This window comes from Lepidochelys olivacea, assembly GCF_965140295.1.
Source record: "Lepidochelys olivacea isolate rLepOli2 genome assembly, chromosome: 5".
Taxonomy (NCBI): domain Eukaryota; kingdom Metazoa; phylum Chordata; order Testudines; family Cheloniidae; genus Lepidochelys; species Lepidochelys olivacea.
Window position 1 is genome coordinate 126,794,614 of NC_140415.1, and position 72,089 is coordinate 126,866,702.

The window sequence follows — 72,089 nt, forward strand, 5'->3', positions numbered from 1 at the left end:
AATTGAAATGAACAATTATGGCATTTGCTTAAGAGGAACTAGACTGTTGTGATGGCAAAGCCACTGCTGTCTTGCACTTTAAAATAGAGATGCCTAAAATAGCCTACCTCTCTGTTTGTAAGGTCACTAGACAGGAAGAAGCAGTAAGTTCATGGCTGCACTGCAACCATTTGCTTTCAAGGGAGGTAGCAGTCTTTGTTTTGCACAGTAATAACCATGCAATTCTGTTCATCACACAGTAATGGTTTGTACACTTGGTAGTTCATTACAAGACAACTGTAGCCCAAGTATACAGATTCATACTCTGAAGCCCACTGAGTATATGTGTGCAATGGGACTCCAAAGTAGGAAAAGCCACATACAGGCACAGTCTGAGAGCTTGTCTACACTACCGTGCGGGGTTGATTTAAGATACGCAACTTCAGCTACGGGAATAGTGTAGCTGAAGTCGACGAAGTTAAATCTACTTACTCGGGTTGTCTTCACTCTCCCGTCGACTCCGCTTGCGCTCCTCATTCTGGTGGAGTACCGGAGTCAACGGGAGAGTGCTCAGTGGCAAGGGTGAAAGCAACTTAAAGGACTCACTGGTACTCCAGAACCCTGAGCAGGGGGGCGTGGCCTCAACCGGAATAGGCAGGGCCTTTAAATACCTGGGCCCTTTAAATCAAGATTTAAAGGCCCAGAGGCTCTGGCTGGGAGCCCCAAAGTCTTTAAATCACCACCGGAGCCCTGCCGCTGCTTCCCCGGGGCTCTGGCAGCGGGGCTTGGGCAGCGCTTTAAAAGGCCCAGGGCTCCGGCCGCTGCAGGGAGCCCTGGGCCCTTTAAATCGCCAGCCTGGGGAAGCCGATCCGGTCCGGCACGGCATACTGGCTCTTGCCGGTATGCCATACTGGACCATACCTGCATACTTTCACCTCTGACACGATAAATTGACCCCTGAGCAAAGGTGAAAATATTGACCATCGCTGGATCGATCAATCGCTGCCTGCAAGCCCTGAGCTAGTCATATAAGTTTCTCTCTGCCATTCTGCAAGGTCTCACTCTTACTTCTAAGGCCAACAGGTGTTTGTTGACAGGAGCACTCATAACATGCCAGCTGCTGTACAAACAGCAGTGGCAACATAGAATCATAGAACTGGAAGGGACCTCAAGCGGTCATCTAGTTCAGTCTCCTGCACTCAAGCCAGGACTAAGTATTATCTAGACCATCCTTGACAGGTGTTTGTCTAACCTGCTCTTAAAAATCTCCTATGATGGAGAGTCCACAACATCTCTGGGCAATTTATTCCAGTGCTTAACCACCCTGACAGTTAGGAAGTTTTTTCTAATGTCCAACTTAAACCACCCTTGCTGCAATTTAAGCCCATTGCTTCTTGTTCTACTCTCAAGGGTTAATAAGAACATTTTTTTCTCCCACCTCTCTGTAACAGCCTTTTATGTACTTGAAAACTGTTGTGTCCTCTGTGTCTTCTCTTCTCCAGACTAAACAAATCAAATTTTTTCAATCTTCCCTCATGGGTCATGTTTTCTAGACCTTTAATCATTTTTGTTGCTCTTCTCTGGACTTTCTCCAATTTGTCCACATCCTTCCTGAAATGTGGCACCCAGAACTGAACACAATATGCCAGTTGAGGCCTAATCAGCACAGACTAGAGCGGAAGAATTACTTCTCGTGTCTTGCTTACAACACTCCTGCCAATACATCCCAGAATGATTGGTTTGTTTGGGGGTTGTGTGTTTTGTTTTGTTTTTTGCAACAGTGTTGCCTCATATTTTGCTTATGATCCACTATAAGCCCCAGATCCTTTTCTGCAGTACTCCTTCCTAGGCAGCCATTTCCCATTATGTACGTGTGCACGTGATTGTTCCTTCCTAAGAGGAGTACTTTGCCGTTATCCTTATTGCATTTCATCCTATTTACTTCAGACCATTTCTCCAGTTTATTCAGATCATTTTAAATTTTAATCCTATCCTCCAAAGCACTTGCAACCCCTCCCAGCTTCGTATAGACTGCAAACTTTAAAGTGTATTCTCTATGCCATTACCTTTCCTTGGCCAAGTCCGTCAACCAGGAAACTAGTTCATGTCCAAGGACCCTGGTTTGAGTTTTGTCAAATTATTTTCATTTAAAGCCTTCATGATAGTGCTGTGTTGTCACAATCACCCTCTGCTAGATCTCTGCATCTGACCAGCATCATAGGGTCATGTTTCAGGGCCACTACTCTGACCTTCAAATCACTGAAGACTCACATGTTCTTACACCAACATGAAGTCAGCCAAGTAGGCTAGGTTAAGGAGGAATTAGCAAAGTACTCATCTAGAAAATCTGACATGATCCTGGACAACTTGACTGTTAGATTCATCACCTATTACACTTTTTAACTTAAGTTAAGGTCAAGGCAAGGACCATGTATGCTTGTGCAGCACCTACAATGGGCTTTTGGATGCTACCATGATACATGACCAGCAAGTGCAGCTAGAGTGTCATGCTCTGAAGACCAGGTGCTACGTTCATAAAGTTATTAGTAGAATGCGGGTTGAGAAGCAGAAATCTGACACACAAATATAGGAGCCAGTAGAAGTTCTATGTTAGTCTAAATCATCCATACAGCTCTTATGCACTTATGAAGACTATTAGACCAGCCTTGTTAGTGTACAATAATTCAGATTGTTCAAAAGGTTTGTGTTTCAGTCTTTGAAATAGGTTTTGTTTAAGAGTTATGGGAGGTGGGAAGACTATGCATGTGTTCTTCATATGCAAATATTCATACTAGTAAACTGTAGTTTACAACATCTACCTCACAAGGTAGGATTTCAACAGAACCATCTATGCTGCTCTGCTTTAGCACATAGCAAGGCATTCTTCCCTTTGGATCTTCAAACAGTTTGAATCTGTAGCATAGCCTAAAGAGAATGCATCATTGGGATAGCTGAACACTAATGAAGAGTCTATATCCAAACACTTCTGCATCAACAATAGTCTGTTCAGTGCTCAGAGGGAAGCAAGCCAGCTATTACCAGCATGTCAGAACAGTGGTCCCTAAGCCTTTTACCTCATCCCCCCTTAGCATGTCTGCAACCCCACTCCCTGGGACTGTGGCTCCAGGAAAGGGGTGTGGGGGAGAAGGGTCATGGCAACCCCCTCAGTGTTCCTCTGCACCCCCCAGGGGGCACACCCCAGTTTGGGGAGCGGTCATAGAAAAATCTTGTCTGTAGGAGTGTTCTAGATTTTTGACACAGCTCTATGGAAACTATATCTTGGTCTTGCATCCACCAGGAACACCTAGTAACTTATAATATTCTCCCTCTGCCAGGTCTGATTGGCTCAAAGTCAGGCTGCAGCTGTGTAAGATATGCAGGGCTATGTAAAGGGAAGCCCAGGAAGAGTTACTTAAAATGCTTAGTTACTATCACTTTTTTGTATTTTACAAAACATTTTAGCAGCGTTCTTTGCACTGCTCTGTGTGCATTTGCAAAAACATAATCCCAACAAATCCATTCTTCCTTTCCACTGCTCTTTGGATTTAAATTAGTGTCGACTTGTATCACCATGATTCTATGTGGTATTTTACAGGGAAGCACAGAATCAGTTCACCCTTTAGTAATGATTAACACAACACACTGTAAAGGCAACATCTGCCTGAAGAGCTCTGGGTAAGCTCAAAAGCTTGTCTCTCACCCACAGAAGTTGACCCAATAAAAAGGTATTGCCTCACCCACCTTGTCTGTAATAGCGCAACTCTGCCACCTTATAACTATTGAGCCACAACAGCTACCAAAAACTTTAGCCTCCTGTAGGTTTGCTTAACCAGCTGTGCATGTTTGAATAGTAATAGTATCCATAGACCAAGACTCCAGCCATGTCCCCAATGTCAGTTTGAATTGCTTAGTTACTGCCTCTGCACCCACTGGTCTGAAATACCTCTAGATCAGCTTGGATGGAGAAGTTACTGGAATCCCCGAGGTAGCTCGAAGCTTCAAAGTGCTATCACTCCAGGATCAGAAAGCATGCACACAGTTGTTAGCCATTACTAAGGCCTAGTAATGAATTACCATATAATAAAATTTTATGAGTTTAATACTTTAAATCCTAGCATTGTTGGCTTAACATATTTATTGAAGTCAATCCTATTTTGTTCAATATATGAGCATATAGTTTAAACGGTAACCACAGCTGTGACTTAGTTAACGATCTCAATAAATCCTACTTAGGCAGGAAAAGAATTATGCAAACGAATCATCATCATCTGTTTTCTGCCCAACATGTACTTTAAGACAAGACATTGTAAAGATTATTTTTGGTATTAGAAAATTAACAACTCTTATTTGGACCTTAATTTTATACCCAAGAGAGGAGCCCATCTTAATATATTTATAAAATGTTTATTATTTCAGAAAGAAATTACATTTGCAGAATACAAATAGTTGAAAGTTCATACCCATACGAGACAGGGACATCTAGAGACAGTTGATATACAAAGACACATGATTAAGAGACAAGGACAGATAAGTTGGTCACATTTATTTACAAATTAATGTATTTAAAAACAGATCTGTTCTTCGAACAATTTTTAGATGATTAAAAAAATTAGTGTGAAGCAGTGTAAAACCACCCTTACTTAGGATATGAATCCTCCATCAGTTACACTTTGCAGCTAGATAGGATATCTTCCACTAGTCTCTTGTAGACCCACGCATCGCCTTTAAGCCGTTGCCTCCTGATACCCACTACTTCAGATTTACTAAGCTGGCACACTTCTAGCTCAAATTGCATTGTCACTTTGCCAAAATCTGACTGGGTTTGACATTTCAGGGTATAGCTGCATAGACAAGGCAAGGAGAAATAGAATAGTCATTGAGTTGTTTTAATACTCATCAGAAGGTTAGCAACATGAAAGCTTAAGTGGGTACAATTAATACTTCCCACACAAAGTAGCGCATTGAGATTCAGCAGTGTGGGCAAACAGCTCAAAACAAGGTTAGGTGAAATGAAAGCTAGTTCCCTTTTGTAAGAGGATACCTTGTCTGCAAATGCTAATGTGGAGCACAAGGGCTCCTAGCCACAAGAACTGCTGCCTGCCTCTCCTGGGAATTGAGATCTATGGTGAAGAATAGAAAGCGTGGGGATGATTTTATATTTTTCCTCTAGTCAGACTATCTTCTGCAGATATGACAACAACATCCCTCTTGTGAGGCTGCTCCAGCCTCCTGCATTAGGCTCAGACTGCAGCCATCTTCCAGATGAAGAGAAATTGAGCCATCCTGCTCTCTGCAGATGCAGCACTGCACAGGGCCAACTACAGATCATCTATTGCCAGTTGGAGGAGTGAAAGACCAAGCTCTGATCTTTGAATCACCAGGCCACAGAAGTTTGTCACTTTAATGCAGCTAAATGCATCTTCCTGGAACATGAAGTTGGACACTTATACGAGGAGGCGGATCTTTTTAAATGCCTTCCCTTCAAGAAGGGAAGAGCATTTTATAAACAAAACCTAGCATTACCTGAGTTATGATCCCCATTTTACAACCCTAGGAAATTTCAGTATAGACACATACAGTCTTTTGACCAGTGTCAGTTAGCAGCAGAACCAGGAATAGAGCACTCCCTAGCCACCAGACCCTGCAAGTTAAAGCACATCTATTCAATGGCTTGCATTGTACGGACAGGTAGTAAGGCTCACATTGTGTCAGCTAGGATTTATAGTATTTTAAGTGGTATTATATGGAGGTCACAGTGATTTCCATCATGATAGCACTAAACTGCCTTATCTCAGCAAACAGCACAGTATCAGAATGAGTCTTTGCTGTCAATGAAATCACAAGAGATAGGATTAGCTCAGTTTGCTCAGCTTTTCAAGCAAGTTGCTACAACATGCATGACAGATCAGCACAGGATATTAACATCCATATGTGAGAGTTAAGGAACTTTACAGGTACATTTGTTTAGCATCAGATACATCCATGTAGTAAATATTGTGTCTCTCATGTGGTCTAATAGGAGGTACAATATTTAACAAGAGGCAGTGTGAGGGGGCTGAGAGAGAGGGGGGAGAATGAAGCTGAATGCTTTGCTTTAGCAAAACCAGAGAACTAGCTACTTGGGCAAAGACCAGCTGGAATTAGTTTTGCCTGACACTTTACTTACCCCTTCTGTACATAGTCAACATGTTTCTTTGGGAGGATGGTAATTATGTCATTCAATAGCTGGTCTGGATTCAGTAGTTTAGTTGTGGTCACATTGTAATGAGCCTGAAAAAAAAAAAAATGTAATAAGCTCAGTCAGAAAGACAAACTTGTTTTTAATATTTACACCAAACACCAGAGGTTCTGTGGCAATGGATGTCTTAAGAGGTTACTCATCTTATGCAGTAACTGGTGTCTGCCTAAGGACGCACCACAGGCCTCAAGACCTTGATTAGAGGTGGTTTTCCTGTTAGCAGCACACATTTGGCCTGTGCATGTGCTCTATAACAGTGGTTTAAAAAAAAAAAAAAAAAAAATTAGTGACCCAGTTGAAGAAAACTGTTGATGCCAGTGACCGAACAGAGCTGGGGATGAAGGATTTGGGGTCCAGGAAGGGACTTTGGGGGCTCAGGCTTACTTTGGGCAGCTCCTGGTCGACGATGAGGCAGGGGCACTGTGGACCACGCTGCGCCCTGGGAGCGACCAGCAGCAGGTCCAGCTCCTAGGTGGCAATGCGCAAGCAGCTGCCCAAGGCTCTCACCTGCAGGCACTGCTCCCCCTTTCCCCCAGCTCCCATTGACTGGTTCCTGGCTAAAGGGAGTGTAGAGACAGTGCTTGGGGTTGGGGCAGCGCATGGAGCCCCGTGGCCTCCCTGCCTAGGAGCCGGACCTGCTGCCACTTCGGCGGCGCAGCATGGTGTCAGAACAGGTAGGACTAGCCTGCCTCAGCTGGGCAGCACTGCTGATGGGACTTAAATGCCTGGTCGATAGTGCTGACCAGAGCCGCTGCGACCCAGTGTCAGGTCGCGACCCACAGTTTGAAAACCATTGCTCTACACAACCACGTGCTGCACCCCCAGAGTACATAGGGCTGCATGGGCAAACTGCCCTCAGTTCTTTCTGAGCATCCAACCACCACCAGTCCAAAGCAGGAGGGAGGGAGGGCGGGCAGGTAGTGGAGCACCCAAAGGTGACCATATGCCCCAAATTGTAAGGGTACCAAGTCGTGCTCCTTATCCTAGTTGCGCTCAGTGATGTGTGTTGTCCGATATTGTTGGAGCTGGTCAAACCAAACATTTCATTGATCCCTCCTCACCGGCCTAGGGAGTTCTTCACCTCAAGGGGAACTGTGACCTCTTTGTCCAAGCTGTCTCTGGCTGAGGAACAGATTCTTCTGACCAACCCTGAAAGCAGTGGAGGCAGAGTCCTACAAGCTCAGTCACAAAGGTGCAAGCTGCCATAGGACTTGGAGCTGCTAACAGTTCCTTACTGTAGTACAGGGCTTCCTTAACTGTCCCAACCAGATTTGGCAACAGTTATGAATCTGTCTGTGGGAAGGCAGGCCCTGGCTGCCAACAAATCCAAATATACCCTTATGAATTGTATTCTCTCTATAGGGGCTAATAATGATTTCTTAACATTCAGCTGGAGACCAAATTCCTGGAAGAGAAAGGCCAAAGGTAAGTACTCCGAATGTAAAATGGCTCAGGCCCATGGGAATATGTAGGTATCCATATAGAAATACAGGCAAAGTAGGCATACTGTAGGTCAAGGGCTGACAGCCAAGCTCCTGCCTCTAGAGAAGGGAAGATGGCTGCCAGAGTTACCATCCTGAATTTGAGACTTTAATCTTTGATTAGTCATAGAAGATCAAATTTGTGATTTCCACCCTCTGTCCTTCTTTGACATGAGAAAAAACACTTTGGGTAAAACCCTTTTCCCCCTGTGAGGGATGGGGCCATTTCTATTGCTCCTAAATAAAAAGGAGGGAGTGAACTTCTTGACTCAGTATAGTCTCATGAGAGGGGTCCCTGAAGAGGGATGAGGAAGGGGGAGAACATGCAGAGGATTGTGTAGTCTGATGCTAACCTCCATGACCCCTTTGTCTGTAATACATTACCAGGTCCAGTGGAAATGGGGCCCAGAAATGGGGAAGGTGGGCAAAAGGCTGTAGCTTGCAAACTGAGGGAGGAGTCAAGCCCTCGGCCAACCCATCAAAGTTGTTTCAGTGATAACTGGGTACTTGCTGAAAGAGGTTGAACAGCTCTTTTGCTGTGGAATTGGTCTTTCTAGCAGGTTTGGTGGTTCTGTGAAAGCCAGAGAAATGACCCAGGTGCAATCTCTAGGTAGTTTGAGACCCACTAAATCTTCTTTTGTTTGTAGGGGTATATACCCCCCACCCCAGACCTCAGTGTGGTCCTGGAGTCCTTCAGCATGTGTGGGACTCATCCCTAGTCTCCAGGAGGAGCTTCTGACCATCAAATAGGAGGTCCTCAGCCGTACTCTGAACCTCTCTAGGGAACCAGGACAACTGGAGCCACAGTGCCCTGCATATGACAATAGCTGTGGAGATGGATCTTGCGGCAGCATCCAAGGATGCTTGGAGAGAGATTCTGACCCTCCTTAATGATGGCTTGGAAGTGTTCTCTAAGCTCCTGTGGACGGTGTTCAGTAGAGGTTGCAAACTTGTTGTAATTCATGAAGTCATACTTGGCCACGATCACGTGATAGTTTGTGATCTGAAATTGGAAGTTCACAAATGAGTACACCTTTCATCCAAAAAGGGGTAACCTCTTCTGGTCCTTATGATAAAGGACAGGCTTGGAGTAATGCTGTTTACCCTGCTTGTTTACAGCATCCAACACCAGGGAATTAGGTGAGGGTTGGAAACTAATTTTGAGTCCCTTCGGGGAACGTACTTCTTATCAGGTCACTTATTAGTTGGTGGGATGGTTACAGGAGTTTGCGTCAGTCTTTGCTAGATCCAAAAATACTTCATTAATGGGTAATGCAGTCCAGATAGATGTGCTGCAGTTAGCAACAGCCAGGAGCTTGTGTTGAGAGTCATCCTCCAGATACCTCTTGAGAAGGTTAGCTAGCCACCCTCTTGACAAGGTCCTGGAACTGACCAATTATTGGCCATTGATGGTAGAAGCATAACTGCATTGTCTGGAGAAGACAAAATAGGGGTTTGAGGAGTAGCCTTTGTCTGGGATTGGTCCTGCTTTGAGCAGGGAGTTGGACTAGATGACCTCCTGAGGTCCCTTCCAACACTGAAGTTCTATGATTCTGCCTGCCCTACCGTCCTGTTCTTCAAAGGTCTCCTTGTGTTGAGGTTTTGGTTAAGGTGACCGTCACCCTAGTCTCCCAGTGCAATGGAGCAGGTGTCCAGCAAACTGCTGCTACACCACCATCCAAAGATCCCATTATGGACATTGGGGAGGCCCATACAGGAGAGGACCCAGGACCAATCCCACCATCCCTGAGGTGGATGAGAGTCCTTGTCAAAGTATGTGTTTCTATAATGGAGAGGGGAATCCTGCACTGACTAGGAGACTGATTGTTTCCTTCATCCTCCTTTATGACCTCTCCCAAAACAGAAAGGGCAGAGAACCCTGCAGCACTGGGAAGCCATGGCAATCCTGAGACCCTGGTCTCTGTACAGAGTTGTCTGGTACTCAGGCTCAAACACTGACAAGTCCCTGAAGTCGCAAAATTCCTGAGGTACTCTTGGTACCGACAGCAGTTGAAGTGGATGGTATCATTGGTCTGGAGCATGCAGACACCAGCAGCAAAGGTCTGGTGCTTCAATTTTGTTGGTACCAACAGAGCTCAGTGGAAAGACACTACTGGTAAGACTGATGCAGATGGAGCTGATCTAGAGAAGTGCACATCCTGGACCTTCCTAGTCCTGTAGGCTATACCAGGTACCTGCTGGAGCCAGGCTTCTCTGAAGTACTCCAGGATCTCCCTGCTCCGCTGGTACCAGAGGAAGAGTCTTGCCTGCATGGTATAGTGTGGAGATGTCAACATCTCTGACACAGTAGACTTAGTAAAAGATCAGAATCTCTTCCACCACAAGGAGCCAGCTGCCAAGACTGAGCTCCTCTTTGGAGCCAGAGATCTTCCCCTTCTTAAGGGAGACTTTAGCAGACATCAAAGGGGCACTGGATCTGTCTGGAGACAGATGTACAGTGGGTCTAGATTTGAGAGCCAGGCGAAAACTTACATTTCTGTGAGATACGGGATTCTTGCAAGCAATGGATACACTTCAAGTGGCCATTGCTGATTGGGATAGCCTCCCAACAAGAGGCACTGTTTGAAACCTGGTGAGCCAGGCATGCCCAGCCATTTTGAATAAGCTTCCCAGAAAAGAGTGAGGAAATGTGGGGGTAGGGGGGGGAACCACACACAAACCTCTCACAATAGAATTAGTTAGATGGTAACAATGAAAACTAATAGAAATACCAACTAACCACCACCACCAAAACACACTGAGGCACACTCAAGGCAGACATGCTAGTGCTCTGGTTCAGGCTGAGGCGATAGAGAAGGAACTGAGGGCAGTTTGCCCAGGCAGCCTTACGTACCCCTGGTGTGTGGCATAAGTAGCAGAGCACATGCGCAGGCTGAACAGACACTACCAATGGAAAATTTTGATTAGGGGCTTGGGATGTGCATGTGCACCTGAAGTGGAGCACCCATAGGGACACTACTTGAAGTAATCAAACTAAGCAACAGCAACAAGGAATGCTTTGTTCCAACAGTGTCTCAAGGTCAGACATTGTTACAAGACGGACAGAAGCTTCAGCGTTGAGGAAAATCAACTCTCCCTGTTATCAGGGAGAAAGGGCGAGATCTTCATCCCTGCTCTGGCCCTTTTACACTGGATCAAAAGGCCCAGAGTGTCACAGAGCGGCCCAAAAAAACCATGTATATGGCAGGGGAGGATTCCCTGGTATAGGCACCATGGAGGACAGCCCTAAGGTTGTCTTAAGAAGACTTCGTTGCAAGTCCTGGTGTAGGTGGCCTGTCAAGGGAATGGCCACAACTTGCAGCGCTGCAGGGATTTGGAGCAGTGCTGTAGCCCATAGGACAACCTGTGAAACTGCTATAACTTAGACAACACTTGGGATCCAAGTTACCTTGGCGGGGGTGGGACTCTTCAATCCTGGAACAACCCAAGAATGGGAAGGGAGGGGGTGGGAAAAAGAAGTGGCTTAAAGCCACCATAGGACCCTTCCCCTGGGCTGCAAGTTGTGTACCATGCCTCTAAGCAGCATAGTACAGAAACCCACCCTTGGAGTATTGGAGCCATTTTAGCTTACATATTTTACCACTGTACATAAGGGACTTGGATATCGTGTCTATATATAGACACGATATCCCTTTTCAAAAGGCTCCTATAGCCACACGTTAGGCATAGAAGCTGGGTACACTGTATGCAGTATTGTTCCTCCCAACTGTAAGGTGGCTGTACAAGCACTTTGTCTATGTCCTAAAAGATTACTTTTAGATTTCCAAGAAGCAACTGGAAGTGAGTCTGAAATGGGAGGCCTAGAGATGAAATCTAATAGAAGCCAACTCACTGGCAGAGCTTCTCCACGAACTTTAAAATTGAGTATCTTGCATTGCTCTACTCCAAAGCATTCAAAGTTACACTAGCAGTTTTGCAGGTACCGCAGGCCTGAGAAACGGACTCCATGGCAGCAACATCTGGAGTACAGACTTGGCGCGCACTTGCCTGCTGGCACCCAAGTTTCTGTATTCCTAGTGCAGTCTGGACTCCTTATCAGATGGGTCGGCTCATAGCCCAGTATGTGCTGGACTTGTCAGAGGATGACTGACAATACTGCCAGTGCCATTTGGCAAAAGCTTTCTGGACTGGAATGTGGTGACAGCACTGCATTAACCCAGTTCCACCATCCTTAGCGCTCAGCTTTCTTGACAATAACCAGCTTTTACAGTTAGCAGGTGGGCAACAAAAAGTGATTAAGGCTCTAGAACAGCTTCCATAGGAGGAGAGATTAAAAAGACGGACTGTTCAGCTTGGCAAAGATGACTAATGGGATATAATCGAAGTCTATAAAATAAATAAATAGTGACTGGCATTGAGAGTGATATATACTCCTTCACATAACCCAAGAACCAGGGTCACCTAATGAAATTCATAAGCATCAGGTTTAACGAACATAAGGAAGTACTTTTCTACAGGTTGACTGGGCGTTGCGTGAAGCTCTGCCAGGGGATGTCGTGAAGGCCAAAACTATAACCAGATTCTTAGCTAAGTTCATTGAGGATAGGTTCATTGATGGCAATTAGCCAAGATGGTCAGGGATGCAACCCCATGCTCTGGGTGTCCCAGCATCTGGTAATCAGAGGTTTAGAAGTGGATGATAGGGAATTGATCACTCGATTTGCCTGTTTTGTTCACTCTGTCTGAAGCACCTGGCATTGGCTACTGTCGGAAGACAGGACACTGGGCTAGATGGACCTTTGGTCTGACCCAGGATAGCTGTTCCTGACAATAACTAGCTTTTAGTCAGCAGGTGCCTCAAGAAGTAATTAGCCAGCTAAAGACATACATCACTTATTTGAATAGACTTGTTTTAGGCCTCAAAAAAGCCTCACCACTTCCAGAGTTATGAATCAAGACAGTTTTTCCTCCATGCTCTATTTATATGAAATTTCCGGTGTATTATAAGCTGCAGAATTTTCTGATGCACCAGCAGCAGCACCATCACTCTTTAAATAGGTTTTGTACAAGTCACTGTTTAATACACGCACACGTCCATTACCACGCCACTGACGTTTATTGGCATTATGGTAGTTTGGTGGAATTCAGCCGCATTGGTCTTTTAGTTTACCTTTAACATAGGTGATACTATATTAGTGCTTTAATGGTAGCGTATACTGAAAGCCCTATAATACAAAAGATGGATAAGCTCTCCTGGAGAGAGAGTATTAAGCACGTATATGCCCAAATACCTCTGGGTCTTAAGAGCCCAAGAGGCATCCCAACAGCATTTGAGATTTATAGTTTAACATTTCTCTAATCTCTTCAACCTCACCTTAGGTTTCCTGCTTGGAAACCAGTAAGAACCAGAGAGGCTGCCAATATCAAGAGTCTGAGTGGACTGAAAATCAGACAAGCAACTGAGTACGTTGGCAGCAAGCCCCTCATTTGGGCTCACAGGCAATACCTAAACAGTCCAACACCTAATGAACTTTTGATACATTAGTTGGGGATAAGATTTAAGATGTACACTTCCCAGGACATTTGATTTCTATAATGCCCTAGAGCACTAGAAACCCTTTTGTAACCTAGGGACAGTCAGTTCATTAAGTCCAAATTCTCTTGATTCCAAAGACTCTAGTCACTGTCATTGTTAACTTCCTCTATAAGCACTCAAGGTGACGATCTCCCCTTAAGGATTTAAATAGCGGAGACAGATCAGATTTCATTGAGCTGTCATAAGATACTTTCAGATAGGGCAACTCGTATCAAGGCTTTTATATCAAGATGCTGCATTTATACCAGCTTGGGGTTTTGGTTACCAGTGCTACCCTGACACTTTGCTGGCAAGAATGAATTTTGAGCAGGATCCAGAGGAGTCTGACTGCAGCTGCATTCCCTATAGGATGACAAGTATAGATCAGCTGGAAGGGAGGCAGACTGCAGTGATTTCCACAAAACTAACTGGCTGCAATAGTTGGTCAAACCTAGCCTGAGCCATGACTAGCAGAGGCCCTTGGCAATAAGTGGGGCTTCTGTAGATTTGGTGCAATACTGCAAAGGCACCTGTACTTTATTGTAGAGGCAGAATGGACACAGTTCAGACAACTGAAGTTCGAAACAGTGATGTGGAGACATCATTGACTTTCCCAATAAGAATCCATCTCCTTTAAATAAAGGAGATATCCTAGCAATCTTACCTTCAATTTCCTTGGGCCATCTCTTGTGGATCCTTTCCTTTTGCCTGGTGTTAGCATTGTGATCATTTTATCCAGGCCTCTTTCCAGACTTCCAAACATTTTGGCTCTTTTCTTCTTTTGGCCACTATCCACGTGAACTTGATTAAGATCCATGTCTACTGAGCGACACCTGACACATTAAGAGATTAAAAAAATATAGGCCTATTTTCTCAGTGCCTGAAAGTCAGTCATTTCAGATGCATCACTAAAGTATTACCAGACCCCAGCTCTGTATTTAGAAAGACAAGTGGAATACATTATAGCTAAACTGAGACTAAGAGGATGCTATGAGAATTACCATTCAATAGTCATTTGGGATTTAAATGGAATTGTGTATAGAAAACAGCTGCCCTCTGGGGCAGTGGAATAAGGGTGAATTTGTAATTATGGAAAACAGGAATATGTCCAAGACTACTGAGGTGTGTAATTTTAAACTCTTCTGCCTTTAATATTTTCCTACTATGTAGGAAAGGGGTTTAAGGAGGTTTTAAAAAAAAAAAAAAAACAAGACAATGAAAGAGTAGGTGCTGTTGTAACAAGCCTTCCTAGTCTATATGAGGATTAAGGTAGTCCAGTTTTAAAATCAGCAATAGGCATGAATAACTAGATACTTACCGTCTTTCCGGGCTAATGACTGCTGCAGCCATTTCACCTGTACTTGCTGGACTTGTGGGTTTCTTAATTGGGGTGTCTTTAACGCACTGACTTCTCTCAGCTGAAAAAGAGGACCAAAACCAAATTGGGTATGTTTTTTCGATCATGGAAATTCCTTGCTGCAGTCATTTTAAACCAACTCCCCCTTGTCCCCACCTTAACATCTCTGCAACATACAGAATACTATTACCAACAGGAGAGTGGGTTTGTGTGTGTGTGGGGGAGGGGGGGGGGAGGAGAGATACCTAGATTTCTGCTGGAAGTGGCCCAACTTTATTATCATACACATTGTAAGGAGAGTGATCACTTTAGATAAGCTATTACCAGCAGGAGAGTGGGGTGGGGGGAGAGAAAACCTTTTGTAGTGATAAACACCCATTTTTTCATGGTTTGTGTGTATAAAAAGATCTTCTGTACTTTCCACAGTATGCATCCGATGAAGTGAGCTGTAGCTCACGAAACCTTATGCTCAAATAAGTTGGTTAGTTTAAGGTGCCACAAGTACTCCTTTTCTTCTTGCGAATACAGACCAACACGGCTGTTACTCTGAAACCATACAGAATACCGTAACTGCTTTTAAATAAGAATCACAAGGTACTATTACTCTACTTATAAGAGGCTGAGGGAACTGGGATTGTTTAGTCTTCAGAAGAGAAGAATGAGGGGGGATTTGATAGCTGCTTACAACTACCTGAAAGGGGGTTCCAAAGAACATGGATCTAAACTGTTCTCAATGGTAGCTGATGACAGAACAAGGAGTAATGGTCTCAAATTGCAGTGGGGGAGGTTTAGGTTGGATATTAGGAAAAACTTTTTCACTAGGAGGGTGCTGAAACACTGGAATGCATTACCTAGGGAGGTGGTGGAATTTCCTTCCCTAGAAGTTTTTAAGGTCAGGCTTGACAAAGCCCTGGCTGGGATAATTTAGTTGGGGATTGGTCCTGCTTTGAGCAGGGGGTTGGACTAGATGACCTCCTGAGGTCCCTTCCAACCGATATTCTATTATATTTAAGATTCAGGCTGAGTGAGGCATTTCTCCAGGGCACTAAGAATTGCTCAGACTTGGGACAAGCAGTATAGTTAAGTTGTTAGAATATAGGATGAGGGTTTGATAAAACTAGCTTCTGGTCCCAACTCTGCCAGTGACTCAATGTATAGCCTTTGGCAAGTCACCTCCTCCATTTCCTCTCTGTAAAATGGGCATAGATATTTAAAGTACCCACTTCCTGAGGTTGAGGATTATGGTTTGTAGACACCAAGACCAGACATCAGTTACTTAGATCCCAGTTTGTACACTCTCCCCCAGAGTCCCTTCCCCTGCCTCAAGAGTGCTTTTGCATTCCTCCATGGGGTTTTGTATTCTAGGACTGCCATTTCTATCATTCAAGATTACAACTAATGTGCCTGGCATAGTCTAATCAGCATTTGTGGCAAGACAGCTATTTGTCTAGTTAAGTTTCCTGTTTGATACTTTTCACAGCCAGAGTGGGCAAATTCAAGTGCTTTCAGTACAGTGTTGTACTTCAATTTGGTTTTGAAATCCAAGCTGTTAAGATACAAGTAATGCTTCTGTTCCCTTATCCCCACCCCATTATAGATAAACCTAAATGTCAATATAGTGATGCCTTTAATCATAAGGAGACAGCCCTGCAAACTCAGCCTGGGAACCAAGGCTGAAGCCAGGTTTCTGTCCATCACACATTACTGCCAGTGATAAGTTATGCAGGCCAACTTTGACCCACCTGTGACCCCATGGAAGGCACTGGGTTGCAGAACAGTTGCCTCCTAAGATTTTGGTAAAAGTCTTATCAGGCAACAGTAGCCCAGCCAAGCCAACAGGAGCAAACATTTCTCTAAGAAAACAGGTATGCTAAAATACATGGTGATCTGCTGATTAAAGCAGTACATGTTGCCTCTCTTCAAAGGAGAGCTATGCTGTGTGTAGCTCCAAGTCCAATGCATTTGGGGGCAAGAAACATTTAAGTTCAGCTCAACCCAGTGATCCCCTTTGGTTGAATTGCATATCCCATTCCTTCAACAGGAGTATTACTAGATCATTTAAGAGTTGCACTCAGTCTACTCTTCCCATAGAGTTCTGCAGAGCACAAGTCCTGAAATGGAAATGCAGAGATGCATTCAAATAGTTCTTTAAAATTCCAGTAAATGAACAAGGGAATTAGAAATCAATTAAATAAACCCTATTTGAACGTTTGAAATACATTCAAGCTTGCTGTAGAAATGGAGTGAGATACACAGCAGAAATCAGGAGACCTTAATTTGGAAGTTTAGATCCCATGTGCAGATGAATGCAGGTCTGGTTTAGCAGGGAAGAGGAACTGCTACAACCCTGCCCAGGTTCCATTTTCTTTCAGGGATGAGGGACTGCATGGATTCTTACTTTCCTTTCCACTCTCAGTTTGGGGTCAAGGAGAGGAGAGCAAGTCCCTTCCTAGAGCCAACAGCTGATCCCTTTCCTTCCTTCCCTGTGGTGGTCCTGATCACCAGTATCCCTGCTGTGCCCAGCTGAGTGTCAGGCTGGGAAGAAGTGAGTGATTTCTACAGGGTTGCTACAGAGGTCCAAGTTTTGCAGTTGGGTGGGTACTCTGCCACTATTGCCGTGGAATTGTGGCAGATGCTGGACCCCTAGCACAGACACGAAGTACCAGTAAACTTTAACCAGAAAAAGCCTGAACAGCTTCCATCCAGAAACTGCATTATGGCCACCTCTTCAGATTTTGTTCTGAACAGGGAGGGGGAAAAAAAAAAAAAAAAAGAAAAATAGTTAAATTTTAATACTGCTGTTTAAAATCAAATTTGAATTTATGGCAAACTATGGTAAAGGCCTAACCTTGCCATAATAAAAATTGTTTAAATACATATATGGTGCATTAGTGAATCCTCAAACTTTAATCTGGTAAAGGCTACTTTGTTATGGTTTCCACAATTCTGTGTGTATGTATCTTTAACTTTGGAGGTCAAGCATAAATATGGCACAATGCCATGCACTGCCTTAAGTATCTATATCAGCTTCGGTCTTTATCATGGAGTGCTGGTATTTCCTTTTTTGAAATGGAAGTATTTTCAGTTTCTGAAGAAAAACTTGCCTTAATTACATTTTGGTTTCAGGTTAACAGAATCACCCTGGTTTTTTTCTAGGCCTTATGTCTGCCACTTATGTTTCCACAGAAAGTGTAGCCGAAAGTAAACCATATACAGATTAATTACTGTGCCTCACTCTTGCCTTTAGGGTACAATCAAGTCAGTATAAAATTAAGGTCTGAAATACTCTTAAATGAGGATGTTCTGCTTGAGCATTGAGTCAAGATCCTTTGTCAGCTGAAAATCCTTGAAAGCCTGTAGAAAGCTACAAGAGGATTCTGAATTGTATTCCCTTGCACAATATGGAGCAGCACATTCACCTGTTTTAAATACTTTGTTACACCTACTACAAAGGGAATCTCATGTCTGAGCTTTGCAAACAATTCGTATAGCATCAATGGGCAATAGTGCAAACATTTCTAGTAGGTTGAAGAGGAAGGCAGGATGGCTGTAAGATCTATAATTCATATGAATGTAATAGGAAACTGAAAGGGACATCCTGGGTGAGAGGCCAGTTCCCTGCTCACATGCAATCCCATCTTACAACTTGTTATAAAGCTACATCTTAATCCTGGTTAGGTTGTTTGTTCCCATTAGAACAATCTGTAGACTAGTTGGGGTGGAAAGCTTTGGGAAGATTGCTTTGAAGAAAGCCGTAGGAGTACAACTCCAGAAAGAACAGCGCTTTTAAGTTATTGACTTGTGTAGCGTAAGAAGTGTCTCCATTGCAATGTTTAGATTTCACATGCCGACATTGTGCTAGTGCATGAGAATCTGAAAGGGAGACTAAATCAGGGAAGAGAAAGGAAGCGGACGTATTTTTGTAACCCAAAGGAGTGATTTGAAGCCCAGGCAGAGGACTTATTGGAAATGCTCCTATCTCCATTCAAAACAGTTATCCTGAGGCAACAAAGAAGGGACGGGAGATTGCCTTTCACGCTCTTCTAGTATCTAAGTTGTAATGTGCCAGTCAGTTGTGACTATATACAGTGGAAACTCTTCAGCTAGTTGCTGTAAGTGTCCAAGTACATTCAAAAAGTATACACAATCCTGCAGCGACAAGAGGAGGAAGAGAAGAAGTGACATGTAGAGCAGCACATAGTAAGCTAACAGTAGCGCTAAGATGCATTGCCTCTGTGTAGTGTGGTGTAACCTCTTACAGCAAGAGGAGTGGGCTGGTGAATATTGTACAGTCTAGGATCACAAGATGGAATAAGCCACCCAGGAACTCTTGTAGGTATAAGTTTTAGCTAGAGTGGAACATTTTCCGCTATTCAAACCCTAAGCACCACACATACATAGCTAATGGAAGTCTAGAGTAAGACACACCTGTGGAGGGAAGTTCTTGATTTGGTGTGGTTTGCATCCTCTTCCCCTTCTGGCTCTTACTAAGAGGAGTCTTTGGTGCAGGAAGCACAAATGGCTCTTCATTCTTGATAGTAAATGCCAAGTCAGAATTCTCTTTGTTTTCACTGTTCTTTGATGCTGCTCTTCTTGCCACTGGAGTTGGAGGTGGTGTAAATTCTACACTATCCAATGGTGTCTGATGCTTTGAATGCTACAAGAAATTTGATTAGGTAAGGGAGAGTGATGGTGAATTAACTCTGGACAAAGTTAAAAATTTGCCAGTATACTGACCATACACAGTATATAGTACAAGGGTCAGGTCAATATAGCGACACATGCAGCCCAGTGCTCCAGACTTCTTCCTCTTTGCCCACACATCTAAGTCACTACTTATTCTCTCCTGAACAAAAAAATTAAACCCTTTCTACCCTGTGCCCTAATCCTCCTTAGTTCTTTCAGCTTCCCATCCTGGCCTCCCAATCCCAGATCACTTCTCTCCAACCCATCCACAAAGTAGTTAAGGGCATGTCTACACTAGAAACTTAAGTCTATTTATGTTAAGTCTACTTACAACCACTGCAGTGGTTCATGTCCACACCACTGACAGAAGGAGGATAGTGTGTGTTCTCATTCGGAGTACTTCCACTAACTTAAGAGGGACAGCATGGGGGGCTGAGAGCCTGGCTGCTTCCCCCCCTGCCCTGTCTCTGGGCACATCCTCATTGCCAGTAATGCCAGCCTCACCATCCCCTTTGTATCCTTCCCCACTTCTGTTTCTTCTTCTGCACTGCCCATACACATAAGGTGAGCATCAGGTCCCCTGCCTCTCCTCATTAAAGTAAATGAGGACCCACAAGCTAGGAAAAGGGGTTACAGTTTATGGTAATAGCCATCTGACAACCAAAAGGTTCTTGTCTCTGTCTTAATTTGTAAGATCTTCTGGCCAGGGACTCTCTTATGTAGCACTAAGCATTGATATTGATACTTAAACATAAATGCAGCGTGCATTTAAAAAAAAAAGTTAAAGATGCAGATTCCCTTTAATTAAGAGCAACTGTTTTAGGAAATCATTGTAATTCTTCAAGCACCTGCTTTGTTTTGGGCATATATAGAGCAAAGCCTGCAAATGGAGACTCCTTATAAAGCACATCTGAAAATTCCATGGATCCAAATGCACAGGGTATTTCCCTACAGTCTTCCACATCTTCATAAGTCAGGTTCTTTTTAGACTATTTAAAAAAAAAAAAGGAAAGATTCCAATGAGACATGAAGTGAAAACTTTCACCAGAAGAATGTCATTACTTTTAGAGTTAGTTTTAATAGTTACAGCTTTGCCCTTTAGAGTTTCTAGTTATGGGTAGTATCTCATGGGAAGTTCTCATTCAGGTCACTTGTCATCTGAAAATCATGTTTGGAGGGCTAAGTCTGCAATGAAAGTTTTAATAAGCAAAGCCAATGAAAGCACCAACGCACACAAGGAGCCTATGCATCAAGTGCAGAAAAATGCAAAACCTGCCATTGATTTCTACAATTAAGCTCCTTAGTTTGCTGCCACACTAGCTAACACTACAAAAGCGGTCCCATGAGGAGATGCAAAATATATACAAACCAAAAAGGAAATATAGTGAAGGAATATGGGAAACAGCTGGTTAAAGTCATATTACATATGATACCTTGGAACAAATAGTTATGGGAAGTCAACTATTTAAAGCTGAGTGCATCAGCAAAAACCTTCACTTTCTGGTGGAAATGAGAAGGTTTCAACGGATGTCAAATCATACAATTCTGTGTGCAGGCTCCTTCAAACTGCCAGAGGTAAGGAAGAGTTTGCTTCCACGTTTCTGTATGCTGCAGCCTTAGTTGCTGCCATTGTGTAGTAATGTCATGGCCCACATCTTTTAAAGAGAACCTGCATTTGTTTTCTCCAGGGGGCATTTCCTGCTATGCTACCTTCAGTTTAGCTAGTGGCATATGCTGTGCTACTCAGGGCAGGTCTGCACGGCTAGTGCAGACTCTGCCAATGGGAGAGAGCTCTCCTGTTGGTATAATTACTCCACCTCCTCGAGGGTGGTAGCGTGTCTCCTGGCGACATACTGCTGTCTACACTAGTGCTTAGATTTTGGGGGGGCGGTGGGAGAGAAGGCGGCGGCAGCTTTTCTCCACCCCTGAGCGACTTCAGTTATATTGAAGTAAGCACTAGTGTAGACCTGCCTTAGCTTTGTGGTAAGTCAGATGCTTATATTGCTTTTTGTAGTAAAAGGGGCGGAAATAGCACCCCTCATGGTCTAAGATCAAATATTTAAGATCCATGATCAATTCTCCCTTCAAGTCAAATTCCAGTTTTACAAAGTGTGAACAACCTTTAGCATTACATGGTAGTGTCAGGTTTAGTATTTAAACTAAAAATAAAGTCAACCCAGAACAGCATTTCCTCCAACCCTCTGCTGAACCTGTTTAGCTCCAAGCTTTAGGGAACACCCGCCACCCCCAATGAAATACAAGTCTCACAACAATCTACATATTTAATTTCTAATCCAGAGTGACTGGACAGGAGATGGTTTTCAATATATCCTTTTGTGTATTGCAGAAAACTCATTGGAAGGCCTCGTTTTGTTATGTACCACTCCAACGAAATGGCAAGCAATAAAGTCAGCTATCAGTCCTCAGCTGGAAGGCCATTATAAAAAGGAACGATCGTGTTTTGTCTGGAGACAAATGGCTTTTGGCCAGTGGTCAAGGATATTGCCAAGATCAGATTTTTCATTACTGTTGAAAGCCAAAGTGTAGCTTTCTGCTATATGACCAGATGTGCCACTGATGATTACTATAAAGACCTTATCAGACACCTGTTAACAGCAGCCAAGAATACAGTAGCCAGACTCTGTAATTGAAATTATGTCCCATTACTCCATGAATAGCTGAACAGCGCCTGATGGACAAGGAGAAATTCACTCCATTATAGAAATGCTTCTATAGGTCACTGAAAAAACTATTTCCAGCTGTCATTCCAGGCAGGATTTAGTTAAGTCATTCTTTTGGAAAACCTGTGTACTTCAAGCTGCTTGTCATAACAGTTGATTATGTTCAAGCCACTAACACCACAGCCAAAACACAAACTCTAAATTAAGAAGTCCTGCCAGCTTAGTTTCACGGACAGTAGGTCAGCTCCCTATGCTGAAATGGCTGATCAACAGATCTTCAGATGGTACATTGTAGGGCACTTACTGTGCAGAGGTACTGAGCAGTTAAGTGTATCCCCAGTGTATCATAGTGGGACTAATGTGCTGTGTTACAGAAGAGATATTTGAGGTATCTGGCTCATCTCTGATGGATTGCTCTTATTGTTAATGGTGCTGTTTTGCCAAGTCTACTTTTAAATATCCCAATGAGGCTTCCATAGCTTATCCTGGCAAAAAGTCTCCAGGGTAATAGATGTGGTCAGGAAGGTTGCCTTCTCAGGTCCATCCATTCCCTTACCTCATCCTAACAAATCCTACATTTGAAATTTATACCTTTTAGTGACAAACTTATGGCCACCTATAACCATGCTAACCACATTATACATATTTAACTCCATTATTCTTCACGATACCTGCTCTCAAGCCTGTTTGTAGCTGACCTTCTCATTTGTCAATGCAGTTTTAATAAGGGATGCCCAGAATATAATATTTGAGGAATAGCTGCACCCCAATTGTATAGAAAGACTGCCTCTTGTTTTTTGCTCTTGACATGATGCCTCCTCATGTGCAGCCCCAACAATCTGGAAATGTTTTCCTAATAGTAAATTTTATATTCGAATAGATGCATGTTTTACCCTGGAGTTTATATTTCTGCTGTCTCAAACTGGGAATTTAGTGGTTTTCAATTTATAGTAAGTAAAAAAGTGACTGACCTGGTCACAGATATGGTATGTACATAGGTTTAGCAATTGAGAATTGGGAATTACAGAACAGGCCCAGAGACTTAAAGCAGAGCACAAGACTGATTGTCCTTTTGAGGAGTTTTTAAATATATGAAATATGTAGCTGTAGGACTGACTGCTCATGAAGAGTTCACGCGAATTGTGTTTCAGAAGTGCAGGTTTAACCTTTAAGGACTCAAGTACACAACTCTTTGGAATCTGCAGTTTCAAATGGCAGTAACAAGTGATCAGGAAGTAGCACTTAAAATACACAGCTTTGTTTGGTGGACACAGAAGTTACACACAAGATTGGCCATCATCAATAGGGCCCCTACAAAATGGACCATGAATTTGGGTCAATTTCACAGTCATAGGATTTTAAAAGTTGTAAATTTCATGATTTCAGCTATTTAAAACTGAAATTTCAGGGTGTTGTAACTGTAGGGGGTCCTGACCCAAAAAGAAGCTAGGGGGGTGTTGCAGTACTGCTATCTTTACTTCTGTGCAGCTTCTGGCGGTGGTGCTGCCTTCCGAGCTGGAGAGCAGCAGCAGCAGGCTGGGAGCCCAGCTCTGAAGGCAGAGCCGCCGCCAGCAGCAGCACAGAAGGATGACATCGTAGGCTTTTGCCTCCCTTACTTCTGCACTACTGTCTGCAGAGCTGGGCCCTCAGTCAGCAGTCACCGCTCTCCAGCTGCCGAGCTCTGAAGGCAGCAGTGCAGAAGTAAGGAGAGCATGGTATTGCCGCCTGTACTGGGGTGTTTACCTGCTCCTGCCCTGTGGGGCTTAAAAGCCAGCCCTGGGAGAGAGCCAGGGCTGAGGGCAAGAGAAGCTAGACTGATTGGGGAAATGGGCTATGCCCCAATCAGGCAGCAGCTGGGCCTATAAAGGGGCTGCTAGGCTGAAGCTTAGCCAGAGTCTCTCTCTGCATTCAGAGAGGGAAGGGTCTGGCTGCAGGGACCTGAGGGAATACCTAGATTGGAGCAGGGCTGAGGGGGAAAGGCCTTGGGAGCAGGCGAGCTCTGGCCTGGAAACCCCCAGGCTGTGAGGCCTAGATTAGGGCTGATTAGGTACTGGGGTTGCAAGGAGGCAGCCCACAAGTAGACAGAGGCAGCAGGTCCAGACCCCCTCGCCTGTGATGAGTGGCTGATAGCCCCACTCCCCAGGGCAGACTGCAGGGTAAGCGATGACTGGCAGTAGCCAAGACTGAGGTGAGGTGGGGTAGTGAGTGGGGTTCCCTAGGGAGGGGAGACCCTCAGGGATTGTTGGGGTTTACTGCCAGGGGCAGCACCCCAGTGGGAGGAGGCACTGGGTCCTGGGAGGGACTGGGGCTGGCGGTAAGGCAGATCACCAGACAGCAGGGGGTGCTCTGGAGGCTGATGAGCCAATTCCCAAGGACAACCAGCAGGAGGCACCACTGGGTGAGAGTCTGGCTCTATTACACCACTCTTCTGTGCTGCTGCTGGTGGAGTGCCACCTTCAGAGATGGGTGCCTGGCCAACAGCCACCACTCTCCGGCCACCCAGCTCAGAAGGCAGCACAGAAGTAAGAGGGGTCATGGTATTGCCATTCTAAAATAACTTTATGATCCCCTGCAACTCCCTTTTGGTCAGGGCCCCCAATTTGAGAGAGGCTGGTTTCCCCTGTGAAATTTGTACAGTATAGGGTAAAAGCATGCAAAAGACCAGTTTCATGGGGGAGACCCGATTTCACAGTCTGTGATGCATTTTTCATGGCTGTGAATTTGCTAGGGCCCTAATTATCAGAATACAAGCTGTCAAACGCCAAGTTAAATTGAATATAGCCTTTTATCACCCTTTATACAAGGTCCTGGACAGCTGCCTGAAGATGAAGTCCATCAGATCAATAGAGAATCAATCTAAGTTTAAATAGTCAAACTCCATGCCAGCTTTAGACATTTAAATCTAAGGGCCATTTGTAACAGTTTATTTCAACTACTGAAATAGAACATAGTGTGGTGGTGGTGGTTTCTTGGGACACACCCATGAAGGGCTTGTGCTAGTTATCACTGCATTCTTTGAATTGCTCTTAAAATACAGAAAAGCACCAGTCTAGTCTTTGGTTGGGTGCAACTGCCCACTTGCTCATGGCATTCCCCATAGGGCTGTAGTACACAGTGCCCAAACACTGAACTAGTGCCCTCCATTTTTAGGTCAGGAAGAAATTACATTTATAAATCTAACTGTGTACCAAGAGAAATTTAAGCAGAAACTTCTGTTCTTTATAAAGCTAGGAAGTGACTAGATAAGAGTTTTCAGTGACAGCCTTAGCTTATTTCAGTCCACGAAAATGCAGTTGAAAGTACATGTCCTTCTATATATGTTTCATGTTATGAGACCAGAGCAATTTAGATTTTATACAGTCCCTTTTAAATGTCATCTTATTTTTCAAGGCAGTGCAAAAGCAAACACTGCATTAACATGGTTCACTACTGAGGCCTACAACTTACCTTCAGTTCTCTGGATGGTGTGATGCTAGTGTGTTCTACTGATAGAGAGGGAAGACATAGACGGACAGGCTTACCATGAGCCTTCTTGGATTGAAGCAAGAGGTAGGTTGCTGATATTTGATCGTATTTCCACTAAAACCAAGAGGAATTTGTCAGAATGCTACTATTCAAGAGAGTCATGTTAAAACACTGCTTTAAGTTACACCTGTTCTCTTGCACAAAGGACAATCTACCTGTTATGGACTCTTCATTACACCACTGTAATTCCATAGACTTCAATGGAGTTGTACTGGTGTGGAGGAAATCAGAATCAGGTTGTGCTTGTTATTACTCTGCCACCCTTCCTGCAAGCAAGTTGGAAATGTGGTCTAGAGATTACAGCAGAGGCTAGAGAGAGTGAAACCCCTGCCCAGTTGAAATCAATGGCAAGACTCCCAGTGAATTCGATGGGGCCAGGGTTTCAGCCAGAACGTCTTGATTCTTTTCCAGTTGTCACTGAAATGTAGGACCTCAGGCAAATGGAGTTGTGTCAGTTTCCCCATCTGGAAGATAAGTATGTCCTTGCCAGCCTCCCAGGATGGGGTGTGAGATTAGGTTTACTTTAGGTTCATTAAATCCTTTTAAAAGGATTTAAGGAGCACTATGTCAGTGCATCATTTGTGTATCCTGGATGAACAGAGCTACTTATCTTAATAGCCAGAGAACCATGATGTAATCTCTGAAGTTAGTTCCAGAGCTGTAGAGCAGGAGTAAGTATAGATGTGTTAGCCAGCAGTTCTCATTCCCCCAGATGTGGGTCATACTAGCTGCACACTATGCAATTTCCAATCAAGAAGTTGGTTTCTACAACTGCCTGGAGAACTGCCTTTCCCTCTGAAAGAGCTATTTCAGCATACCACTAGATGCAGTGACATTACATATGAATTTGGGTTCTCAAGTTTGCCAAGTAGCTAAGTTATTTTCACTATTCAATAGCTTAGCATACAGTATTTACTGTCTAGTCTAACTATTAAATCTTATAGAAACTAGGAGTATCAGAACCATTATACTCCTATGTGGAATTCAGCTAGGAAACTTCCAACAAAAATGCACAATAGCCATAAATACAATCCAGATTTTCATGTTGTTTGTACTAATCAATGGAATAGCTACATTATTCCACCACTTTTCCCATTTTATTTTCAAACACCAAGACATTGCTTCTCTACTTCCTATTCAGCATTGCATTTGAGATTTCTTCTGTTTAGATAGTATTCTAAAGTTGTTCTCCAAGAAATTATTGAATGATTTCTGAAACAATCATCCCAGGACATAGAGTCACAGCTAGTAAAGAACCACTGTAACTTTCTCTTCATCTTCAAGGGATTCCAAATAGGACACTAGGATCATGGTTAAAAATTTGATGTCAAAGTTTAGGAAACACCAGGGAATGATGCATGAGGGAAAAGAGGGGAAAAATAAATAAAAAAAAAAATACAAAATTTAATGTCCTAACTACAGCTGAGCTTACAATTAAAATAAATAGATAAAATAAAAATTAAAATACTCTAAAATAACTGTCTTGTGTAGCCCATAGAGCTAGCTTTAGCCTTTATTTTATTTAGCAGTAACTCAAGGAACCTACAGGCCTGTATGCCGAAGCCAGTGTCTTACAGGAATTAGATAAGACTTGAGGCCTATGAACTTTGGCACCAATAAATGGCTCAATGCTCATCCAAGTTTCGGGGAACTGGGAATAGACCACTTAAGAGGAAAGTTTGTACATAACACCAGGCAACTAAGGGAGTATGAGCAAAACACCAGCATTTGGATATTTTAGGATAGAAACATCTGCACACCACAAGAGTAGCATTGCAACGAACTGACATAGTATATTAATGATCCCAATTTATTATCATCTTAACCTATAGGAAAGGGCACCCTGATATTAGTATGGTGAGAAAATACAAATGAAGAGGGGAGAAACCTTAGGCATAGTGGCATCTGCGTAACATACAACTTTTATATGTTTATCTTAGCCTGTGTGCAGGGAGAGAAGAGAGACTGACCGACCCTTGGGAGGTGCCAGGAGGATGGCCACTGGTGAGGACGACGACAATGGCTAACATTTCAGGTTGTTCTGCAAGGGATGTTGTAAGTATGGATATTCAGATGTACATTCGGTATTATCTCTATCTACCTTGCTGGGTTAGAGTGTTTGACTTATAATGTATTAATAAATTATAAATAGTACAGAAGAGTTCGTAAAGAGTGTTTCAACAGTGCACATCAGGGTTCACAACTCAACAGTAATTTTAATAATCTGCCTGTTCTTGCGACAAGAACCTGCGAAACCTCTGAGTGATAATTGGGAATTCTTAAGTAATCAATATGCAATCCATAGATCAGATTACACTGGACAGCTTTAAGTTTCATACTTGAATCAATGAGTATTGGAGTCAGTTGTTAATATGTCGAAGTTATTTGGGTTACTTACCTCTGAAATTAACTTAGTCATACTTTGCCTGCTGCATTTATGGAACACTGAAAGCTCTATTATGCAGTCATCATCAAGATGCCCAAGCTGCAAGAACAAGTTGGTAATGTGAAAGCTTCAGACTGCGGAAATCTTCTAGATCAGCCTTTGAATGGGATGTTCCCATGAAGCCAGATGGCTCTTGGCTTCATAGCCCAAGATCTCCAGACAGGACTATTGCGATCATCTGGCCTGACATCCTGTCTAACAGGCCAGAGAACTTCCCCAAAATAATTCCTAGAGCAGATCTTTTAGAAAAGCATCCAACCTTGATTTTTAAAAACCACCAGTGATCGACAATCCACTTGGTAAATAATAGTCACTGCTAAAGAGACATGATTTTGTTGGAGATAAAAATTGGTGCACTTCAATTCCTCCCCTACTTAAAAAGGAACAAAAAATTATTAAAGCGTGCAGCTGTACAATACTTACAGTTATGAGTTAACACTGATGTTGCATGTACAGTAAAGAAGCTCTTTGCATAGAGAAACAATGACACCCAATGGCCAAATGTGGGTACTGGCTGTACATACTCGAATATTTTCCCTCCTGCTTATCACCTACACCTAATCTTCACTAGATTTTCATTTTTGTGCTGGCTTAACTTCTCTGACTAGTGCAGTGTTTGGTGACGGGGATATAATTTTAGAGTTTTCAATAAAAACTCACTTAAGACTATCCCAAACAAGAGCTTACAGGAAAATTAATAAAATTGCATAATAGCACTACACAAGTCACTCCATACCCTAGGTCTGAATGGTTCTGCCTGAGGTACCTGATTTTCAAAAAAATCTATACCTTACTGCATACAACTATCCATTTGCATCACAAGTACTTGGAGTCTAACTGGCCAGTTAGATATGAAAATACCCACCAGGTCCTTTAAAAAAAAAAAAAAAACACACACAACCCACCACTTAACTAGATTGCAAAGGCTGTAGCTAGCACACTGAGGTCTTTCCCCCTCATAGGGATTAAGAAGTTTACAGGGAGTGTCATCTTGGACATGCATTCTGAGAAGAGAATCTTGAAGAATTCATTCAGCAAGTAGCTGCTGCTGAAGTAACCAGTCATCTTTAGATCGGCCCCTCAGAAGAATGAAGGTTTTAAGCCTTCATACTGTCGCCATACACCATCCATTAAGGCACAAATTCAGGAAGAAGTTATACCCCAGTCACAATGTGGTATAGTAATCCTCTAGTTAGTGTACTCACTGGGTATTTGCTTTGCCACTGAACAGCATAGGAGTAATCCTGCATGAGCCAGGGGTGATTCAATAGATGTTTAACTGCAATTCGCTTCTTTGGATCCACCTAATGGGCAGTGAGAATCTAGTCAGTCAATGTTTTCATAAAGTGGATACCACAGTTACTATTCAGAGAAATAAGAGGCTAGTAAGATTAATCCTTTGCCTAGAATATTGGATTTAACATATTTCAAGTAGAAATTGGCAAGATATTTTAGATTCAATTTCTTTCCCCAGAAACATAAGGCCAGTTAAGGAAACCTACATTAACAGTAGCTGAAGGGATGAATGACACTGTCACCATGGTTAACAGTAGTGCAGCTAATTTGTGTTTTATAAATCTAGCTCGCTATAAAAGCACACTTAGGCAGTAAGTTTATACAGTAAGGTTACAATCTCCTGAATACAAGTTAGATGCTGAAAGACAACTTTGAGGTTAGCAACATAATAGTTGCACCATGGTATGCAGAGTGCTTAAGGCGATGTTCTATGAGCACAGCCCTTTCAGCAGAGGGACCGGTTAAATTTTCTTGAAAAGTTTCTTAAATAAGATGTATTTTAGGCTTTTGGGGGTCAATATTTCAATACTGTTTTGAGTAGTGGAACAGTACTGTAAAAAGCGTGGTCTGGCTAGAGCAGGGGTGGGCAAGCTTTTTGGCCCGAGGGCTACATTGGGTTTGCAAAACTATATGGAGAGCCGGGCAGGGAACGCTTTGCCTCCCCAATCTGCCCCCTCCCACTTCCCGCCCCCTGACTTCCCCCCTCAGAACTCCCAACCCATCCAACTCCCCCTGCTCCTTGTCCCCTGACCACCTCCTCCCAGGATCCCCTGTCCCCGACTGCCCCCTCCAAAACCCCCAACCCATCCAACTCCACCCACTCTGTGACAGCCCCCCCAGAACCCCTGACCCATCCAATCCCCCCTGCTCCCCCAGGAGCCCTTGCTCCCTTACCATGCCAGAGCCAGCCACGCCACTGCGTTGCCCAGCAAGAGCAGTGGGACAGAGTGATGGTGGCGTGGTGCACTCAGATTGCGGTCGGGGGGAGGAAAAGGAGAAGGGGTGGGGGGGAAGACAACGACAGCAGGGGGGAGGGCTGGGAGCGAGCCTCCCCAGCCAGAGCTCAGGGACCGGGCAGGACAGTCCTGTGGGCTGGATGTGGCCAGCGGGCATAGTTTGCCCGCCTCTGGGCTAGAGCCAATTGCTTTACCTGCAGCATCTGGTGGAGAAGCAGTATACTGCTAGCAGAAAGCCACTTTGGAACCTCATATTTTCCTCTCTGTATTTAAAAAAAGTTTGAGTGAACTTTGGCCAAGTAGTACAAATAACTTCATTAAATTGCTTGGATGTCTTACGGGCATTTATCTTCAGTCTGAAAACCCATAATAGAATGTGGAGCTAGAGGAACTGCCATTTTCAGCATATTTAGACTAACTTGACAAAAAGGGGTCATCATTCCCATTACTTTCACTGAAGACAAGTGTGACTAGATTTTAAGTTAAAATAGATTCATGCTAGGTTAGTCCCGTGGAAAGGCGGCTGAACTTCCAGGAACACAATTAAACGAGATAGCAGGTAAATTAGATGAGAGAAACACAACCATCAGCTTTGCCACATATTTGCCTCCGCAGCCCTTATTCATTCCATTTTGTTGGACCAATTGTGGCATTTGGTCTTAAGAGTGCAAGTGCTTAGAACAGGAACTGTGGTTCTATAGCACCTAGCACAATGAGGCACTAAGCATAGAATCAGAAATGTAGGCCTGGAAAGGTCCTTGAGATATCAAGTCTAGTCCCCTGCGCAGAGTCTGGACCAAGTAAACCCAGAGCATCCTTCACAAGGGTTTGTCCAACCTGTTCTTAAAAGCCTCCAATGATAGGGATTAAAAAAAGTTTCCCTTGCAAGCCTGTTTCAGAGCTTAACTACCCTGAGAGCTAGAAAGTTTTTCCTAATATCCAACTTAAATCTCCTTTACTGCAGATTAAGCCCATTAATACTTATCCTAGCATCGATAGGACATGGAAAACAATCGATCATAATCTTCATTACAACAGCCCTTAAATGTAAGTCTTCATACATCAGGTCCGCCCCCTCAGTCTCTTCTCAAGACTAAACATGCCCAGTTTAGCCTTTCCTCATATAAGGTTTACAAAAACTGACCTATCATTTTTGCTGCTCTCCTCTGGACTATCCAATACGCCCAACATCTTTTCTAAAAGAGTGGTGCCCAGAATTGGACACAGTACCTTGGCTGAGGCCTCGCCTGTGCCTAATAGGGCAGGAGAATTATCTCCTATGCCTTGCATTCAACACTCCTGTTAATACATCCCAGAATATTAGCCTTTTTTGCAACTACATCATATGTTTGACTCATTCAGTTACTGATCCACCACAACTCCCAGATCCTTCTTAGCAGTACCACCATCTAGCCAGTTATTCCCATTTTATAGTTGCTTGATTTTTCCCTTCAAGTGTAGTACTTGCACTTGTTTTTCATTAAGCTCTGGGTGCTACTGTAATTTGTACTTAAAAACAGTATGAAGGTTTAAATCAACTTCTAGACAAAGTATTAAAATTCATCTGGCTTTAACATTCTGTGCTTTTATAGTAGGATTGGTTGTTACACCAAAAGGTGAGCAGCCTTGCATTTAGCCGCTTTCCATTTATTTATATTTCTAATGCTGGACATGAGCCGTAGAGGTTGGCACTCACTAACTAGAAAAACTGCAAAGGATTTTTAAAAACCTAGAGTATGTGCGTTTCTTTTAATCCAATGATTCATTGTTCATGTAGCACATCTGACTAGTACATCAACACTAATAATTGCTTCCAAATTTTAGGAAAGGCAAACTGAAATTGCTACAAAGGCATCACATACACTAAATGAAACCAACACGAAGTCAGTAAAGAATCATTGTGAAATGTGATTTAACTACCAAGCTGGAATGAAATGCACTAAATCTTGTGAGAGTTTCATTTCTGCAGACAGCTGTTTCAGTTACAGTCTGGGTAATATACAGAGATACATTTCTTTAACCCCAGTGGTTTCACATTAGAAATCTAAAAATTCTAATTGCTTTTATTTTTAGTCAGGACTAATGAATATAGAAATTACTGTTTGATAGCTGTTATAAAGCAATTCAACACTAGAAGTAATCCAAGGTGAAACCTATACATAGTTTTATATATTCCAAGGAGAGCTGTAATATATGGGTTTGGCTCTTAAATACAGCTTTGGCATATGAACAGCAATGAAGTAAAAAAAAAACCCTCAATTTATTAGTAGTCATGCTAGAAACAGTTAAGCATTTTTGTAAATATAGCCAGTGAATGCACAATATAATCAGAGGGAAGTTTGCCTCTTATTGAGGAGCTGTCAATTTTTTTTATTTGATTTTCAATCAAAGCAGGAAGCATTTGGTCAAATGTTATTCCCAAGTGAGGAACCATAGAGCATTCTAGGCAAAGAAACATACTGTATGCAAGCGATACAACACCCTAATTAGATTCAACCAGCAGACTACTATACTGTGACACGGAACATTAGTCCTGAGCTGAGATTACAGTAAATTTCAAAATCTATAATGTGGGAAATTAAATTCCACAACAATGCATAGAAGTCCTAATTTGAATCAATTTTCCAATTTGTAAATAAATCAAAAATTGAAACTGGAATTCAGAGTGGTAGAAACAAGCCTACATTGGTGGATCTTTTAATTAGGAAGGTTGTATCTTGTTTCTTATCCTCAAACATAAGTTCTTAAAGCATGTTCATCTGAATGCATTTAGACAGGTTTAGGTGGCCAATGTTCTGTGAATTCAGATCAGTCAACTCTAGTGCCAGAGCATATGGCATAACAATGAAAGTACTATGCAAGATTCAACTCAGACTCTTGTGTTGAGTCCTTTGTATGGGTTATAGCCTAGCCATCTATATGTTTTCTAAACTCTGATTTAAAGCATTTATCTACACTCTGGGCCATACCAGAACATGTACCTTCAACAGAAGGTGTGAAAGTGAGTACTTGTTTTTAAAGCTATTGGAGAAAGTACATGCCAGAGCCTCTAGGTCCAGGAACATTTACGTAACAATCCTCATCAAGTATTGCCTGCATTAGCACTCCCAACTAAAATTCCTCAGTTTACTAATATTAGGACTCCATGTTGGTCACAGAGTCCGTCACTTTCCATGCCCCCTCCCCCTTCTGACTGCCATGACAAAGAAAGGGACCTTCTGGGATGCTTCAAGCCAAATTCCTGCATCCAAGCAGCATGTTTGACTGATAAGTTAAGCAGGAGCACATAGGAAGGGACCACATACTAGCAGCACTTCCTGACTTGCCAGATTTACTCCACTTTACCTGGTATAGAAATTTAGTCTAGCTGGTTCATGGTTTCCTTCTCACCCCTCTCCATTTTGAGGAGAAAAGTAATAGCAATAGGTTGGTACCACATCCTTATACTACAGCTCAGACGTAATTGCTATATTGTTGGGGGGGAGGGGGGAGGAGAAGAGAAGACTCCTAGAGTGATTTCTGCTTGTCAAGGTGATTTATACACATTTGTACATGAGTGGTTCAAGTACAGGATGAGGAGCAATAGTGCAGCCCAACAGTCAGGTGCTGCTAAGTATGCTTCTTCCCAAATGCTGCTTGTAATCCGTACGACAGCCAGCCAGCCTGTGGTATCACAGGGGTCGGGGGAGGGTGGAAGTGAACAAATATACAAGAGCAGAGAGGAGACAAGGGGAAGTTGTTTGCTGCATCATCTTTCGTATCAGTACAATGAAACCGTGCCCAAGGCAGCACTGAATCATGGAAAGCAGGTTGGGCTACTATGCTCATTTGACAATCCCTTTGCTCTTGCTAATTCATCACTACTGATCCCACTACACAAGTTAGTTCTAAAAAGACTGAGGGACAAGATCTAAAACCAAATTCATAAATACAGAATGGGGAATAACTGGTGCCACAGCAGCAGTGCTGAGAAGGATCTGGGAGTTGTGGTGAATTACAACCTCAACATGAATTAGCAATGCCACGTTGTTGCAAAAAAGCGCAAAATGCAATTTTGTGTTGCATTAATAGAGGCATAGCATGCAAGTCATGGAGGTGATAGTACTGCTCTACTCAGAGCTGGTTAGGCCTTAGCAGGAATACTGTGTCCAATTTTGGTCCCCAGTGTATAGAAAGGATGTAGAGAAACTGGAAAGGATCCAGAGGCGAATGACAGATGATCAAAAGGTATGGAAAGCAAAGGCTGAAAGAACTGGGCATATTTAGTTTGGAAAAGAAGCGGGGGGAGGGAATGAACATGATCGTGGTCTTCAAATACTTGAAAAGCTGCCATAAAAAAAAAAGATGGTCAAAAGCTGTTCTCTTGCTACAGAGGGCAGTACAAGAGGCAATGGGTTCAAAGTACAGCATAGCATAACAGTAGGACCATAGAACAGATGTCTAGGGAGGTTGAAGCTTCACTGGAGGTTTTCAAAAGGAAGCTGGATAGCAATCTGTCTTGGATGGTTTAGGTCCAACAAATCCTGAATCTTGGCAGGGGGTTAGACTAGATGTCCCTTGCTGTCCCTTCTAACCCTATGGTTGCAAGTTTCAGTGGAAACTCCTTGGAAAACCATTTCATTCTATATCTGCAGTATTTGCACTCAGCTTTCTTGCCCCCCACCCAGTTTGCCTCAGAAATAGAAAAGAGGAGAGGTTGCTCCTTTCGTTTTAGGATCTAGTCTTCACTGGTGATTCACTACTTCTGTACTGTAGATTTGATTTCTACAATCACTTGATCCAAAGTTCCTCCAACCCAAAGTTGATTTCTGCCCTGTCATTACAAACTAAATCTAGTTTTGTTTCTGTGGGTATTTTAAAGAGTTCTCTTCAGCTGAAGAATTTTTATTAAATCCTATTGTATCTGCATTCGCTTTATACTGATCCCTTATCACAAACCTGATAAATGAACCATTAGCCCTATTCTACAAGGGTCCTGCTTCTCAGTGGGTATAATAAACTGAGGTCTTTTTAATCCTTTATTTTGACAAAAAGCAGAACTAACAGACTACATTATTTCACTACATGTATTTTAGAGCTACTTTTGCACTGATGTACCCATTTTGGATTTGAAAAAAGTTTACTCATGGATCAGTTTCTCTAACAGAGAGTGCATATTCTGTAAACAGCACAAAAGCAAAGACCATGAAACTATTAAACACGTGACAATAGCAATACGTTCGATCACCAGAGAACAATAGGCCAAGAAGCATGACATCTTGCCTATTTGCTATGCAAAGGGTCTTCACTTACGCTTGTTAGTTTGGATTTCATAAGGCACTACGTACCATTATCTTTCTGTAGAGAGCCATGACATTCTCATCATCAAACGGGAGAAATCCACATAGCAGAGCATACAAGAGAACCCCCATGCTCCATATATCTGCCTAGAAGGAACAAACCAACACCATGAAGGGTCAAGTAAAAGTGAGTAGAGGTTAAAAGATCTGGCAGCTCAACATTTTCCAAGGATATGTACAACTGCTTAATGAGAAACAATGTTCTATCCATTCTCAATACAGGCACCACACATCACTGAAGTAATTTTGTTACTACATCAAAGGATATTGGAGCTAAAGGATGTTGTCCAAAGAAGAGCACACCTCAGAAGTGGCTAGTTTAGCTTTCCCTGATTCAACTTTGTAGTAACTGCTACTCATCAGAGCACTGCTAAAGCCACATCCTCTTCCCAGATCTTCAAGTGCAGCCAGATTTGTTTGATTTCTATAGGGAGAGAAATTGCTACATTGTGTCTGGACATGGAAAGTTGTGTGTGTGTCTGTCTCTGCTCTGCCAGGACCACAACCTTCTCCACATCTTGTGCCTGCAAGGAATCCAGTGTCACTGGCCCCCATGACCAAGTAGGGAGCACTCTGTGGCCCCACCATCCTGGAGGGAATGGAGCTGTGACATGGCCATGGGGCCAGTGACATGAAATCCCTGCAGGCATAAGGTATGTATGGGGAGGCTGTGCACACGCCCACTATCGTTACTGGTGGATTTTTTTGGTTGATTTCAGTGTCAGCCAAAATAGAGGTTTATTGGGCTCTATCAATTTAAATCAAATCCACCAAGTCTAGGTATAGAGCACCAGAGCAAGCACTCCCCACTCTGGCCTGAAAGGAAACGCTAAGCAGAAACAGGGAAATGTGAAAGGAGTTTGAACTGGTGGAGAGCAAAAGTCCCACAAGCAGGAGCGACTAGTGACAAGCAAGATATAGGCCAAGACACTGGTGCAAAGAGATAGGAGAGCAAGGAGGAGTTTGACACTGATGTCTAGGAGGACTGAAAGTGAAGAAACTTTGGGATAAGGCTGATGTGTCAGAGCAGCAATTCAGGAAGTTTGAAGACACCTTGATAGATCGGTTAGGTACAAGATGCGTGTTAGAAAAGGAGGTTACAGCAGGTTACAGCTATCTAGCCTAGCTTTGATCTTCTGTTTCCACAGCAGGGATGGAAAAAAGGGAAGCTTTAACGTGAGGGAAAGAGGCAAAGACAACAGTAGGCCTTAGAAAGGGAACAAACTGCGGTATTCTCTTCAGAGGAGTAGCTCTAATGTGTTCTGTTTAACTTAACACAAATTCCAAGAAGAGAAGTCTGAGACAATAGCAGAGGAGACTGAACAGAGGGAAGAGGAAAGCTTGGGAGTTATTAGTGTAGAGGCAATTCCAGGAGTGGATGAGCTCATGAAGAGGCTCAGTGTTGGAGGGAGCTCAGGATGTTGCTCTGCAGGACACAGCCAAGAAGACATTGAAGGAGCAGTCTAAGGAGAACTAGTCAAGAAGAACAGTGAGAAGTGTGCTAAAGATGGTGTGTTGTGTGCTACTTTAGCACGAATCCACCACTATCCCGGTTAAGCAAGACTCCTGCAGTAAAGACTTGCAGGGGCAATTACATAAGGAAGTAGACTTTAAAGCCAAGTCTAGTTATGCTAGTGTTTACATATGTAAAGTTCAAAGCATATTTAAGACACTCTGTATCAAGGACAGACATTGCATTAAATACCTCTGAGCCAATGTAAGCTTTGCCCTGAATTAACTCTGGTGCTGCATAAGCTGGGCTCCCACAACATGTGTTCAGCTGGTAATCCAGGCCACCCTACAGCAGAACAATTGAACAGACACATTAGACTGGAATTGGAAATTTAACTATTTAGTTTTAACTATACTGTAGCACAAGATTATGGGCCTCACTCTCCACTGTGAGGTGTCTTGTGTGATTATATATACCAGTGCTAAGCAGAAATGCTCTGGCTAAGCCATCAACTATGCTGGAAATCTAGGTGCAGCTCTGGTAGTTCCTGTATTACCATGGGCAGGTCACTTATTCTATTTCTCAGCTGCTCATCTCCCCATCTAGAGAGTGAAATTAATGTTCTTTTATGGGACCAGTTACACCTACACAGAATTTGTCAGATAGCTCTCACACCTTCTTTACAAGACACACAACAGTGGGAAACCAGTCCATATCTATAGTGTTGACACATTAAAGCAAGCAGTGTGTTTGACAGGGATGTGTTCTGGACAGCAGGACTGAAGTGACATTCCAATACCTAATCAGTGATCGGCCCTCTTCTGTACTTTTAATCAGTTCGTAAATTAGAACATCTTACTGGTCCACTAAACCACAGAGTTCTAGGCAACAGCAAACCCTCTGCTTTGATTTTACATTGAATTCTACCCAGGGGATTGCTTCCTGTTACCATCCATCTCAGTCTAGCCTGCTCAAGGTTTAGATTACTAAATGTAGAAGTCTAAAGGTAACACCACAGCTTTAAATCTGAGAAGTTTTGAGATAAGGTTTGGAAGTCAGACCTCTGCATGCCACCTGTACAGACAATTGTCTCCTGGTCCACAACCCCCTAGATAAATACCTTTGGAACACCCATACCCATATCTAGTTCTAGTAGGCATATCCAGTCATCTGTATTTTAATTATTAGCACTTTGAGATCCTGATATCTGTTGGGGCCTCTGTGTGCTAAGTGCAATATTAACAGTTGGACTTTGCCTTGAGGAACTTACAACAGATAACAAAGGGTGGAAGAGAAAAATAGACAAAACAATTCAAGATCACACAGTAGTTCAAGCTGGAAGTAGAATCCCACCCACTGCCCATCAACACTCTTTACAATGAGTAGTTGGAATTCAAGTAACTGAAGTGTTGGCTGGAGACTTGAGTGCTATTAAACACCCTTTAAACGTCTGAAGTATTTGGATGCACTACTATGTAGTTTAAATAATTTACTTTTGCACACTCACCTTTGGCTTTGCACAGAGACCAAAGTCTATCAGCTTCAAGTTATGCTCTGCATCAATCAGTAAGTTCTCCTGAAGAAAAGGAGAGTGGTGGTAATGAGAGCACTTTACAGGATAACCCAGCCACAGGATGATTTAGTTTTCCCTCAGATCTTCTAGCCATCGATCAGTGCTGTACACCATCCTTTCCTAGTCCTGACCACCATCCTTTTGGCCATAGGCCCATCTCTTCTAATGGCTACAAGCAATGCTCAGCCTCTTCCCCAGATGATGGTATCTTTTGAGACCAATATTCCACACATTGTGCAGTAAGCTGTCATGCACTGAAGTTCCTCCCCTAGGGATTTCATCCCCTTCAAAATGTTCTAATCAGTCCATAAATACAAAACTGCTTCCTACGAGTGCATGCTGAAGGAGTGGGTTTCCTAATAAGTCATAGGGTGAGAACAGCAGGATGTTTCCCACCACACCCCTGTTAATGTCACCAATTAGGAGATCTGAAAAAGAACATGGCACTTGTGATGCTGAGTTGAATACAGTGACATGGAGGGGCAACAAAGGTATGATTTGCTATTAGAAGTGGAATATGGAGGAAAGAGAAGGACAGACTGTAACTAGCTTGAAGTCTGGAGTTGAGTACAAAGTGTTCCCTTGTTCATTGTAAGTAAGCTTTCTACCTTCTGATGTTGATCTTTGGTGATCCCCTTCTGAAACGGCATTTACAGGCTCCAAAGGGAGCCATATATAACTATGGCGCACCTATTGGCCGAGAGAGTAGAACTGGGCTAGGAAAAAAAACATACCTTGGAAAAAAAAGGAAGCTAAAGACACAGAAGAAATAAAAACAAAACCTTCAGTCCTTATAGAGTAGCTTACTTTGGAGGAGAGGTTTAGCAGCTAAAGAAGATTCCATCCCATTTGAAAGGGTACTGGATAAGTACTAAAAGCAGTAGTCAGATTTTTAGAAACAAATCAAACTTACTGGTTTGAGATCCCTGTGGGCATACCCCTGACTGTGCACATAAGCAATTGCTGAAACAATCTGACGGAAAAATATACGAGCTTCCTCTTCTGAAAGGCGATCCTTGGAGATTATATAATCAAACAGCTCTCCTCCAGGACAATACTGCAATGAGACAGGAAAATGGTATTTGAGACAAAAATTGTGATCTACTAAGTAACCTTACACTTGTAATACATTGTAAAGAAGATGTCCTGGCCCGCCTTGTCTAGTACACAGTCATTTTAGTTCTAATGCAGTAGTGCCCAAAGGTCCCCCAATCAGTACTAGGTGCTGTACTAAAGAGGAAGACCTGACCCCTGTCTGAAAGGGCGAACAGATTTTTAGTAACAACAGCAGCATCACATGCAGTAGGAAGGTGGCAGAATTTGGTTATGCAATAACTACATCTAAGCAGGTGTACTTCTTGGCCATATTTTTAAAAGGTGAAAGTATGAGTGAATATTGACTCATTGTGAGCATTGCTGGAGTGAAGTTTTAGGAGCAACTTGAATGAGGGAAGGATTAGTGATTGAACAAACCACAGTAAAGAGCACTTTGACTGGGGGCAGTATGAAAATAGAAACTCTTTGAGAAATTAATAGAGCAGTGAGTTTGGCATCAATGGCAGGATGGACTAGGATTATGCAGATGCTTTTCGTGTGAGGTCAGGGGGAGGCATATAGATGTTAGATAGGCTGGAGGGATGCTGTCATCTTAGATTGCCTGCTAGGTTCTTATTTCACTTTATGGCTCTCTTGCTCAAGAACAGAGCCACAATTTCAGGCTGCACACACTGCAAGTGACTATTTGAATCCTTCCAAACATACTGATTTAAATTTTGAGAGGCTTTTGAGGGAATCTATAAGACAAGTTTTGAAAGTAACCTATTTTAAACTGGTGTCCCTTTTACAATGTCTGCCCTATTTAGTCATCTGTACTGAGGGATTGCTGGGGACTCAAAGATGAGCTTTTTAGCCATCTCATACATAAAGATTGAATTAGTAACATTAGATTCACAGTATTAATGCTTCTGGAATATCTAACCTCCAAGACCATGAATATCTTCTTGGATGTCTCTATCACATGGTATAATCTGCAAATATGTTGGTGACTCAAGTTCTTCATTGCATCAATTTCTGTTTTAACACGAGGTAAATCATCCTAAGAGACGAAAGCCAGTTATACAGTTGCTAAATATGGCTATTTCTAAATCCTATGCAGTGCTCCTACCATTAACACTACCGCAATTAAGGACATTTTCAAGTGTATATAATTAAGGTCAACCAAGTATAAGGTTTGGTATAACTTATAAGAGTTCAGAATTTGGTACACAGGTCAGAGACACACAAGTTTAATGCAATTGTTACAATGAAAAAGTTTTACTTTTTCCCTGCAAAAGTTGTCAAGAAATTGTTTGGTCTAAATTGGAGCAACTTTTCACAGTTTAAAATAATGTAATGAGTGTCTTAATGTCAGTGACACCAAAAATGAGCATTTGGGGAAGTTAATAACGTTCTTGCAAGTTCTGCTGGTTTTAGAAAGAGACTTTAGAAGAGTGGCTAACAGTTCTACACATGACAAACATTTCACATGAGTAAAAGTGGAGGATGTCTCCCATTACAAAACTGAACTTCAAGCAGCATGCTACTTAGACTTACCCCCAAAGCCAATTTGTCCATGATTTTGATTGCAACTTTTTCACCAGTAAGGAGCTGGCGACCTAGCTTAACCTTGGCAAAGCCACCTGAATTTAGAAGAGAGGCAGTAAGAATCCAAGATAAACATTAATTTTCTCCTCAATAATCCTTTAATAAAGTCACACGACAGGAGCAAGTCTTACAGTTTAAAGAAAGCTTTTTACAGCTAAAAGTACTAAAGAGAATTACTTCTGGATTAAAAATCTCAGAATTTTATTCAGCAAAATTAGCATGTGAAATCTGATCTCTAGACTAGTTGCTACCATAGCAATCTGGTTTTGATCTGGATGGGAAGCTGAAACAAAGTAAAATAGCAAAAACTTAGTCTTAAAAGAGATAAGAAAATGTACCTGTCCCAATGGTTTCATATAATTCATAATACTTGAGAATTTCCTCATAGTCATCTACACCCATGTTGAGATAGGCAAAGTTTAGCAGTACTTCTGAAATCCTGGCAATGACATAGGAGAACACGATCAATTATGTTTTAAGATCTCTACCTAAGAAACTCTACTATATTAACAAAATATAGTCAAAATGTGATCTTGAAACTTAACATTCACTGAAGACACAATCTACTTGAAAATCTGCTTCAATAGCAAGTTTCTGTATGCCTAGAACATGCTGAAGTTAGAGTCTAACTGCAAACTCAATAGAGTATATTTCCACACTATCATATCAAATGTCAGTACCCAAGAGACGATTACTTCTGCCATCTAACCAAGTTACAAGCTAAAGTGCTCACCGGCTCCCATTTGTGGCTTTCCTTTCATCTCATTAACGGCACTGACACTTGACCTCCCACATCAAGACTGTAATTGATGCTACTGAACATTTTAATTTATTCGGAATAAGAAAATTTGGCTGGTGTTTACTGATTACTGTAAATTAGAACTTCTGCACTTACTCTGTAGCCCAGTGAAAAGCTTCAGATTTCAACCCCGTGCAGAGGTCAGCACTCCAGTTTCATAACTGCATTGCATAGTGTACAAACAGCAGCATTGCTGTAACAGTGCCAGCTTCCCCTTCCTTATCGGGCTAGTCTGATTGGAGCGAAGGATATTGTAACAGGTACTATGCCAGGCCAGTCACCATAGTTATGCCCATCACAATAGGATCATAAGAACACACATACCTGGGTCACAAAACCCACAATTTACAGCGGCCCTAGAGACACAGGCCTTGTCTAGTTTAGGCCAGGGAATAGGTCATGACCCAAGCTAAGGCTATGATTTAGTCACAGAGGTCACGGAATCCATGACTTCCAGCGACCACCATGACTTCAGCAGTGAGGAGCTGCAGGGTCCCCCCAGCCTGCCACTCCCAGCTGCCACAGAGGAACCCCCGCTGCCACAGGGGGAGGGGTACCCCACAGCTCCCAGCTGACACAGGAGCCAGGGCACCCCACAGCTCCTTGACCCCACAGGTAGCAGGGGATCTCCAGATCTGCAGGGGTATCCTGCAGCAGGCAGCTTCTAGCCCCTGAGCAGCTGCCACCCTTCAGGCAGTGTGGGGATCCACAAAGCCCCATTTTGTCCTGGATATTTTTGGTAAAAGTCACAGACAGGTCACAGATTCTGTTAATTTTTCTTGTTTGCCTGTGACTTTTACTAAAAATATCCATGACAAAATCTTGTCAGCTATGGGTAAGGCTAACAGGTTGGCAACTGCACCAATACACTTGACATAAACCGGTGTTAACACAGGAGTTAGTCAGGGTCAAAGCTGGCTCCATCAGCCTAGGATTATATCCACACTACACGTTTTACTCAGCGTTAATGGCTTGCCAGGTAACTCAAGTTAGCTATCACATTTATATAGGTTCATCTGATCACGCCACACACATTTCTTCCAGGACACAGGGTTTGTGCTTTACCATAGACTAAGCTCCAGAATAAACATTTGGGCAGCATCCAGACTAGCCTTTGTACATCTATTGCTACCATGAATTCACTGACAATCAATTAACTCCAGATAAAACCTCTCTGCAGTGTCACCAACTCTTAGGATTTTATCCCAACCTGCATGCTAGTTGGTGGCTTTGCTCCAAGCTCCAGCTCCTGGAGTCCAGTGATGACAGGAGCCTCAGCTTACATTTAAGCGTTTGTGCCACCACAGAGATTAAGATTTATTTAAGCATAAGCTTTCGTGAGCTACAGCTCACTCCCATGAAGTGAGCTGTAGCTCACAAAAGCTTACGCTCAAATAAATGGGTTAGTCTCTAAGGTGCCACAAGTCCTCCTGTTCTTTTTGCGGATACAGACTGACACGGCTGCTACCTCTGAAGCATTTAAGCGTTTCTAGCCCTTGTGGAGAGGAGCCCTAAAGGCTCGGGCACCGGTTATCACCGCCAGAGCCCAAACCGCTGCCAGGCTCCTGCCCGGGGATTTTTGAGCATTTGGGGTTGGCAGTGACACAGCCCCCAGCCCCAGGAACGGAGGCTACAGCGCAGCCCCAGCCCGGCTGATGGGAGGAGCCCGGGCGGGCAGCGCTAGGAGGGGCCGCGGGGGCGGAGGGGGGCCGGCGGGAAGAGCGAGCCGGGCAGGACGACGGGGGCGGCAGCGGAGCGTTGGGAGGGGCCTCGGCAACTAAGCGGGGGGGGGGGCGCACGCACTGACGGCCCCGATCCCAGCTTAGCTTATTTTATTGTATTTTATCCCGCCCCGCCGAACCCCGCTCACCTGCCCGGCGGGAGGGGTCTCTAGGCAACGCGGAGCTCCCGAGGTCGAAAACAACGAGCGCGAGCCACCGCGGCTCCTACTGCTTCCAACGTTTAAATTTCCCTACCAACCCAGCTTCTTCCGGCCGCGGCGGCCAGCCGACCAATCGGATCGAAGCGGCGTCCCGGAAGGGGCGGGATGTGTCGGGGAGTCTCATGGAAGGAGGGTCAACGGTGGCGGTGTGGGCTGAGCTGGACGCCATGTTGGGAGTGGCTTTTACCCTGCCGCCTCAGTCCTGGCTAGAGTTGCCTTAGGGGCTGTGCGGGGCCTGGCCTGCTCGGCCACGTCCCTGAGGTTGATTCAGACGCGCGTGCCCTGAGGGCGTGGCAGGGCCCAGGGACCAGGGCCGTTATTTGCTTCCCCCATCCCACGGATCTCACAGGGAGGACTAGGGTTTCCAAATTCCTACTTGCACAAAATGGGACACCCTAGCCCCGCCCCCTGACGTGCCCTCATAGGCCACTCCCCTGCCCCGCCTCTTTTCCGAGGCCCCGCCCCCGCTCACTCTCCCCACCCTCCCTCACTCCCTCATTTTCACTGGGCTGGCTGAGGGTTGGGATGTGAGAGGGGCTGCGGGCTCTAACAAAGGGTGTGGCTCGGGGGGGGGGTCCAGAAATGAGGGGTTTGGGGTGTGGGAGGGGGCTCTGGGCTGGGGCAGGGGGTTGTGGTGCAGGGGGGGTGAGGGCTCCAGCATGGAGTGCAGGCTCTGGGGTGGGGCCAGATATGTGGGGTTTGGGGTGCAGAAGGTGGCTCTGGGCTGGGGTAGGGGGTTGGGATGCAAGAGGGGGTGAGGGCTCCAGCTTAGGGTGCAGGCTCCGGGGGGGGCCAGAAATGAGGAGTTCAGCGTGTGGGAGGGGGCTCTGGGCTGGGGTAGGTGGAGGGGCAGTGAGGGCTCTGGGCTAGGGGTGCAGGCTCTGGGGTGGGGCTAGGGATGAGGGGTTTGAGGTGCAGGAGGGTGCTCTGGGCTGGAACTGAGGGATTCAGACGGCGGGAGGGGGATCAGGGCTGGGGCAGGGGGTTGGGTGAGGGCTCTGGCTGGGGGTACAGACTTTGGGGTGGGGCTGGGGCCGGAGGTTGGGGAGCAGGAGGGGGTGCAGGCTCCAGGCAGTGCTTACCTCAGGCCGCTCTTAGAAGTAGCCAGCATGTCCCCACCGCCGGCTTCTAGGTACAGGGATGGCCGGGCAGCGCTGTGCGCAGCCCCATCCACAGGTGCTACCACCGCAGCTCTCATTGGCTGTAGTTCCCGGCCAATGGGAGCAGCTGAGCTGGTGCTTGGAGCGGAGGCAGCGTGCAGAACTCCTGGCTGCCCCTACATGTAGGAGCCAGAGTGGGGGACATGCCGGCTGCTTCCAGGAGCCGTGTGGAGCCAGGGCAGACAGGGAGACTGTCTTAGCCCCGCTGTGCCACCAACTGGACTTTTTAACAGCCAGGGTCCCTTTTCAGCTGGGTGTTCTGGTCCAAAACAGACACCTGGCAACTCTAAGTCCAGGCATGGAGCTGGGCTATGTGCCAGCCCAACCATGTCACCCCCCGCACAGCTCCACACCGAGCCGTCCTAGCACAGTGCTGCCTTCCCTAGCACAACCCTGTGGCACTGACTCCTGCCACTTTGCCACAAGTCTCGTGGTGCTTGTGTCAAAGCCCCAGCTCCTGGAGACATGGGATTATGTGTGGCTCACTGTTCTTTTAAAAAAATTAATAAATTTCGAGCCATTGTGGAGAAAAATTTGAAAATGGGAACACAAAAATCTCCAACACCAGAAGGTCCCCAGAAAAGTTATTTGCAAAATCTTATGATTGTTAAGCCAATCCCATGATTTGTCAGCCTGACTTCTGAATGCCTAGGGCTAGCAACACAGCTTGTCTCCTATTCCCTCAGTGCTCTCAGGCCCAGCCTCCTCAAACTGTTGCTCAATTTCTTCTCTAACCCTCTTTGCATTGTCTCCTGGACACCACACTGAATTAACCGCTGCTCTGATCTGGCATGGCAAGTCTCTGTGCTCCTAAATCGGAGTAGCACTTAGCCTGCCATTTCATGTTCACAGTGCCTGGTGGAAAGTCCTTTTACGGATTCACAGAATCATAGAAGATTAGGGTTGGAAGAGACCTCAGGAGGTCATCTAGTCCAACTCTCTGCTCGAATCAGGACCAACCCCAACTAAATCATCCCAGCCAGGGCTTTGTCAATCCGGGCCTTAAAAAACCTCTAAATCTGGGGGAGCCAGTGTGGATTGCCATTGCGCTAAGCGGTTCTGGGGGCTTCCAAAGGAAGCTGCTGTTCTTTGGTCTTGGGCAGTCTAATGTGGTCATGACTGTCCCCTATCTGGTTGGGATTTGAGCTTCATGTTTTGCTCTGCTAACCCCTCTAGGAGCAGTCAAGATGTTTTCTTTGGGTTAGGACTGGCACAGGCTGCTTCTTCCAAAAATGCAACCTTTTACAACATAGTATGGAAACAGAATCCAAATGTTCCACCGTATCCTGACCCATCCTGCCTAAGAGCCTCCCATAGCTGTCGCTACCCCTCTACTACTACCACGGCTTCTCCACCATTACTCCTCAATGCAAAAAGGAAGAAAGGGTTGATCTTTATTTTAATTCTTTTTTTTTAAAGGCACTTTCCTGTAAGCAGTTTCCCAAAGGGAATGGGGAAGTTCCATCACATGGGATATTAAAACCAAACTCCTTTGATTCTGTGAGCTGATGCCTTTGCCCAGTAAAGCAAGTGCTTTTCTGTAATGCTGTATCCCATGGAAGCTCAGATGCAAGGTCCTCAGCTGGTGTAGGGTGGATTTACACCAAATGCAAATCTGGCCCCTCACCTAATGTGCTATCCACTATCCTAGCTAGATCTTTCTCTATGTTATTGCTTGTCAGCTGTCTCCTTTCTCATTACATGGTATGTCTGTGCTCTGGATTTTTTTTTTTCCTGAAATTGATTAGCTTGTATTTTTGTAGGCTGAGTTTCATTTGATAATTCTTTCTCCTTCTTCCCTCTTTCTAGATTCATGTTTATTTTCCCGCTGTACTCCAGAGATTTAACAAGGAGATTTCTAGTAACTCTAATCTATACACAAATACTATAGGAACTTCTGCTATTGAGAACATCACATGATACTGATTATTGCCATTTTGGCATTCAAAAGAGGAGACTTTTTATAGGATGCATGCAAATATTTAATTTGTACAGCCCATAGTAAATATTTCACCTAAAACGTTGACATTGTTCCTAAATTGTTGTGCAGCAGTTAATTATGGTAGGTTTGAACATGGAAACAGAATCCAAATGTTGTTAATTAAGAAGACTACGGTTGCTATTAGTACAGTTTTAGTTATGAGCAGAATGTAATGATTCCATAATGAATAGGTAGCTTAGGTTTATGGAGACTGGGCCATGTTAGACACATTTGATTGGTTTATTTTTATATTAGAACATTTTAGGAACAATTACAAAATTAGTGCACGAGAATGCAGTAAATGTCACATATTTGGTGTTTATTAAACTATTTGATACCGTGTCTCACAAAATCTCACTTGAAAAAATAATCCAAACTGGCATGCTACGAATACTTTCATGTGGACTGAAAGCTAAAAGACTGCCAACAAAGGGGACTGGTAGACAGAGATGTATTGAACTGGTGGGAAGTATCTGGCAGGTAGTACAAGGAGTGATGTTAAGCTATATCTTATTTAATATGTTTACTGATGACCTAAGAGAGGGAACATGCAGCGTTTTGCTAACAACCTATGCAGATCCTGTTAAACTGGAAGGAGTTGCCAACTCTCATTAGGACAGGAAAACAATACAAAGGTTGCTGTTTAGAAATAGAGTAAAAAATGACAACATGAAATTGCACTTGGGGAAAAAACAAACTAACACAGCCGGGGAAAAATAATCTAGAACACTTTGACTGCAACGGAGGCACAGTGGAGAGACTTGTGAACCAGTGATGCTGAAAGAGACAGGCTGAGATTTTTAAAACCACATGGGAGATTTGGATGCCCAGTAATTTCAGCGGGTATTGGACATCCAGGTCCCTCAGGCAGCTTTGAAGACCTCAGCCCTAGTGAACAAGAAATTAGACATGAATTCACAAAGCAGTATGGCTGCCGAAAAGGTCAATGCAATTTTGAGCTGCATAGGCAGAAGATGAGACTCAAGCCACAGTATAGGGAGGCAGTACCATCTCCTACAGGGCTCTGGTGCGATTGCATCTAGACTATTGTGTTCATTTTGAGCACCATCAGACCAGAAGGAAACTAACAAGTTGAAGGGAATTCAAAGAAGAGCAACAAAAAGATCAAGGGCTGGAGAGATTGATTTAAGAGGAAAGATTAGGAGAGAGAAATAAGTGCAGCTTGGCTAGCCAAAAGCTACCAATATGGGTGAGGGGAACAAAACAGAATTCTACAGCTGTACAATGGGTGTAAACATCAAGGACAGAGAGCAGGTCTCCCATTTAGGAGCAATGGGAAGAACTTTGAATGAGAGGCAGCGTGTCATAGAATATCAGGGTTGGAAGGGACCTCGGGAGGTCATCTAGTCCAACCCCCTGCTCAGTACAGGACTGATCCCCAATTTTTGCCCCAGGTCCCTAAATGGCCCCCTCAAGGATTGAACTCACAACCCTGGGTTTAGCAAGTCAATGCTCAAACCACTGAACTATCCCTCCCCCATCCTGGTCTTAGGGCTGGTCTCCATTACTGCTTAAGTCGATGTAACTTACAGTGCTCAGGGTGTGAAAACGACACTCCCCTCATCCCCAAGTGAAGTAAGTTACATCGACTTTGGGTATGTCTACACTTGTAGAGTTTTTGCGCTGTAAGTTTCACCGGTGATAGGGAACCAGTGAAAGTAAAGCGCTGGTTTGTGTACTCATTCAATTCCTCGGGCGTCAGAGAGTGTTTACACTAGCAACACTTCCATCACCAATGAGAGCAGCACTGTAGGGCAGCTATCCCACAGTGCAGCCCCGCCCCATAGGTCTTGTAGGAAGGGGGGGGTGAGCGGAAGGCATTCTGGGTCCCTGCTCAGTGCTCCGCGCTGCCCTGCGTCATGTCCCAGCAGCCCCACTACTTCCTTGTTTCTTTCCTGGCATTTTTTTTTAAAAAAACTCTGCTGTCTGGCTGCTTTCCCCGCCACATCTACAAGCAAAGAGAAAGGGAGTTTCAAACTTCCCGGGGCTTACAGGGGTAGGGGCAGATGTCCCTTTACCTGGCATCCAAGCAGCGGAGATGCTGGCCAGAGTGGCCAATTTTGGAACTGTGGGATATCCTCCGGAGGCCAAAAGGCATTTACACTGGTAGAATGTGTCTTCACTTTCACAACAGTGCAAAAAGAACAGCGGTAAGAGCTATATGCCTCTCGTGAAGGTGGTTTTCTTTTTGCCATGAAACTTCTGAGTTTCAGGGTGGGAAGAGGCGGGGCAGGGGCTTGGGGGAAGGGGTGGAGTGGGGTTGGGGCAGGATCAGAGCAGGGGCAGGAAGAGGCAAGATGGGGGCTCGGGGAAGGGGTGGAGTGGGATCAGGGCGGGGTCAAAGCGGGGGCAGGAAGAGGCGAAGTGGGAGTTTGCGGGAAGGGATGGAGTTGGGGCAGGGTGGGGTCAGAGCAGGGGCGGGAAGAGGCGGGATGGGGGCTTGGGGGAAGTGGTGGAGTGGGGTCGGAGCAGGGGCGGGTAGAGGCGGGGTGGAGGCTTGGGGAGGGGTGGAGTGGGGGCGGGCCCTCAGGTGGGGGGTTGTCCCAGGTCCCGCCCCCCTGCCCCAAGGACAGCCCTGGCTATGTCAATGAAGTGTATCATAGAATCATAGAAAATTAGGGTTGGAAAAGACCTCAGGAGGTCATGTAGTCCAACCTTCTGCTCAAAGCAGGATCAACCCCAACTAAGTATAGACTTGCCCTACGTGGATAGAGCATCCGCCTGGGACTCAGAAGACCAAGATTCATTCCTCAGCTTAGCTATTGCCGAGCTGTATGACTTGGACAAGTCACTTCCTCCCTCTGTGGCTCAGTTTTCTCATCTGCAAAATGGGCAGAAAGATGCTGACCTCTTATAGAGAGTGCTATGTAAGAACCAGATATTATTAGACTGAATATCAAGGAAATCTTGATGGTGACACATATTAGGCTGTGGCATAATCTACCAGGGAAAGAAGTAGAAGCTTTGCCCTTTGGGACTTCTAAAGCTAGACTGGAAAAAACACTCTAAAATGTCCTCCAGGTAACAGTCCTATCCTGGCAGGGAGATGGACCTAATGATCACATAGATAAGGCACAAATATTAAAGGTCCTCCTTTACATTAAAGAAAAATAACGTCATTTGATCCCACAGAGTAGGGCTTAAACAGTTGTTCTGTGCATAGAGGTGATCTTCCCCCATATGGAATAATATCCTAAGATTCTAAAAGAAGTATTTCTCCCCCCTCGGTGCCAGTCCAGATTGTTCAACTATTGTGAATCAGGCCTTGAAACACATGGGAGTTTTAAAAGTAAGAGAGGTTGGGGTTTCTTAATTTGCAGTCTGGTTTTGGAGGCTTGGGGGGGGGGGGCGGGTTGCATTTTCCAGTGTTTCCCAACGTTCATAAGGGTTAGAAATGTCAAAGAAAGAAAGAAAGAAAGAAAGAAAGAAAGAAAGAAAGAAAGAAAGAAAGAAAGAAAGAAAGAAAGAAAGAAAGCTGAGAGACTCCGTGCAATCACAGGACTCCAAGAGCTGAGGCTTAAATTAAAACAAGACTTGTGATAAAATTATGAGGGTGGGCAACACTGTGAATCCCTAGTTTCGTTTTGTTTTGAAAGTTCCATCTGTGTGGTTTATAAAGTTAAAAAGAAACAAAATCGCCATGTGTGACTGATGTGACAGTGTGTATCCATTTGGCTCTTGGTTGTGCTGAGTGCTGCCTTTGAGTCTCATTAAAGTCGCCTCCTAAATATGTCTAGACTACGTAGTTTACAAAATATTAGATAGATTTAAAAGGAAAAAGGCTTCCTTGTGCTAAGAAAATGATGGCAAATCTGGAGAGACCCTAATGCAATCTGATTGCTGTGTAGATTATTTACCATAAATAACAGATATTGGGTTGGGTTCTGCAATCCTTACTCACGTGAGTAATCCTTACCCACACTATAAATTGTCCCTGTGAAATCAGTTGCAGCAATCACATACTTATGGGAATAAGGGTCGCACAGTCAGGCTAGTTATTTAAAAACTATATTGTGTACATGAATAGCTCAGTGCTGGGCAGCACTTTCATTGGTAGGAAAGATATTAAAAGTGATGAAGTGGATCCAATGTTACTTGTTAGGTTTCACAATAATCTAGCTCAGGGGTGGGCAAACTTTTTGGCCCGAAGGCCACATCAGGGTTGCAAAACTATATGGAGGGCCAGGTAGGGAAGGCTGTGCCTCCCCAAACAGCCTGGCCCCCGCCCCCTGACTGCCCCCCTCAGAACCCCTGACCCATCCAACCCCCCCTGCTCCTTGTCCCCTGACCGCCCCCGCCCACAACTGCCCCCCCCATCCAACCCTCCCTGCTCCCTGTCCCCTGACTGCCACAACCCCTATCCACACCCCCGACAGGCCCACTGGAACTCCCACGCTCTATCCAACCCCTCCTGTTCCCCATCCCCTGACCGACCCCCCCCCAGAACCTCCACCCCATCCAACCGCTCCCTGTCCCCTGACTGCCCCCCCCGAACCCCCGACCCATCCAACCCCCCTGCCTCCCTGTCCCCTGACTGCCGCCCCAGGACCTCCCGCTCCCTTCCCACGCCAGAGCCAGTCACGGGCTGCGGGACAGAGCGTTGGCGACGCGGCGTGGCGCACTCAGGCTGTGGGGGTGGGAGGACAACTGGAGAGGGGCCAGGGGCACCAGGGCAGAGCAGGAGGGTCCTGCGGGCCGGATGTGGCCCGCGGGCCGTAGTTTGCCCACCTCTGATCTAGCTGAATAAGAGGCTCTAGTTTCGCTTTAAAATGCAATTTCTGAGAATAAGCCATTTTCAAATTGGTGTTTTAAAGGAAACCAGAAATGTTTCAACCTCTCAGAGCAGTTGCACAGTTATTCACTGAATCAAATCCAAACTGCTGGCCACTAATTGATGGCACCTGTCTAAAATATGTGAAATGAGGAATTAACCTAATTTGATATTTGTAAAAAAAGATGCAAATGTGTTAAAGTGAGAATTGAAAACTAAGTTTTTCTTTTTCTTTGGATCCTTACCTGCCAAAATAGCTTTCCCCATCCCTATCCTCACAATTTCTTTCCTTATACTTAGGCTTAGCAACAATCAATGTTTTAAAAATAATTTTGACAAATAATTATCAGTGTTTATATTTAAGCATTATTTAAGATTATTGCTTTAAATGTTCACAGTTGCATGGAATTATGGGAGCATCAGACAATAATTGTTTAATGACAATAGATGTTCAGATTCAAAAAGATAAAGTTTTATAACCATTAAAACACAAATTGTCAAAGTCAAGTAAATACCCCTACATCAAACTCTAATACAGCCACAAGAAGCATTTTTCTTACTTTGCCTACTGGTAAATTTTGATAATTATTGATGGAAATATTTTTGTTGGTTTGTGTGTAAGTTGAAATCAAGATTACCAACATTTATTGATAAAAATTGAATCCCTCCAAGCTTACTTATACTTAAATAAAATAATCATCTTTCATTTGATGTTTTAAAATGTGAGCATCCTTCTGCAAACATCAAATGAAGGTAGAGTCCTTTTTTTTTTTTTTTTTCTGTGTAGGTAAAGGGTTGTAGCAAGGAGGATATGGAAAACTAGACTGGAAAGGATGAGACAATAGTGTCATAGAGGTTACGGCCAGAAGGGCCCACCTGATCATCCAGTCTGACCTCCTTTGTATCACAGGCCACCAACACCACCCAGCACCTGCACACTAATGTAGACCAAAGTATTACAACCCTTGTAGGCTACGCTGTTGTGTGCCACAGGCAGAGAATAGGAGGGAGGAAGATGCACCAATGCCCCAGACCCCTGTAATGGTAAGGAACTGGTTAAAGTGAGGTATACCCAGTTGATCGTGGCATATGACCTGCACCCCATACTGCAGAGAAAGGCAAAAAAAAAACCAAAAAACCCAGAGGTCACTGCCATTCTAACCTGGGGAAAATTCCTTCCCAGGCCCACATAAGGTGGTCAGTTAGACCCTGAGCATGTGAGCAAGAACCAGCCAGCCAAAAGAGAGAATGCTCAGTACCACCTCGGAGTTCTGGCCCATCCAATGTCCCATCTCCAGCTATGGACATCTTTGATGCTTCAGAGGAAGGAGACAAAAAGACAAAACAAAAAAAAAAAACAACCCACCACATGGAAGACATTAGGGGTGGTGGGAATTCATTCCTGACCCCTGCAGGTGACTGGCGGAAGCCCTAATACAAGCAAAGAAAATGTGAGAGGAAGAGTGACCCTTCATGTGGTGGCTTTTCCCACCACTAGTTCAAAATGAATCTTGATTTTTCACCTTCCCTGGGGAAATGTGTGTGTAATAATGTGGTCATATAGGTAAGATATCATTGCTTTTTAGCTTCCTGAAGTTTGTGTTTCATGGCCTCACATATTAGACTTTAAAGCTATACTCACAATCCAACCCCGGTTTCCGTTTTTGACCAGTAAGTGTATTTATACAGTCTGTATTTCTACTATCAGGAGAGATCATAAACATGCAGGTAGTGAATATCTCCTTAGTGAGAGCCCCAGATCATTTCAGTGCATTGGAATGTGTCAAGTGCAGCATTGGCTGTTGTGAAACTGCACTGGAGTGGCTAAATCCTCCTGCGGTGCCAGGCGCAGGTCTCTAGGCATGGTAGCTGGGGGTCTGGCATGGACTAAGGGGAAGAAATCTTTCCCCCTTCACCATGGAGTGGTCACAGAGCCACTGTCTGGTACCATCTGCCACTCCTTCCTTGCTCTGCACACATACAGGGAATTATAGGGCTTCTCATTTTCAGTTTTACCCAAGAAACACTTAAAATACCCTGACACAAAAACTATGAAATCAGTGTTGTCAAGGTTCCTTCCCCACTCTGAACTCTAGGGTACAGATGTGGGGACCTGCATGAAAACCCCCCTAAGCTTATTTTTACCAGCTTAGGTTAAAACTTCCCCACAGTACAAACTATTTTACCTTTTGCCCCCGGACTTTATTGCTGCCACCACCAAGCGTCTAACAAATATATAACAGGGAAAGAGCCCCTTTGGAAACGTCTTTCCCCCCCAAAATCCTCCCAAACCCTACACCCCCTTTCCTGGGGAAGGATTGATAAAAATCCTCACCGATTTGCATAGGTGAACACAGACCCAAACCCTTGAATCTTAAGAACAATGAAAAAGCAATCAGGTTCTTAAAAGAAGAATTTTAATTGAAGAAAAGGTAAAAGAATCACCTCTGTAAAATCAGGATGGTAAATACCTTACAGGGTAATCAGATTCAAAACATAGAGAATCCCTCTAGGCAAAATCTTAAGTTACAAAAAGACACAAAAACAGGAATATACATTCCATCCAGCACAGCTTATTTTATCAGCCTTTTAAACAAAACAGAATCTAACGCATATCTAACTAGATTGCTTATTAGCCCTTTACAGGAGTTCTGACCTGCATTCCTGCTCTGGTCCCAGCAAAAGCAACACACAGACAGAAAGAATCTTTGTTTCTCGCCCCCCTCCAGCTTTGAAAGTATCTTGTCTCCTCATTGGTCATTTTGGTCAGGTGCCAGCGAGGTTATCTTTAGCTTCTTAACCCTTTACAGGTGAAAGGGTTATTTCCTCTGGCCAGGAGGGATTTAAAGGTGATTAGCCTTCCCTTTATATTTATGACAAATGTTTATCCAAAAAACACCAGAAATAGTTACCTGTATCTAAGGGCTTGTCTACAGAGAGCAGTAACGTAGACTATGGGGCATGATTTCTAAAGCGTGCTGACGTGTTGTGCATTAATTGATCCTGTAGACCCTGATGTTGCACACTAAAGGCTCCCTAGTGTGCTGCAACACTGTGCTGTTTGAAACAATACTACGTTAAAGCATACTAGGGAACAGTACAAAGTGATTACTCATTACAATATGTACTACTCTAATAAGTAACATCTATCATATACAGTACTCAGAGAGTCATAGACTTTAAGGTCAGAAGAGACCATCATGATCATCTAGTCTGACCTGTACATCGCAGGCCACAGAACCTCACGCACCCACCCCTGAAACAGACCTCTGACCTCTGGCTGAGTTACTGAAGTCCTCAAATCATGATTTAAAAACTCCAAGTTACAGAGAATCCACCATTTACACTTGTTTAAACCTGCAAGTGACCCATGGCCCATTACTCATTAAACTCAATTTTTGGACGTCTACAGAAAATTCAAAAATTGCTCAAAATAACCCCCCAAATTAATACCCCCCCCCAAAAAAAAACAGACGCCCAAGCATTAATCATGCTGCTCTTGTTCCTCCAGCCAGCACTACCTCAGCCCCCGAATCCCTGCCAGCAGAACGTCACTGGTTCTGTCCCATCACAAGCGCTGCAGAAAACTGGGCAGGATGTGGCCAGTAGTGAAGTTCTGAGAACTCAGAGGGCTCCACTTTCTTCTTCTCACATGGAATTCAGACTACAAGCTTCTGACTTGACTTCTTAGAAGTGAGGGCAAGCTGAACCAAGCCTCTCACACTGACAGCACCCTTCATTCGGTGATGATTATTGATACCTGTATGCAAAGGAGAAAAATGGGGCCTAGCCAAGGCTGTAGGCACCCCTGCCATAAATAATCTATCTAGTTATCTCACCAGACATTCTAGCTCTCTTAGTTTGATATTGCCACCCATCAAGGTAGGATCTGAGCACTATCCATGTAAATTCTATAGCAAAAGTAAAATCCCTAGTAGATGTCCTGGAGTCTCTGGCACTCCTCCCTTTTGGGGGTCAAAACTGCTAATAGTAGGTTTGCGGGAGTTGCAGTAGGATGGGGGTTTGAATTTTGAGCATCACTTTTGGTGGAAAAAAGGAAGGCCTTGCAAAGACTCGTTAGACTCAGGATTCTCCTGTTCCATAGCCAGATCCTTGACAGAAAATGCTTTGTCCCCAGTTCCCACGTGCATCACGGGGCATTGTGATCTTCATTGTCCAGAGAAGTTGTTTCAGAGACTGAATTTTGGTCTTTGATGTAGCTGGGCCTTGATCCATTAATTGCTTTGAAAATTAGGACGAAGGCATTGAACTGACTGAGAGCAAATGGAGGGACTTGAGCAGAGGCCTCATGTGCTCCCAGCAACCAAGGAAGCTGTACTCTCTACCAGCTAGAGCCTGTGCATCATCTTCACATTGAGCACAAAAACAAAACCAGATCACCCTCAGAACACCCAACTCCCCGCTCTCCAACATGTCTGGCCTCTCTCGCCCAGACGAGGCAATCCATGTCTTTCAGATTTGGGCTCTGTCCTGCAAACTGGTCCCACAGCTGAGAGCCTGTCACAGAAAACGCTCTACCGCCAGGCCACTTTCTTAATCATGGGGAATCCAACTCAAGCGCCTCCACTGACTGCAGCTCTGGCAGTATGGCAGGCAGAGAGAGGCGGCTTCTCAAGGCCCCGTCCCTTTGGGCTTTATAGATCAAAACCAGCGCTTTAAATTCAATCCAGAAATGGAAAGGCAGCCAGCGCAGAACATGGAGAATAGACAAGTGCTGCATATGCTTGGTAGACAGGCTGCTGCCTTCAGCTTCTGACCTAAGGTGTAGCCCCACATAGAGAGCACTGCCGTAGTCCAGTCTCGAGGTAACATATGTCTGGATGGTGGTTGTGAGGTCCCCACATGTGAAAGAAATGGTTGCAATCTCTTGGCCAGCCACAAATGATCAAAAGCACTCCTGGACGCTGCTGCTGTGTGCCAGCAGCAGTGGGAGATCTAATATAACCCCCAGATTGCAATCACAGGTACAGAATGGTGGGCGCACACCCTAAAAGGGGAGAGAGCAACATCACCATACTAGCCTTGATGCATGTGCTTTATCAGTGAGCATATATTGTACTGGAAAACCTAGTTCTGGGCAATGTGCGTGCCATTGGCAAAGGGTTATTTTACAGACCTGAGATAGAGAGGCTTTCTATCATCACTCCCTGCTCCGTCCACACCCCACCACAGGCTGGATTGTCTCAGGCTCTCACACGGTGCTTCTTTGCACAGGGGAGCCTAGATATTATTCCCTCTGTGCCTGGCACCCCAAAGGAAGTGGGGGGTTGGTCTCCCCCAATTCTGCACTAGCCTCTGCACCAGGGGAGTAGGCAGCCCCACTTCAGAGACAGTGCAGCCTGGGCATTCCTCATGCACACTGGGCCACTCCTTGATACCCAGTTCCTCCCAAGTTCCCCACAGGGCAGCACAGCTCTGCATTGCCCCCTCCTGGGGCCAGTGGCCAAACGCCGTACTCTGGCCCGATATCTAGTCACAATGCAATAACCATCCCCTTCCCTGCTTCAGCAGAATGTGTGAATTCTAGTGGCCCCACTGAGCCAGATCCTGTGCTGAGCCTCCTGACAGGACAGCCTGGGAGGGGCGAAGAGCTAGGCACCATTTTTGTGCCTCCTGAATTCTGGGCTGCTTTGGGGGATCGCACAGTCCTCGAATTCTGAGCTGCTCTAGCTTATAGCATCTGCTCTGCAGCCTGGAATAAGTGGAGCGCTTTGCATTTTGGCCGCTGTTCCCTCCGGCTTTGCAGAACAGGATGGTGGTGTGGGGCTGCCCATATCATCTCTATGCCATCCCAGCACTGGGGGAAGTCTTCTGAGGCTGCTCTGGCTCCTTTATTCTGCCACAGTGGGTTAAAGAGAATCATAGAATCATAGACTTTAAGGTCAGAAGGGACCATTATGATCGTCTAGTCTGACCTGCTGCACAACGCAGGCCGCAGAATCTCACCCACCCACTCCTGTAACTCCCTGACCTATGTCTGAGCTATTGAAGTCCTCAACTCGTGGTTTAAAGACTTCCAGGTGCAGAGAATCCTCCAGCAAGTGACCTGTGCCCCACGCTACAGAGGAAGGCGAAAAATCCCCAGAGTCTCTGCCAATCTGCCCTGGAGGAAAATTCCTTCCTGACCCCAAATATGGCAATCAGCTAAACCCTGAGCATGTGGGCAAGACTCACCAGCCAGACACCCAGGAAGGAATTCTCTGTAGTAACTCAGATCCCACCCCATCTAACATCCCATCACAGGCCATTGGGCATATTTACTGCTAATAGTCAAAGATCAATTAATTGCCAAAATTAGGCTATCCCATCATACCATCCCCTCCATAAACTTATCAAGCTTAATCTTGAAGCCAAATATGTCTTTTGCCCCCACTGCTTCAGAATCTGTTCCGTGGCTGCAAACTTGTACCACACTAGTTACAATTCAGTTGTAGTTTCAGAAGATGAGTTGGTTCCATGGTGGTGGCCTAAGGAATGCCCGAGTTTTGGAGTGTCTACAATAGTTTAGTGCTCTTTTGGTAGTATGCAGCTGGGCCTGTAAGGCTCCACAATGAGTTACTTCATAAAATTCAAACAACGTGCATGGAAGAATCCTGTTAGGGTGTGAACATTCCACTTGTGATGGCAAGAAAAAAATTGGTGTTCAAATTTAGAGGTGTCTTGGAAACCACCCTGTGAGCCTCGCTTCTTTTCTTGTACTTCCTCCAACAACAGTTCATGCACAAAACCCTGATGTGTGCGGCTGGTTGGCATCAGAGCCAGGGAAAGAAATATGTCAAACAGTGGCAGAGCATGCAATTGGTGCTGTGTGCATGGTTCCACAAATAATATCTGTGATAGCATGACCTCATCTACAAACTGCTTCTCCTGGGAGCTCAGCTTCCTTAATACGTTATTTTTGAAAGCTCTGGATATTTTTATTATTATTATTGTTGTAGTGCCTAGAGGCCCTAGTTTTGTTGTGTTAATCACTATACACACACATAACCAAAGATAACTCCTGCCCCAAACAATTTACAATTTAGTGGGTTACATTCAGCATACACCTTTCCTGTTTTTCTTTTCATTGCAGTGATACATGGTGTTTCCTTCATCAAAGCAAAACTCCTTTCCACTAGGCTAAGGAGATGAATGAGGACTAATATTTACCATGAATGACGTACAGCACTATTTCTTAGAATAAAGTCACTGTTTTTCCATCCCAAACACTTTGCAAACGTGTGTCCTTGATAAATCCAGGCATTTCAGGGAGAACAGATCACCAGATGGAAAATATGGAGTTTTTAATGACAGTACTCTGGTAATTGCAAGCACACATGATCATCCGGCCCTCTGACTACTAACCCATGCTACTCATCCATGTGGGCACTAATGATACTGCGAGGTATGACCCTCAGCAGATCAGAAGTGACTACAGGGCTCTGGGAGAACGGGTGAAGGAGTTCGGAGTGCAGGTGGTGTTCTCTTCTATCCTTCTGGTCAAAGGTATGGGCCCAGGCAGGGACAGATGCATCTTGGAAGTAAATGCCTGGCTGCGAAGATGGTGTCACCAGGAGGACTTTGGCTTCCTTGACCATGGGATGCTGTTTCAGGGAGAAGGACTGCTAAGCAGTGATGGGGTCCACCTATTGGGGAAGAGGAAGAGCATATTCGGCTACAGACTGGCTAACCTAGTGAGGAGGTCTTTAAACTAAATTCAAAGGGGGCATGTGAACAAAGCCAACAGGTAAATAAAAAACATGGGAGAAGGGTCAGAATTTGCAGGGAGCATGGGCTGTTACAGCAGGGATAAAGGAAAGACAAAACAGAACTGTGTGTGGGGGGGAATCAAATCAGTATCTTAGATGTGTGTATACTAATGCGAGAAGTATGGGGAATAAGCAGAAAGAACTCAAAATGTTAGTAAATAAACACAACTATGACATAGTTGGCGTCACAGAGACTTGGTGGGATAATACACATGACTGGAATATTGGTATAGAAGGGTACAGCTTGCTCAGGAAGGACAGGCAGGGGAAAAAGGGAGGAGGTGTTGCCTTATACATTAAAAATGTATACACTTGTACTGAGGTTGAGATGGAAATAGGAGACAGACTTGTAAAAAGTCTCTGGGTAAGGATAAAAGGGGTAAAAAGAAAGGGTGATGTCATTGTAGGGGGTCTACTACAGACCACCAAACCAGGAAGAAGAGGTGAATGAGGCTTTTTTTAAATAACTAACAAAATCATCCAAAGCCCAGGACTTGGTGGTGACGGGGGACTTCAACTACCCAGACATATGTTGGGAAAATAACTCAGCAAGACACAGATTATCCAGTAAATTCTTGGAATGTATTGGAGACAATTTTTTATTTTAGAAGGTGGAGAAACCTACTAGGGGAGAGGCTGTTCTAGATTTGATTTTGAGAAACAGGGAGGAACTGATTGTGAAATTGAAAGTGGAAGGCAGCTTGGGTGAAAGTGGTCATGAAATGATAGAGTTCATGATTCTAAGGAATGGTAGGAGGGAGAACAGCAAAATAAAGACAGTGGATTTCAAGAAGGCAGACTTTAGCAAACTCAGGGAGTTGGTAGGTAAGATTCCATGGGAAACAAGTCTAAGGAGAAAAACAACTGAAGACAGTTGGCAGTTTTTCAAAGAGACATTATTAAGGCACAGGTGGAAACTATCCCACTGCATAGGAAAGAGAGGAAATCTGGCAAGAGACCACCCTGGCTTAAACAGGAGATCTTCAATGATCTAAAAATCAAAGAAGAGTCCTACAAAAAGTGGAAACTAGGTCAAATTACAAAGGATGAATATAAACAAACAAGTTTGTAGAGACAAAATTAGAAAGGCCAAGGCACAAAACGAGATCAAACTAGCTAGAGACATAAAGGGTAACAAGAAAACATTCTACAAATACATTAGAAGCAAGAGGAAGACCAAGGACAGGGTAGGCCCATTACTCAGTGAGGGCGAGGAATAATAACAAAAAATGTGGAAATGGCAGAGGTGCTAATGACTTCTATGTTTCAGTTTTCACCTCAAAGGTTGGTGGTGATTGGATGTCTAACATAGTGAATGCCAGTGAAAATGAGGTAGGATCAGAGGCAAAAATAGTAAAAGAATAAGTTAAAAATTACTTAGACCAATTACAGGTTTTAGAGTAACAGCCGTGTTAGTCTGTATTCACAAAAAGAAAAGGAGTACTTGTGGCACCTTAGAGACTAACCAATTTATTTGAGCATGAGCTTTCGTGAGCTACAGCTCACTTCATCGGATGCATACCGTGGAAACTGCAGCAGACTTTATATATACACAGAGAATATGAAACAATACCTGCTCCCACCCCACTGTCAGGACCTGATGAAATGCATCCTAGAATACTCAAGGAACTGACTGAGGAGATATCTGAGCCATTAGCAATTATTTTGCTAATGGAAGACGGGAGAGATTCCAGCAGACTGGGAAAGGGCAAATAGAGTACCAATCTATAAAAAGGGAAATAAGGACAACCTGAGGAATTACAGACCAGTCAGCTTAACTTCTGCACCCGGAAAGATAATGGAGCAAATAATTAAGCAATCAATTTGCAAACACCTAGAAGATAATAAGGTGATAATTTACAGCATGGATTTGTCAAGAACAAATTGTGCCAAACCAACCTGTTAGCTTTCTTTGGCAGCATAACAAGCCTTGTGAATGGGGGAAAGCGGTAGACGTGGTATATCTTGATTTTAGTAAAGCTTTTGATACTGTCTCACATGACCTTCTCATAAACAAAGTAGGGAAATGCAACCTAGATGGAGCTAATTATAAGATGGGTGCAAAACTGGTTGAAAAACTGTTCCCAGAGAGTAGTTATCAGTGGTTCACAGTCATGCTGGAAGGGCATAATGAGTGGGGTCCTACAGGGATCAGTTCTGGGCCCGGTTCTGTTCAATATTTTCATCAATAGATAATGGTATAGAGAGTACAGTTATAAAGTTTATGGATGATACCAAGCTGGGAGGCTTGCAAGTGCTTTAGAGGACAGGATTAAAATTCAAAATGATCTAGACAAACTGGAGAAATGGTCTGAAGTAAATAGGATGAAATTCAATAAGGACAAATGCAAAGTACTCCATTTAGGAAGGAACAATCAGTTGCACACATACAAAATAGGAAATGACTGCCTACGAAGGAGTACTGTAGAAAGGGATCTGGGGGTCATAGTGGACCACAAGCTAAATATGAGTCAATAGTGTAACACTGTTGCAAAAAAAATGAACATCCTTCTGGGATTTATTAGCAGGAGTGTTGTAAGCAAGACATGAGAAGTAGTTCTTCTGCTATACTCCGCACTGATTAGGCCTCAGCTGGAGTATTTTGTCCAGTTCTGGGCACCATGTTTCAGGAAAGATGTGGAGAAATTGGAGAAAGTCTGGAGAAGAGCAACAAAAATGATTAAAGATCTAGAAAATATAACCTATGAGGGAAGATTGAAAAAATTGGGTTTGTTTAGTCTGGAGAAGAGAAGACTGAGAGGGGACAGGATAACAGTTTTCAAGTACATAAAAGGTTGTTACAAGGAGGAGGGAGAAAAATTGTTCTTCTTAACCTTTGAAGATAGGACAAGAAGCAATGAGCTTAAATTGCAGCAAAGGAGGTTTAGGTTGGACATAAGGAAAAACTTCCTGTCAGGGTGGTTAAGCGCTGGAATAAATTGCCTAGGGAGCTTGTGGAATCTCCATCACTGGAGATTTTTAAGAGCAGGTTAAATAAACACCTGTCAGGAATGGTCTAGATAATATGAGTCCTGCCCTGAGTGCAGGGGACTAGACTAGATGACCTCTCAAGGTCCCTTCCAGTCCTGTGATTCTATGATCCTTTTAATATAGATCAGGTTTCTCAGGAGTGAGCAACTGAGCATTGGTCTTTGTACAGTTCAGGTGAAGAAAATAGAAAGCAATCTGACACTAAAAGGCCTGTTGCTGAGTATTATTACAGAGTACCATATGGCCTATGTCTATGGTAACATTTTTTTCTCTGCAGTGCATGATGTTTCTAATACTCAGAATTTACATGACCAGAAGGTGGCAGCACTAATTAACTAATTTGATATGTAGAATACTGTAGATAAAGAACTTAATGTACCAGAGGAGAAAGGATGTATATATGTGAACAGGACCGCGGTGTACGATATATTTCATACCATAAGAAGTTAGTGGTCCTGTTTAGTTCGGGGACCTATTTGTATCATAATAATTACACGTGGTCCGGTAATCATATCCCCCACACTTTGTTTACACAAGCGGACCCATTGATTTCAATGCACGAGAAGGGGAACAGGATTTCGCTCTGTGTCAGAGTTCCTGGATCTGTGTTTTGGAAATCCTTTTCTGCTGCAGATGTTTCTTTAAGGGAAATACAGATGTATCATAGGGTTCCAGTATAAAAGTAAGAAGCTACATAAAAATCAAACAAAAACTTTGTGTACATTTATGGTGCTCTCCATGCATTTGACTTCATGTCTAAGAATGTCTGCAAAATGTAGCAATATCCCAGCACAAGAGAACCTGTTATGTCTTAAACCCCAATTCAGCAAAACACTTAAGGGTGTGTTTAATGGGACTTAAGCACAGACTGTGTCATAGCAGTTATTCCTCTACAACAGGTCTAAAATCCACCCATTCCTTTCTGTGACAGGGTGAACTCACCCAACACTGGATGGGGAAGGGTTAACTCCTCACAATGGGTGGAGGAAGCCACGCCCCCACGACCATACTGGGCATGCTCCAGGTGTAGCACCAGTATAAGAGGGAGCAGCCCAGCTCAATCTGGGCTGACTGCTGAAGAGGAAGCATGCTCCTTTCTGGCTCCTGCCCAGGAGCAGCTGAGGCCCTGGACCACGGAAGCCAGCGGGTGTCAAGACCCAAGCAGATGTCCAGCCACAGGAGCCAACTTTCCAAAATGCCCAGGGGGTGCTTCACCCCTGGCTGTGCCCCAGGCCCTTCCTCCACTCTGCCTCTTCCCAACCCCACTCCTGTCCTGCCACTTCCTGCCACCACTGCACCCCTTCCTCCAAGGCCCTGCCCCCATTTCACCTCACCCCACCTCTTCCCACCCCCGCTCCACCCCCCTGCCTCTTCCTGCCCCCTCCCCAAGTGCACCACATCCTCACTCCTTCCCCTTCTGTTCCAGCCTCCTGTGTGCCATGAAACAGCTGATTGTGGCAAGCAGGAGGTGCAGGGAGGGAGGAGGAGGTGGTACTGATCTGTGAGGCTGGTGGGCAGGAGGCGCTGGGGGTGGGGTGGGAGGGAGCTGATAGGTGGGCTACCAGCAGGTGCTCAGCACCCACCATTTTTTCTCCAGGGGTGCTCCAGCCCTGGAGCACCCATGGAGATGGCGCCTATGCATCCAGCTATGTGTTGATGCCACAGATAGGTCTGAGCGACAGGGAGTAGCACCGACCGAGGAACCCGCAGACCCCAAAGAGGCACAGACTGCCACCACGAGTATCACAGTAGGAAGTAGCCCGGGGGGGCCTAGCCAAAGTCCCAGTGATGGTCAGCGTGTTGTGGACAGATCCCCACTGACTCGTGGGGGACACACTCGCCACTGACAGCATGCTGGCCTGGGAGCTGGCGGACCAGGGAGGGCCTGGGTCCCCCTACCCTGCTTGCCACCCACCCCCCACATGGCAGCCCACACACCCCAACTGGCTGGTAGGCCATACAGCCCCTCCCCAGAGGTCAACTCTATTGACTCTGACTGCTAGGCCTCACTGCCCTGCAAACTCGGGGTAGCTCTGTGGACTCTGGCTGCTAGGCCTCACTGCCCTGCGAACTCGGGGTAACTCTGTGGACTCTGGCTGCTAGGCCTCGCTGCCCTGCGAACTCGGGGTAACTCTGTGGACTCTGGCTGCTAGGCCTCGCTGCCCTGCGAACTCGGGGTAACTCTGTGGACTCTGGTTGCTAGGCCCTGCTGCCTTGTGAACCAGGGTAATTCTACTGACACTGCTGCTAGGTCTCGCTGCCCTGTGAGCCTGGGGTATCTCTATTGACTCTGGCTGCCAGGCCACACTGCCCTGCGAACCTGGGGTAACTCTGTGGATTCTGGCTGCTAGGTCTCGCTGCTCTGTGAATCAGGTAATTCTATGGACTCTGGCCATTAGGACTCACTGCCCTGGGGAGAAGGGCTACTCCATTGATTTGGGCCACAAGGCCCTACCTCCCTGCAGATCAGTACGATTATATAGACTCTGTCCTCAAGGCCTTATAGCCCTGCGAATCAGGGCAACTCTATTGACTTTAGCCCTTAGGGCTCACTTCCTAGAGACGGAGGGCAGCTCGAAGGACAGGGTGAACTCACCATGCACTGGATGGGGTCCCTCCACCCTGGCACACGCTCCATTCCCACCATGAAAGGCCTTGTTCAGTCCCAGATCATCTATAGTTTCAACTACTGAAGCCTCCTCCTCTCTAGCATCCTCTCTCCTCACTTCTCACAATGATCAGATGTATCTACCTTATCCGTGTCCATGATTGCGTCCAGCCCTTCTTCTAATCCCGTTGCTGGCTCCCCTTCAGTACTGAATTCCAGCTCCTTGTCCTAACCTTCAGTGCCCTGCATTACCTTGCTCATACCTACCCTTCTACTACCCCAACGGCACAAACTGCCCAAAACACACAAGAGACCTCCCTTTTGTGTCCCCCTCCCTACTTCAGACCTTCTCCCTTGGGGATCTAGACACCTGGGATCCCATCTCTGCATTGAGTGTTGTCAAGTTTCCTTCCCCACTCTGAACTCTAGGGTACAGATGTGGGGACCTGCATGAAATCCCCCCTAAGCTTATTTTTATCAGCTTAGGTTAAAACTTCCCCAAGGTACAAACTATTTTACCTTTTGCCCCCGGACTTTATTGCTGCCACCACCAAGCATCTAACTAATATATAACAGGGAAAGAGCCTGCTTGGAAACGTCTTTCCCCCCAAAATCCTCCCAAACCCTCTTTCCTGGGGAAGGCTTGATAAACATCCTCCCCAATTTGCATCGGTGAACACAGACCCAAACCCTTGGATCTTAAGAACAATGAAAAAGCAATCAGGTTCTTAAAAGAAAAATTTTAATTGAAGAAAAAGTAAAAGAATCACCTCTGTAAAATCAGGATGGTAAATATCTTACAGGGTAATCAGATTCAAAACACAGAGAATCCCTCTAGGCAAAACCTTAAGTTACAAAAAGACACAAAAACAGGAATATACATTCCATCCAGCACAGCTTATTTTATCAGCCATTTAAACAAAACAGAATCTAATGCGTATCTAACTAGATTGCTTATTAGCCCTTTACAGGAGTTCTGACCTGCATTCCTGCTCTGGTGCCAGCAAAAGCAACACACAGACAGAGAGAACCTTTGTTTCTTCCCCCTCCAGCTTTGAAAGTATCTTATCTACTCATTGGTCATTTTGGTCAGGTGCCAGTGAGGTTATCCTAGCTTCTTAACCCTTTACAGGTGAAAGGGTTTTTCCTCTGGCCAGGAGGGATTTAAAGGTGTTTACCCTTCCCTTTATATTTATGATAAGTGTATTCATCATGCTTCAGCCCTCTTCCCAGAAGTCTCTGACCCACAGTCCTCGCTGCAGAGATCATAACTCCGAAAACATCTCTCCCCACACTGCATGCAAGCAGTGGAACTAACATGATGGCTTCTAAGCATCATTGGTTAGTAATTGCTGTTTGTTACATGCCGTCCCGTCCGTGAGCCTCCTAGTCCCCCAGATGTGTGGCTGCTGGATTATCCAACCAGTTCATCTGCCTGCGCAGCTCTCTGCTTTGTGAGCCAGCACCTTATGATGAAACTCCTATTGCCTTTCACAGGTGGTAGTCTGAGAAGCTGTGAGGGGGAACACTCACCACCAGCCTAGTGGTTGGGCAGGGGCATAGTGAGGTTGTCTTCTTCCCAGGCATTCCCCTTTCTCACTACCATTTCGCCCTGTCGTGGTCTGGCCATTGAGTGACTCAGCCCTCCAGCCACATTTTGAAGTACACACCTTTCGGGGTTCATATAAAGTGTCCCATAACAGGGAGATCTGCAGGACTAAGTGAGAGTGTCCCTCTTAAGTCAGAGTGTCGTGGTCCAGAACCTTGTATCTTGTTTTTTGGCTTGGTCAGGTTACTATCATTGGGCTTCCGGCAGCAAGCAGTGCTCCTTCGCAGGAGCTGAGGGTGTAGGTCAGCTCACCTCCCCCACCCGCCTCCCACTGAGCTCCCCTTTCTAAATTCATCCTCCAGAATGTGCAGGCTTTGCAGGTAGGGTGGGGAGGGCCCACCTGGGTCCTGAGCAGCTCTTTAACCCCTTTCTTTCCTGTGTATACACCCCATGGCAAAGTTGCCCTGTGAGTATTGTCAGATACTCTGTAAGGGTTTTTGGAAGTATTGTGACAGGGAGGATTTCCAAACAAAAACACCATCAATTAGAAATCAGAATTTTTAGGTTTATGTGAGTTGTAAGCATTTGGGGGCAGAGGCAATCGTTTTACTATGTTTGCTCAGCTTCTAGGACAGCTGGGCCATGATCCCAGATTAGTGCCTTTGGACACCACCACAATAGAAATAAACAATAATAGAAATATCAATAGTTAATACTCCATGGGTGTCACTAGATTGCAGTCGGGAGGTGTGAATGCAACACATGCAGATATAAGATAGCTTTGATATCAAGTAATAACCATAGTGAAGCCACAGCAGCATGGGTGGTGGCCCAGGCTAGCCACTCCAGTATGTATCCAGGGTCCTGGGTGGGCAGGGCTAGCCCATGTCTCCGCCTTTTGTACTGCGGCTTCACTGCTGATACTTGAGGTCAAAGCTAGCTTGGGTTTGTCTACACAAGCTGCAGTCATACCTCTCTATTGCAGTGTAGACACACCCTATGTGCTTAATATCCCTGGTACCTGTTCTCTAACCTTTGCTCATGTGGGTCAATAGGACTAGTGGGAAAAGGGCTACCTACATGAGCAAAGGCTGCAAAATTGGGTCCCAAATTCTACAGAGATGGACATGTTATAAGTTCCTAAATAGACTGGAGTAGAACACTTTGTTGACATGATATGAAAATCTGATTGTGGTTTCTCTGTCACAATTCCAGAATGTAACAAATACTGACATATAATACTGTATGCTAACACTTTCTTGCATTGTAAGTATCAGACTATTCCACGGCCCTGCGGGAATCCCATTGCTGCCCATTCCACTTTATTTTCATGCCTGTGATCATGAGGCAACAGTGCACATTCCTGTATTTGTGGCTGTGATTAATTTCCTGCTCTCATGCCATGTGGTGTCTTTGATAGAAAAGGGCGTTACCGCCATCTTCATTATTTATTGGATTTCTAAATATTTGTTCTGGCCAGATAGCAGCTTCTGGCAGTATACTGGACAGTTTGCAGATCATGTTCCCATTGTTAAATCAGGTGTGGAAAATACAGACTGTCTGCTGTGCAGAAGAAACACCCACTCACAAAACTAATCGCCAGTGATAAATTCAGCAATAGACTGCCAAATAGCCCCTTCTGACCGTTTCTCACTCGCCAGAAAAGTTCTATTGGAAATGTGCTCTCACCCATTCTTGTCTCCACTTAAATGTATCTAGGTACATATCTAGAGAAAAGGGTGTGTCTGAATTCCTTACCAGGGTTAAAATATATGCAAACTATTTACAGCTTGATCAGTCATCATGCCCCTGAGTAGGACAGCACATAAGCACTTGCTTAAAATAAGCATAAGTTTGAGTCACACTGAAGTCAAGTGGGAGTGAATGGGAATGTGCTTAAGCGCTTTCCTGAATCACCACCTATATTTTTAGTTGTAGTAGTAGTATAACTCCAAAGCATGCTCAGTGCCCATAAACATAAGCAGACATGGCCATGCTCCAAAGATTCCCTTATAACTGATTCCCTTCTGATTTTTCTTTCCCCCTCTTTCTGCTTGTTTTTCTTTGTCTAGAACCTTGGGCTGTATCTCATAATCACCCAGATCGATGGCTTTGATCTTTGCCACTGACATCTCGGATGATCTACCAAGGGAAACCACTGATAACTCTCACCAGCATCTCTCTCACCAGCACTCAACAGTCAGTCGTGAGATGCCACTGCCATGCCTGGCATGGGTAAAAGAAAATGCCTGATGGGAGACCACAGCACAGCTTCTATTGATTTCAAGGGGAGCAGGATTGGGCCTTAATATGATTATATCTTGCCTGCAATACTCATCCCAATGTACCATAGTGGGCAGTTGCACCTCCAGAGCCCTCATTTGCTTAGCAACACAAGGCCCTATCCTCTCTCTGTGTCCTATCTGATCTTTTGGTAAAGTCATTTGGAGAGCTCATGAGAGAGCATGGATTTCAAGGCCGGCAGGACATACGGACCACAAACTGCTCTGTCGAGGTTTTACATCAAATGTGAACAGCCCTGTCTCTCAGCTGAGCAAGTGTCTCGCGGAGATCAGTGCCAGGATAAAGAGCCTGTGGCTTTGGGGTAAAATGGAGGACATGCTGGTGGAAAAAGGGGAAAACTTTGAGGACTTCGCCATCAATTTAGCATCAACTGGAAACGTAATTAATGGCTGGTTTCCAACACTGAAGCCACCACCTCATTTGAGTCATCAGTTCTCAGTCTGGCTTTTATCTAATGCACTGGAATGCATTACCTAGGGAGGTGGTGGAATCTCCATCCTTAGATGTTTTTAAGGCCCGGCTTGACAAAGCCCTGGCTGGGATGATTTAGTTGGGAATTGGTCCTGCTTTGAGCAGGGGGTTGGACTAGATGACCTCCTGAGGTCCCTTCCAACCCTGATATTCTATGATTCTATGTATTTACCATGATTTCAGACCTCTTGCAGTTGAGATGTGTTGAGTCTGGTCTATAAGAGCAGAGTTCTCTGCACTACCCCGATCGTCTTGGCTACAGAGTGTCTTCTGCCAGCAGCCTGGACAGTGGATTTTCCATCTGTATTTAATTTTCAAGAGAAAAATCCTACAGAAGATCTTCATGTGATCCATGATCTGCATCACTTGGAAGTGAACACAGGAAAGATGTGCTCCTAATATTGTTCTTTTCATCCGTATGGAAGATGAGGTCTTTGCCCAAAATACTGTCCCCTCCGCATCTGAAATGTGGCTAAAGTGGCGGGTTGAGGGACAGCTGCTAAATAAAAATAAGGTGTTGACTTTAATCTTCATTGCTGTTGAAATGACTTAAGAAGTGGAAATTGCAATATAGCAAGGGAGTGCTGGGAATATATATGCAAGTAATGACATTCCTAACGCTGAAATAGATACGTCCCCGAATGCATGGCCTGGTTTCACCTCGAGTCCCTCCAGCCACACACCCTGAATGCTGCTCACTTGTATGTCATTTTTCTCAGTGGACTAGGAATAAACGCCTCCACCTCTGTGCCAAGCTAAATATAGACATCTGTCTTTTTAAAGGAGTGCAAATATATATAAATAACAGGGCTGAATAATTTGGATTTTAAAACTCACTAAATATGTCTGTTTTATCACTTCAGCTCAATCAGAGATCACAACTGTCTCCACAGCAACTAAGAAAGACAAAAGCCTCTGGAATAATTGCAGGCTTTTATACTGGTTGAGCCTGCGACGCCTGGCCTGCTCCTGAGCTGGAGTCCACAAACGAATGCTGCTGGGAAGATAGATGCTTGACAGATTCACCCTATCGTTAAGTGCTATGCTGGGTTTCTCAATGGGCATGTGCTTGGCAAAAGCTCCATGTAGCTAACTGCTTTCCTAGTAACTCTCTTTATTCAGCAGCTGGGCAAGGTGGAGTTGCAGGACTGAGCGAGGCCTGCTTGTTCCTCCCACTTAGCAGGCCTGGGGAAATGTGTGCTTCAAAGGGAATTCGACAATTCTTTCCTCTGAAGTAAAAGTGGCAACATTACGAAACTGGCCCAGATCCCCATTTTAAGGCAGAGGGGAGCTATGAATTAACCTCACAAGGAAGAGCCGGAATGTGTTTGCAGAAGTGCGAGACGATGGCCTTACCATAAATCGGGAAGACTAACAAATGTGAGATCTGGTTGGAAAGAGGAGGATCCTCCCCAGTGTTTTGAAATCATGCAACTCAGGCAACTGGAATAAACCATGATTGTTGTTTACACACGTCGTTGCTCGTTGCACATTTTTGAAAAAAAAGCCGCTGATCTCGGAATGAGAGTGCTCACCTGGGAGGTAGTACCAGTGCCACTGTATCAGTTTAAATGCACAGCTGAGGTTATAGGGACAAGTTTTTCCCCTGTAGACAAGGCCACTTCTACACTACAGCTATACCTGCAAACCCTCCCAATGGAGATACAGCTTACACTGGCAACAGCGTTCTTCTGCCGGTATAACTCGTACGAATTCTCTGAATGAATTAAGCTATACTGGCAAAAGGACTCTCTTTTCCTGGTATAGCTCTGTCTACCCTAGGGCTTTTGTAACATAGCTGTGTCAGTTTGAGGTGTAATTCTCCCCCACCCCCATATTCCTAACCAATATAGCGATGCCAGCTAAACTGTTAAGTATGGACAAGGCCTAATTAGTCTCTCTTGAGTAGAAGGGAGGCCCTGCTACCCCAGAGGGAATCCATTACTATCATTCTCAGGAGCTGATTGTTTGTTTCAGGGTCCAGGCATGAATTCTTCACTACCATCTTAGACTGTTTTTTCCCACTTGGCCAGAGCATCCAGCAGGGCCCATCAGAGAGGATATCCCCATGTAGGCTGTTGCTTATGTGGGTGGCTCGACCAATGTGGTTTTAATGAGTTGTAATCGCTGGCCGGATGACTGTGCCGCCTCCATGAGTGAGGATGTTGACACAGTCTGAGTAGGTGGAGCTCCTTCACTCCCATCTGAGGTCTTGACTACACTGGCAGTGATGTGTAGGGTACACGTAGCTACACCCTGCAGCAGAAGGCAGGCTGCATCCACACTCACAGCGGTGTGCAGCAACATGCAGCAGTGAAAGGCTCTGGCAGAGGAGAGGCAGTGGGGAAAGGCTCCGGCCGCGGGGAGGCAGCGGGACATTACAGTGCTAAAAAGAGCAATGTCGAATGGGCAGGCACTGCTTGGGCATGTAGGTGTGCAGGGTGTATAGCCTCGGGTTCTGGTGTGTCTCTACTTGCTTGAGCAGTGCCTAACTGTCTGCACTGCTATTTATACCCAAGCTAGGTGGGCATGCA

General features: G+C 44.6%; 1 protein-coding gene across 2 annotated transcripts; it reads right to left on the reverse strand.

Moving 5' to 3' along the window:
- Window positions 1-4,418: 4,418 nt before the first annotated feature.
- On the reverse strand, window positions 4,419-44,011 carry MELK (maternal embryonic leucine zipper kinase). 2 transcript variants are annotated; one of them, XM_084628554.1, is made up of 18 exons: window positions 43,859-44,011; window positions 41,528-41,628; window positions 41,139-41,224; window positions 40,525-40,641; window positions 39,460-39,603; window positions 38,481-38,549; window positions 37,226-37,318; window positions 35,509-35,607; window positions 30,376-30,444; window positions 29,135-29,233; window positions 27,882-27,968; window positions 25,406-25,537; window positions 20,126-20,266; window positions 19,020-19,248; window positions 14,553-14,652; window positions 13,899-14,067; window positions 6,146-6,249; window positions 4,420-4,820 (listed from the first exon to the last, which is right to left on the reverse strand). In XM_084628554.1, the coding sequence occupies exons 2-18, from the start codon at window positions 41,589-41,591 to the stop codon at window positions 4,643-4,645; spliced, it is 1,980 nt and encodes a 659-aa protein (XP_084484680.1). In that variant the 5' UTR covers window positions 41,592-41,628; window positions 43,859-44,011; the 3' UTR covers window positions 4,420-4,642. The 2 variants fall into 2 exon arrangements, with proteins under 2 accessions (XP_084484681.1, XP_084484680.1); XM_084628555.1 differs by lacking the exon at window positions 20,126-20,266 and having other exon boundaries at window positions 4,419-4,820.
- Window positions 44,012-72,089: the final 28,078 nt, after the last annotated feature.

What these genes read in the sequence shown, in the direction of transcription:
- MELK (XM_084628554.1), bottom strand. Translation starts at nt 41,591, where the DNA reads ATGGGTGTAGATGACTATGAGGAAATTCTCAAGTATTATGAATTATAT. An exon ending in AGATATTCATGGTCTTGGAG is followed by an intron (nt 39,604 to 40,524) that starts GTTAGATATTCC and finishes GTCTCATTGCAG; the next exon opens with TATTGTCCTGGAGGAGAGCT. An exon ending in ATGGCCCAAGGAAATTGAAG is followed by an intron (nt 6,250 to 13,898) that starts GTAAGATTGCTA and finishes TTTTTTTTTCAG; the next exon opens with GCTCATTACAATGTGACCAC.